This window comes from Epinephelus lanceolatus, chromosome 3 (assembly GCF_041903045.1).
Source record: "Epinephelus lanceolatus isolate andai-2023 chromosome 3, ASM4190304v1, whole genome shotgun sequence".
NCBI lineage: Eukaryota > Metazoa > Chordata > Actinopteri > Perciformes > Serranidae > Epinephelus > Epinephelus lanceolatus.
The window spans coordinates 29,127,467-29,180,307 of NC_135736.1; the positions used below are offsets into that span (position 1 = coordinate 29,127,467).

The following is a 52,841-nucleotide window of genomic DNA, read 5'->3' on the forward strand; positions in this document are numbered from 1 at the left end:
CCTCTAGAAATGTGTATAGCAACGACGTTTAGTGTGGCTGTTTGTTTGTAAATGTTGAATTGACAACGCATGCGTGGAAGTCAACGCCCACTTTTTTTCCAACCCAAATGCAGGTGTAGAACGATCTTTGTACGGAAGATGCTCAGCCTAGGTACTGTAACAAATAATGCACTCACAAAATCAGATTTGGCGTAATTTTGACTCACTATATAACTTTACAAACATTTATTTTTTTCCTAAAGTAGCTAAAGCTTTTGAGTCTGCTTCTTAAAAAAACGAAAACACAGGTAATGACGTGTAATAAAAACAGACTCCCCCCGTCCGGACATATAATGGTACAGTCTTTCGACGTCCTGCGCGGGAGCGGAAAACGTGCATCCGACAGAGGAGAGAAGAAGCGTTGTGTTTTCCTGGTAAGATACTTTGCTGCTAGAAGACTTTACCAAATTACAACAGATACTCGGCTTCCTTACAGGCGTCTGCACAAACCAGAAGGTCAGTGAAATGAAGGGGACAGTTCTAGTTCCGGTAGCAATTAATAGCTACAAGCTAGCTATCGTGTGTGTTTGTTGATGAGGCGTCCTGCTCTGCTCACGCTTGTTAACTTAGCTTCTGTGCACTGCCAAGTGTCAGTGGCATTAGCTTGGGTACATTCAGTGCCTGTGTGTTATATAGGATCATTTTACTGACACTGAATGTGACTGTCAGGTTTGAATGAAGTGTTGACTCCAGAGGATGTTGGCTGGTGGTCAGGGGGAGGGGCACTTGAGTGTGGATGTGTACTGTACACGTTTTACAAGCCTGAGCAGATGCACTTTAATATGGATGATGTGAGTTGCATAGCAGATCTGTAAAGGTGTGTATCAAGTTAATTTTGCCTGCCCTTTTCAGCCAACTAACACATCCAGCATGACTCGAGATTGGAAACCTGGTGATCTGATCTTTGCCAAGATGAAGGGCTATCCACACTGGCCTGCAAGGGTGAGTAGGGGCCTTCATCATGGGCACATGTACTGTTATACAACATTTTATTACAATTAAAGTTAATGTGATTAAAATTAAATGCATGTGCAAACACCCATCCACCAGAAGTGAGCAAATAACCCACATCCACTCCACAGACCAAAACCACAGACACACCCACACAGTGACTTTTGATTTGTCATTCACGGCTGTGGATAAATATATATTTTTCCTCATTTGTTTACCAGATTGATGAAGTCCCAGATGGTGCTGTGAAGCCGTCTAATATCAAGTTCCCCATCTTCTTCTTTGGCACCCATGAAACGTGAGTAACCAGCCACTAACTATTTGTTGTGTCCTTTACTTTGATGGGCCCACATAAGATAAAGTACCATTTGATATCGATCTTTAATATTTCATAGGTCTAAGTGGTCAAAACAAATAGAAGGTATTGCAGGCAATGCAGGAAAAGATAAATCCATTGTTATATGGTTAAAACAGATAGAGACAAGTGTGTTGCCCTTAAAAAATGTGGAGAAAAAAGCCAATTGCATATTAAATTTTAAGTCCTCCTTGCAAAATTTACCACAACACACTGGACTTCCAATATGACTTACATGTTAAAGTGTTGGAAAATCAGAAAATTGAAGAATTTTGTGGCAAGCTTTTTTTCCCTCATGCACTGAAATGCATCAAACACGTGTCTCAGTGTACTTATAAATCTTCCTGGGTGAGTGAGTAAGCGACAGTGGTTATTCCAAGGGTAAGAGTTTTTAAATTGTATGCACAAATAGACATTTTAAATAGTGAATTGTTACATTGATAAAGCACTTTTACCCAGTTTAGTTTATTGAGTTATGGAGTTGTGTTCTGTTGGAGGTGTTTCTGTAGATTTGTAAATGTTGATGATTGGCTGAACAGTGTTACCTGTGTCTGTGTGCTGCTGCAAACACACACTACATTTTTAATACTTTAGAAAGTTTTAAATGAACAGACATTCTGAATTATCTTCTTTCAAACAGAGCATTTCTGGGCCCCAAAGATATCTTTCCATACCAGCCCAACAAAGACAAGTACGCCAAGCCCAACAAGAGGAAAGGCTTCAATGAAGGATTGTGGGAGATTGAGAACAACCCAAAGGTTGAGCTCACTGCACCAAAGGTACATCTTTCTTCTCTATATCTCCTCCAGAGACATTATTCAGTCTTTATCCTCCAGTCGTTGGCCTCAGGCTTGGATTGACTGTACCTCACATTCTGTTATACCTCCCTGAGTTTTTGAGAGTTTTTTTTATGAGTGCTTTTGTGTTTAATTTTATCCTCACTTGGCTTCTTCCCCTGGCTATCTAAACATACAGTAAATGTTTTATACTTGTAGTAGTTTTAAGCTACCTGAGAGAAGTTGGGGTAAACAAAAATAGCTGGTTTAGAGCATCTTAGTTACTGTGCTTTTGCTAATTTGTTTCATTTAACTGAATTTTGTGCTTGTTTAAAGCCGGTCCCCCCTGAATCTTTCACTGAAAAGGATTCGGACAGCGGCCCAGAAGGAGGGGAGGAAGCAGATAACAAGGGGATAAAACCCAAAGTAAGTTTTAGCCCTTCAAATGTATCATTGACAAATAGATATATACACAGTTGCTTCACTGCATTGACACCCGAAGGGTTTGTTCCTGTGTTGTCAGCTTCTTTCTTTTGCTTTTTTTCCTCTAATCTTTCTCTAATGTGTGTCTGCGTCACTTTGAATTCCACATCAGTGCAGGCAATAGCTTTATAAATTACAACAGTAACAGTGTCATTCTGTATTGATAGATTAAAAGGCTTGTACGCTAAGAGTAATGTGTGGAACAGACGGATACTCGCTAACTTTTCTCCCTTTCAAGACTCGTTTACCCCACCACACTGCGTCCTATGCTGTGTCTTGGGTGCATTCAGGTTCCAGGAAGTGAGGCTGAGCAGGAGAAAGAGAATGTGGAGTTGGAGGAGGAGGAGGAGGAGGAGGAGGAGGAGGAGGAAGGGTCTCTGATCTCTGAGCAGGGTCCTCAGAACCAGGATGTACGTACTTTGCATGCTGGGATCCCATAAAGCGGCGCAGGTCGCCCCACCCCCCTCCCCATTGGAAAGCATGTGACACTTGGTGGTTTTTTCCAGCCGGTGGTGTGTTTTCTGTTTGACTCAGAGTTCTTGTCGGTGGCCACAAACATCAGTTGGTGCTTGATGTTTTTATTAGAGTGCCTTCTCTGGGTTTTTCTGTGTTAACACCACTGAGGTGATAAATGATTATCTGAGAAAATCGTCCCTGTGTTGCCACAAAAATGATTGATAAGACTGAATAATATCTGGTAAGCACAGCTGGCTCTGGATCAAATTGATTTAGGTTTGGGACATGTGTGAAGATGAGAAAAATAATTGGTTTCCTTCTTCTGTTTACCTCTCTGAGACCACCCTGACAACTTTAATTATTGCTTTCCATTTCCTGCCTCTCCCTGTCCACATATTCACAAATCTACTGTTTGCAATTAGTTGATTTTATTTTGTTTCTGCATGGCTTTCTGTGTGCTGCGGAGAAAGGTAAGTTGTTTATGTCTTAATGTCTTTTGCTCAGGATGAGACGGACTCTTCTTTGTTTTCTGTTGTCTATTAATATTTTAACAAGTCATAAACTGTGTCCCAAATCCTTACTGTAAACACTTAATATACCCAAACGTTAGTATGAATACCAAAAACACATGCTGGTTATTTACACTATTGTTCCAAAATGCATAAAGGCAGTGAAGCTCACTGCTACAAAAATAATAATAGTAATAATTCAAATGGGAATGAAACAGACCCACAAACAAAATATTGAAAAACAAGCCCCCTCAAAAAGAAAGCATTTAAAAAAGCAGAGATAAAAAGTTAATTATGTGTATGAACTGCCAAAACTGTACACACTTCAAGTATCAGTTTATATTGTGTACAATGAGTGTGTGTGGAGTTTGGACACAGTTATTCTCAATGAAACACTGGCACATTCATTACTGCAGATTGTAATGCCACAGCTACACACTAGATGGTGCTATTGATTCACACATTTAAATTGTTCTTGTCAAGCGATTGCAATCCAATCATCTAATTGTCCAATTGACGTGATTACTTGGCTTTCACTTCAGCAGATGTTGGTGCTATATTAATGAGAATTAACAGAAGCTGTTGATTTCAGGGTGCTGCACAGAAAGAATCCACAGATGCTCCTAAACCCAAGCGAGGAAGAAAGAAAAAGGTTTGTAATTTTTATTAATGGGTTTACTTTTAGTGTGTCAATATAATCTATAAATAATGGTTTGCAGGAAACGTATAAGATGGTGTGTTATATTTTTTCCCCAGAGTGATGTTGAGCAGGAGACTGAAAAACAGGATGCACCTGCCAGTCCTGTTAGTCCCTCAGGTAATCGGTGTCCCCTGTTATGTTAGTACTAATAATGCTGTTTAAAGGAATACTTTGCCCATAAAATCACCATTTGTATATCAGTTAGTCAGCTGTGTTTCCTTGAGTTGGGTAGAAAACCTGTTTTTCTCACAGAAAACAGTGAACATACTAATTGATTAGGGGACACGTTTAACAATGACGAAAAAATAATCCATTTACGAACTCTCGCACAACTTGCACAGTATAACACACGTCTCATTTATCCAGTCATATGCTCAGTACTTCCCAGATACACGCATTTTCACTTAAACCCTACTATTAAAAACTGAACTGAAAATTAAACTTATCTATGCTCTCTTCAAAGCCAGTCCTCAAATTTTATGTATTTGAGTACGACTGGATAAATGAGACTCGGATTATACTGCACGAGTTGTGTGAGAGTGTGTATATGGATGTTTTGACATAGTTTTGCTCTTAAACGTGGTCGCCAGTCAATCAGTAAATCAGTATGTTCGCTGTTTTCTGTGGAGTTATGCGAGAAAAACAAAGTTTTCTTCACAAATTCAAGGTAACACAGCATGTCTAATTGATTTACAAATGGTCATTTTGGGTGAAGTATTCCTTTAATGGCTTTGTGCTATTGACATAAATAATGTTAGAAAGTTCAGGCTTATTTCAGATGAGAGAGATTGTATGAGAGAGCAATAATGAGACAGGTACAGGTACACAGGAGATGCCATGGATATATACATTTAGAAAAAATATGAGTGACATTTTGCAGCGTGAGATTGTAGGACATCGTCACCATATCAAATTTTAGATTTCATCTGTCAGTGGAAATCTTTCATTCAGTCATTCAGCTCTCCTTTGCATTAACTGGATTTGTGGTGTGTGTTTTTGTGTCCGTGTGACCAGCTGCAGAGGCTCCTAAACGACGAGGCAGGAAGCCCAAAAGTGAAAAGTTACTTTTGCTCCAGCAGCAGCAGCAGGAACAGCAAGGCTCAGGAAGTGAAATGTAACCACATTAACATGAACACACCACGTACACACAGAATTCTCACATAAGTTTATTGCTTGTACACAGCCTTTTTCCTGATGGTGGGCAAAGAAGACAATAATGCCAATCATATGTATTTTTTTTATCATAAGTTTGTTAATTTGACACCCCATAGCCTCTTCACAGACACCTTCTCTCACATTTAGGGAGACTGCTGAGTCGGAGAGAAAGAGAAAGAGGGCAGCAGAAGACAAGTCCAAGAGTGGAGAGGAGGATAAGAGAAAGAAGGAGGACAGCAAAGGAAAGGAGGCAGAGGGGAAGGAGCCTGATGCCAAGAAGAAGAAGAAGGAAGAGGGCTCCTCAGGCTCTGATGATGAAGAGGCAGGTGTCCAGTCCAACACGATGCCTCCTTGTTAGAGATTTGTATGAACAGTCAGTATGATGATTTCATGAATGTGATTTTTGATTTCTTCTATCCTCAGAAAAACAAAGGCAGAAAGAAACACCAAAACTCAGAAGTGGACAAAGATGTGCGACGGCGGAAAGCAGATGAATTGAGAGAGTACGTATACATATGATGTCTATCGAGTTATCAGAGCCTGAAATGATGTCCTCTTGTTGCTTATTCTGGCCCAACCATCAGCCAACAATCCAAAAGTATTTAAGTTACAGTTATATGGGGAGAGAAGTTAACATTTGAGAAGGAATCATCAGAAAATGTTGCATTTTAACTCAAGAAATAATTTGAATATTAAGTGGAATATGAAATAAATCTTGTTTTATTTATCAGCCAATATTATGATATACATAAATTCAAAAAATCATTAGAGGAATGGATATGTTTCTGACATGGTATGGTTATTTTGTCTTGCAGGACAAACAAAGATGACGGGAAGAAAAATGAAGAGAGGACAGGCGCCAAGAAAAAGGGTGAGTAGAGAGTTGCATAGCTCAGTGTTGTAGTCAAGACCACCTAAACCGAGACCGAGTCAAGACCAAGACCAGACCAGTGCGAGTCCCACAATGCATGACACATGTATGATAAAAGGTGGAACATGCAAACTATTAACACTCCTTCAACTGATCTGAAACATCCACATTCCCATTAAAACACCCACTGAAAACAAAGGAAGATTCCTCCTTCCTCATCTTTTTCACTGCCATACTGTATATGTTCATATGTATAAGTGTCAAAAACAGTAGAAAAGAGATGCACATCCCAACGTCCAGTGGAGTGGGTGCTGGACCAAAGAAACATCTGGCAGAGCAGAAAACGACTATGTCTGCACACCAAGCTTCGTGCTTTGGTTTCTACTTTGCTGTATGTATAAGTGTGTCATGAGAAATATCTTGATAAAATAATGAAAAGGCATTGCAGAGGTGAATTTTATGTACGGGATATTTTCTTTGCTGATATCCCCGCAGTTATGGTCTTGACCAGACTGAAATCCCAAGTCCTCTTTGTCTGAGAAAGGATGAAACCAAGACCTTCACAGAGTGATTCTGAGACCCGTCTCGGGACTAGAACAGATCTTGAGCACTACAACACTACTGTAGCTTAAATATCAAAATGCAACCGGTCAACGTAATGTAACGCTGTAAAATGAGAAAGTTGGTCTGGCCGGTACACAGTGGCAGAGCAAACTCTTATTTTACAGCTTAACAGTACACTTAAATATGTTTCTGGAAATATTTCAGGTGAGAAATGGACAATGCAGTAAAAGAGTCTTTATCCATATTTGATCAGCGCTGCCTACTCTGACAGTTTGACCAGAGTTCATGTGCAGTGATTGACATGATCGACAGCTGCGTGTTCGGTTGTTGCCGCAGTGGATTCTTGCAAATGCCATTAGAGGCAGTAGAAAGAGGAGGAGGGACATGCTTTTTTCGCAGACTGTCCGTCTTATGCACGTCTTTCATATGTAGTGACAGTTTGAGCAAATTTAACTCATAAAATGACCCGCTGTAGCTGTAATATGACCCCCTCAGCATTTTCACAATTGATCCTTATCAGGTTTTTGCCTGACTAAATGTAAGGTAGTGTCCATATTCAGTGCTGCTGAAACTTAATCTTCAGGCTGTTTTAATTTTGTGCCGCAGTCTGACATTGTGACAGCTCAATGAAGGGTCAAGTATTCGGACTGGAATTTAGTTCTTCTGTGTCTTTGAGTGACATTTCCAACAAGTCGAAGCACATTGCTTCAGCCAGATTAAAACAAATTTACGCAGTAGTAAAAGGTTGTTGTGTATCCCAAAAAACAGATATAATCCTTAAATTCACCCTTGATTTAAAATCTGTAAAAACAGTGATGCAATCGAAAGTATTTCCACCTTAATGTTTTATTTTCTCTTCTCTTCTCCACAGAAATATCAACTGACCTGAAGCTCCAGCGACTGCACAGTGAGATCAAGATTTCGCTGAAAATTGACAACCCTGTAAGTTGTGCTCTCCACTGTCAGATTAAATAACGTACACCTACATATTCTCTTCCAAGTCCATCTTTCTACACTGACACCTTTGTGAATCAATGTTTGTTCCTTTTCACCCTCATGCACTGAACTAACAAAGACAAAATGCTCAGACTCTCAATTTGCAGCTCAGGGTTTCATCTCTGTGAAGTATGTAGTAGGATCATTTCATCTAAATATTATTCATCTTCGTGTATTTCATGTGTCCCAGAATCCCTTGTGTTGGTAGTCAGCCTGTGACTCACATCCTTATAGACCACTGTACTTGGTGAATCACAGATCCATAGTTGCACAGTTCTGACATAGGAGACGTTGTCATTAGGGGTGTAACGGTACACAAAAATCTCGGTTCGGTACGTACCTCAGTACACAAGTCACAGTTCGTGTTTTTTTTTTTTTTGTTTTTTTTTTTCTCTCGGTACAGTAATGAAAAAAATAGACAACTATTAAATATCTTTTACTTATTGGTAACCTTATTAAAACATACCACCACAGCAGTTAACTCTTTTTACACAATTTTTGAATGAAACAAATATATATAAAATCCTGCTTTTTCACATTGTTTGAATGAAAATAGAAATATAAAAGTGAAAAATAAAATCCTGCTGTTTTTTTAACACATTTTTTGAATGAAAAATATAAATATACATTTCTGCTTTAACAGTTTTATTCATTTAAAATAAAAAGTATAGTGCAGCTGGTCAGCTTTAAAGTCTGCTCAGATTCAGTTTTACTAGGAACTTACTTAGCTTTCCCACTCTGTTAAAGTGCAGTAAACAAAACATGCTTTTATCTAAAGTGCAGCTTAAACAATTTTACTCAACTCCAATGGCGTTGATTATTTCTTTAGCGCAATGGTCAGGGAAACGCTTTTTCTTTTTAAACGACGACGATATCGTAGATTGCACCAGATTGCTTTTTCTAGTCGTGCCGGTTAACGTTCAAACTCGGGTGGTGTCGCTTTAGATGCGGTAGCATGTTAGACGTGTTTCCAAGTACATACCCGACCGCTGTTCTGCAGTGTCGGCACACTGCTTTTGTCTTGTCCACTTGTTTATTTGCATCTTCGTATTTTACCCTGAGACCAAAGTGTTCCCAAACGGAGGACTTAAGGTTTGCGGGTGGGTCTTCAGGTTCGTCAGGCTCACTTGCTATGTTGTCAAAATGCAAGAATGCGCTGCACAAAGTGAAAGCGGAGGTTTACGGGACTCGATCCGTCACTCAATTATGTCCGTCGGGGAACTAGATATTTGAAATGGTTCGGCTCACAAAAACGGAATTAAAATAAAATAAAATAATATCCTGCGGCCAATAATTCGGTACAGGGTCGTGCCGAACCGAAAGTCACGTACCGAACGGTTCGACACAAATACATGTACCGTTATGGCCCTAGTTGTCATGAATTTACAGAAACTGGGCCACGGAGGTACGTCGGCAACATGAGAGTCAAGACGCTGTTATCTTTCACAGTGTCTGCGACATTGGTTGTCTTTAATGACAGACCGTAAATGTAGAGGACTGTTTGTAATACATCATGATTAAGTTTGAATCTGGCCATCAAGACACCCTGGCCCATATCACTGGCAGAGGTTGCTGAGATAATTAAACAGCTCCTTGGCGGCAAGGCACCAGGTGTGTATGAGATTTGCCCAGAGATGCTGAAGGGTCTTGAGATTGTTGGGCTGTCTTGGCTGACATGCCTTTTCATTGTCACATGGAGGTCAGGTACAGTGCCTCTTGAGTGGCAGACCGAGGTGGTGGTTCCTGTTTTTTTTTTAAAAGGGGGGCCAGAAATCAGCGCGGTATCGCACTGCTCAGCCTCCCTGGGAAAGTTTATTCCAGGGTGCAGGAAAGGACCGATTGTCAAACCTTGGATTGAGGAGGAGTAATGCAGATTCTGTCCTGGCCGTGGAAAAAGTCGGGATGAGAGTCAGTACCTCCAAGTCTAAGACCATGGTTTTCAGCCAGACGATGGTGGCTTGCCCCCTCTGGGTTGGGAGAGAGTTACTTCCCCAAGCAGAGGAGTTCAATTATCTCAGGGTTTTGATCACGAGTGAGGGTAAAATTGAGCGCAAGATGGACAGGGGGTTTTGCTTTGCCAGACTGTCGTGGTGAAGACGGAGCTTAGCGAGAGGCCATGCTCCGATTTACTGGTCCACCTATGTTCCAACCCTCACCTATGGTCATGAGCCTTGGGTAGTGACTGAAAGAAGGAGATCATGGATACAAGCGGCTGAAATGAGTTTCTTTCAAAGGATTGCTGGGCTCAGCCTTAGAGATAGGGTGAGGAGCTGAGACATGTGAAGCGAGCTCAGAGTAGAGCCACGTCGAGAGGGGCCAGTCGAGGTGGTTGGGGCATCTGCTCAGGATGCCTCTTGGGCTCCTCGTGATAGAGGTTTTCTGGGCATGTCCAACTGTTAGGAGGCCCAGGAGTAGACCCACAACATGCTTGAGGGATTATATATCTTGTCTGGCCTGGGAAAACCTCTGGATGCCCTAGCAGGAGCTAGAAAGCATTACTGGGGAGAGGGACGTCTGGAGTACTTCGCTTAGCCTTGCGCCCCCTTGACCTGGTCCCGAATAATCAGATTAAAATGAATGGATAGATGATTAAGTTTGATAATTGTTTTTTTTTTTCTTTTTTTACTTTTAAATTCCTACACATCTTTCTCGCTTGCTTCAATGCCACTCTTATCCATGACTTTCTCCTCACCAGGATGTGAAGAAGTGCTTGGATGCTTTAGATGAGATCGGTGCCCTTCAAGTGACGACCCAGCACCTGCAGAAACACAGCGAACTTATTGCCACACTGAAAAAGGTACACTCACTCATCCAAAATCCATTTAAAGTACGACTGTTTTTAAATAGAGCAATCAAAGTGTGTGTCCAACCACTTTATTAAGTGGTGATATGTGTGGATTTTTTCCCTATGTTTTAGATTCGCAGATTCAAGGCCAGCCAGGACATCATGGACAAGGCCACCATGTTGTACAACAAGTTTAAGAGCATGTTCCTGGTTGGAGAAGGCGACTGTGTGCTCAGCCAGGTGCTTAACAAGTCTTTAGCTGAACAACGGCAGCACGAGGAGGCCAAGAAAGGAGCGCTGAAGAGAGTGGAACAAGCCAAGGAAAACACCACAGGTACTATGTACTAAAGATTCAGTTACTTCATTACTAGTCATTTCTAACTCCCTACAGTGAACTGTTACAGCATATAATGTAGACAGGAAGTTGTTAGTTTGTCCTTAAGGGACCTTTCTATTTCATTGTAGCTGCTTGTTTCAATTTAGCATTTAGCTCACATGGGTGCATGGTTCATCATGGTTTAGTATTACTGGTCCAAGGGATGATTATAACTCATAGGTGAACAAGAAAAGAGTTTGATCACGAGAGAATAGTTTTGACTCTTTAAGACACTGGCTCCCTCTGTGTGTGTGTTCAATGGTGTAACTAAGGCTGGGTTTCCACACAGTTTGGATAACTGCACTGAGTGTATCACGAATATTGAAGTTCACACAGACCGAAGTGAGCATCTGTTACCTGCAGCTCTCCATCTAACCAACTCACAACCTTTACCACTGCTCTCTTGCTTTCGTGTCCCTTGTTAAAATTAATTTGATACAGCTTGGTGTCTTTGGTGTTAGAGGCTCCTCTAAAACAGCTACACTATTTTACTGGTCAGAGTTTTGAGGGGAGGTTTTTTTTTCCAGTCAATAGAACTTTATTCATCTTCATTAGGGTTGGGTCGGTATGAGGAAAAAAAAACGGTCCGGTTTTTGGAGAAAACCACATCAAGTTGGTAATAGCGGATTTTCGCCACTTGGGGGCGCAATTGACTCATTTAAAATAAAAAACGACCTTAGGACAACAGAGTGACAGTAACAAGTTGTTTCTTTTATTCCTTACAAATAAATTTTGCAGCTTAGTCAATCAGTGCAAACAAGGGTTGCCTCCTTCGTCTGGCTCAAAGCCAAAGTGTTGCCATGGTGGCACATTCTTTGATTTCGTCGAGACAAAATTGTCCCCGTCACTATTAAACAAACTCCAGGCTACAGCAGAGGCGCATGCGCACTCGCACCTCCTAGCTCAATCCCCGCCCCACCCCCCTCTCTCTCCTGCTTACTGTGCGCTTGGTGAAGAGGCAGACACAGGTGCTCACAGACTCGGGCGTACTACAAGCGGAGCTGACTCCGTGTAAAAATGTCCGTGAAAAATCCCCACGATGTGAAAAATACATGCCGAACAGTCTTTTGTGTGACGCTGGTGCGCAGAGCGGAGTCCGCACGGTCATGCTTTGCGCGCACAGGGCTTGCGGACGTCCACTTTTACCGGGTGGACCTCTGTGGCGTCCGCTCCGCGTACGTTCTGCACACGTTCTGTCCGAGTATGCGGTCCGGTCGGTCTCAAAAAATAAAACCCGGTCCAAGACGGAGTACCGGACCGAAATGGTATTACCGGGAACCGACCCAACCCTAATCTTCATTCATAAGATTTACCCTGTAGTTGATGTTTTCAGTGTTCAACAATCAAGCGTGGGCCTTCTTGCATCACACACACATACTTGATATCACTCAGTCTTGGTATAGTTTCAAAATTTGTTTATCTGTGCCAAAACAATACCTGAGTTTCATTACTAAAATGTATGTACATGTATAACAATACCTTTGTTGGGAAATACAAACATGTTTTAACTCTTTCTTTTAACAAAATATGCCAAACTTTGCATTACAATGTTGTTTAAGGTATATTATGGATGATTGTCAGTTACTGTTTGTAGACACGCTCATCAGGTTGACTCTTGTTTGTTGTTTCACCTTGATTTATTTGTGTTTATCACTGCTGTATCTCTCAGATGCCTGTTGCTTACAATCTGGCATCTAGTTGCTACCTTTTTTTTTATAAAGCCCTGACCTTACTTGAGCACTCTGGCGATGCACAACCCTATATGGCAGAGCAGAGGAAACACAGGGCAGGAAATACACCACCACACACTGCTACTGGGTCATAAGTGTTGATTGAGAGGGATTACTTTTGTATGAGACTATACATTGTTTTTTAGGAAAATCCTGCGATGTTGTGACACTGAAGGAGTTAACAATAACACTATTACTGTGATATCTAAAGAAAATATAAACAAAAAAAAGCATGAAAATAAATTATCTTTGTTTATTGTGCATTTTGCCTCCTTTTTTGGGGAGCAAATGAATAACACCCAAAATATGCGTGTAGGGAGGTGAAGAGAGTCTGTAACCATAACTGTATAGAAGCATACGAACAGCAATTACACTTATTGGATAGTAAAAAGACAACAAGATGGTGTTGAAGGAGGGAGATAATGCACAAACAGAAGGTAACAAAAAGTATTCAAGAGGCTTGAATTATTTACATGATATTATCATATGTGTATTATTTATTTATTTATTTATTTTTTTAAAGATATTTTTTGGGGCATTTTAGCCGTTATTTGATAGGACAGACAAGTGTGAAGGGGGAGAGAGAGAGAGGGAGTGACATGCAGCAAAGGGCCACAGGTTGGAGTCGAGCCTGGGCCGCTACGGCAACAGCATTGTACATGGGACGCCTGCTCTATCCACTAAGCCACCGACACCCCATCATATGTGTACTATTAACATGATAGCAATATTTCATTTCCAGTGATCACGGTTATCGTCACTATAGCAATTGATGTCAACTTTTAATACTTTTCAGTACTTAATAATTATATACACATTAAGGCCATTCACAGGCTGAGGTCTCGAGACACACATTCTTTGCTAGCTATCATTATTGATGATTATGATTTTTGTATAAAATGTTCATGATATAAAGAGAAAGATTAAAAGTAAGCGATCTTCAAGGCTGGTCATATTTTAGCACATTAGTACAGTTAGGACTGTGAGAGATGGCAGGGTCATAAGTTATGTCATAAATTAGGTTTTGTCTGCTGGTTATTGGTAAATTAAGTATGACCAGCTGAGTCAAATATGAAAACCAGCCAGACAACAGAGACATTGAAGCTTTCATTCAGTTTATTTTATCCCTTCCAGGAGGACATCATAGGATCTCTGTGGTTGACTTTCTCAGTAGGAACACTGAGTGTAATCAGAGGTCCGGAGCCACATCCTTGCTCCATCAGCTTGTTATAATTATACACGTACTATATTTCCACTAAAAGTAGTGACACCGTGAAAGGTCTCTCTTTCACTCCAAGGCATGGCAAATGGATGGAAAATCGAGTTTATCTCACTAAGGTCTGGAGCTCAGCATGTGTCATCACATGCTCCTGTGAGGTCTCCTCTCTGCAGTGTTGTAGGTTGTGTAGTTATGTTTTGTCTGACTGAGTCTGTGTGTCTCTCTGTGCACCGCCTAAAGACAAGATGACAAATGGTGATATCAGCCCCGAGGAGAAGAGGCAGGAGACGGACAAAGAGAAGATTCCTGAAGACACATCGGTGGGAGAAAATCACAGGTAGTTTACCCAGGGGCTGCTAACTACAGTGGCCAATGCGAAAAAGCAAATGGCCCTATCTATGGCCTGTGTTTGGTTTGTCCATTCTGGGCTACTGTAGAAACATGGAGGACATGCTCCCTGTGTAGATAAAAATGACTCAATCTAAGGTAAGGTAATACACTAAAGAAATTAAAATTATTATTTTTCATTTCTGCTGATAACGCCCCCTAAATCCTACACACTGCTCCTTTAACCTTTTAAGTTCAAGTTTATAGTGCCATTTTTAAAGTCATTTCTAAAACAGCCGGCAATTTGAGTTTTCAGCAGATTTTATTAAACTGCAGTAAAATGTTTTGTTGGGGACTATTAATACACATTTGGTGCTGTATGGGTAAGCATCAGGACACAGTGTATGTGGGATTGACTCGAGATTAACTACAGCAACCATGTTTGGTGTACAAAAGGAACATGGCACCCAGTGTAACATTGAAGCGTTCAGCTACACCACACAGCTGATACCGTATTAACCCATTTCTTTATTCTCTTGGACCATAGTGCTCCAAAAGCTCAGGAAGAGTCCACTTGAGTGACCTACATGCCTGAAGGAAGGAGAAGACATTTGCTGCTGTACTCGTGTCCAAACTGGGCTGAACAACTGGGATTTCCTGTCCAGTTCCTTTTGATGACTGATCATGATCACTGGTTTCCAGTTTACCAATTGTCTCTGTCAGTGATGCTGCTTAAAGGTTCCAGGACATCAAACCCATCCACTCCCAACATGAAGACTGACTGCATATTTTATTTTTTTAACTTTGTGTCACACCTGTTGAATTTGAGTTACATCTGTGTCAAGACTAAGAGCTTGTAGCAGCACCTTGAACGTAGATCTTAGTGAGCATGCTCACAGGGACGAGGTTAGCACCATTTAGTCCCATTTTTCAACTGGAGTAGATGGTTTTGATTAAACACAATCATTTCATATACATTTAAATAGTTTTTTTGACATTTACAAGTTGATCTTAACTTCACTTACAGATTATTTGAAGGTCAAAGGTTTAGTTAAACTTAGAAGCAACATTACTGTGTCTAATATCGGTTTCATTAACATTTTAAAGATTCACAAACAGAAAATTTGCCAAAGTTTATTTTGCCAAGTTTTCTCACATTCAACTGTCTGTTTTTAAAAGTTCTGTTTTTAACGTAGATGTAAATAAGAGTATTTTTGTGCCTGTCTGATGACCTGTTTAAGCATCCAATAATAAAGTAGCACTTAAAGTACTGCTTGTTGTCTTTAATCAGATATGTACAGTGATTGCACAGATATCATATGGTACGCTCAAACACTGCTGTTGTGTTTTTTAGAGCACTTCACAAAGATGTGGAAACAACTCTGTTGATGAAGTTTAATTTTGTTTGCGAGGCTTTGACCGTTTCATCAGCAGGGTTATTGCTGTGTCATGTTACTACTGAGTTATATTTGTTCCGCTGGAAACTTGTGGCCAAACTAGTTTCCTTAATAAGCTTCTAACTCTGACTGATGGGGTTTTAGTTATTCAACAAAATTTCTGTATTTTTGGCTACTGTCAGCATTTTAAAGGGAGTGGGACTTGTTTGGTAGAAGACGACAAAAAAATATGAATGTGTCCTGATTAAGGTGTAGCAATAGCTAAATCAAAAGCTAATGACCTTTGCCATTGTTGCCAGGCTGCTCTCCATCAAATCTGATCGAAACCCACTGAAACATCTTGATGAAGCAGATTATCTGACTGTAGTGTGTCATAACGACCATCTAAACCAAGACCAGAGAATCAAGTCTGAGACATGACCAAGACTGAAAGGTTGAGACCAAGACCTGGGGCGGTATTCACAAAGCTTCCTTGATCTAAGAGTTGCTCCTTGTGATGATATTCTAGGGAAATTTTTAGAATTACGATTTTCTAAGAATTTCCTCTTAGAGTTAAGATTAGGTCCTCGTAAAGAAAAAAGTTATTCACAGAGCATCTCTGCCCTCAAAAGATCTTTTAAGGTGAAGAACTGTTGGGAGTAGGGAAGAGGACTTAAAGAGTTTCTGAAGGAGAAGAGAAAATGGCAGACAGACTAAGAGGTCACAGTGAATGAGAGTGAAATAATGAAATGCTACACATTAGATCCTGTAGTCTGTTTTGTAAGAGAGATGCACACATTTCCTACCTTACGTTACAACGCCAGATATTAATGTGATCACAACACCAAGATATTTGGCAACTGGAAAAATGCAACAGCGATGACAGCCCTCCATCAGCAGAATGATCACGCGAACAACGCCAACACTTTCACAGTCTGATATTATGACACAGTTAATTTAATTTCCACTGGGTGTTCACACCATGCAGGCTCACAAAAGGATGTCTGTGACAACCAATCACATCTGTTAAAAGAAGGGATCATACCTAGCAACTGGGTCAACCGTGCCTCTTCACTAAGGTAAAAGTTGCTCTGAGAACTTTCCTAAATCACTCCTAAGCTAGGACTCCTTACTAATTTTCTTAGGCTAAGTTAGGAGCTCTCTGAGGGTACCCACAGAATATTTGTGAACACAGCCCCTGACCAGTATGAGTCCCACACTGCAAGACTCACTTTCTATAAAATGTGAAACATGCTAACCAGGCACTCCTCAGATTGATCTAAGAGATCCACATTCCCATAAAAATGTCCTCAGAAAACAAATACAAATTCCTCTTCACTGACCTTTTTTATTGCCATACTATACATCAATCAGCCAAAACATTAAAACCACTGGTGGGTTAAGTGAGCAACATTGATCATCTTGTTACAGTGCAATGTTCTGCTGGGAAACCTTGGGTCCTGGCATTCATGTGGATGCTACTTGACATGCTCCACCCACCCGAACACCGTTGCAGACAAAATAAACCCCCTCATGGCAACGGCACTTATTGATGGCAGTGGCCCCCCAGCAGGACAATGCACCATGCCACATCACAAAAACTACTCAGGCATAACCCGAGGAATGGGACAAAGAGCTCAAGGCATCAGCCTGACGTCCAAATACCCCAGATGCCATCCTGCTTGAACATTTGAGGGACGTGCTGGTACCCCAGAGGTACCCCCGATCCACGGTGGGTGCTCCAACGAGTTTCGTCTAGAGTGTCATCAGGGTTATGAAGGGTGATGAGTCTCCACCCTGATTAAGAGTCTCTCGTCGAAACACGTTGATTTGTTTTGTTTTGTTTTGTTACAGCTATCTACATACAGCCTTACCCAGTGCAGCACTCCCTGTTTTTCCTTATAATCAAAAGGAATTGCAGAGGTGAATTTTATGTAGGAATTTTACTTTTATTTTTATGACCAAACAAATACAAACACTAAGGAGCTGAAAATGACTTCACCATCTCAATTTAACACTACATTTTCTTTGCACAGGCAGTTTAGAGATATCTGCACAGTTGTGGTTTTGAATAGTCTTGAGATAAAAGCCAGTCCTCTTTTGTCTGAGACGAGACAAAACTAGTTAAAATGCTGTCAACTCACAGACGAGACCAAGACCAATCTCGAGTACTACAACACTGTTTAACTCGTAATAAAACTAAAAACCTTTTTCAAACTTACATGTGATTTTTGTTTGATGTTGCAATTAGTAATGAATATTTAATGTTGCAGGGAGATATGTAAAATGCAAAACAAAGTTTTTTATGATGGGATGCTTTTAAGATCTTCAGTGATTACTTTGTCAACTGAAATGTGCAATGAAGCTTTGACATGAAGAAATTCACAGCTCAGTAAAACATTTACATTTGCTGTTTATTTCAAGCAAGACAGTTTGTAAAATCAAAGCATTACTAAACGAAAACAGTTCATTTTTTAACAAAATAAACATCGTAAATCCCAAAACATTTCTCTCGGAAATATCAAAACATTTCACTGTATTATACAGCATTTATCTTAGAGGTTCACCAAAGAACAGCATTAGTTGAATGCACCTCGGTCCACGTAGGGATAGGCCAGGAAGTCTCCCAGCTTGTTGCCTTGAGCATCGTAATGCAGCATCCGGAAGCACTTGTCACAAAAGAGACACGGGTCACTCGGAGCAAACTGATCGTTGGAAGTAATCCATCTGGAAAGAGTCGGGGATGTCAAACTTGAATTCACAGTCTGAGAACACCAAAGCCGTTAATGCATCGCTGATTTTTACACACCTTCCAATGAAGACGTGGCAGACGGCACACTTCTGGGTAACCACCCTGTGCTTGTGTGTGAGGAGTGGGTACAGCTTCCTGTCCAGGCAGTCCTTCTTATGGGCCAGTCTGTAATATATGAAAGGACAGGAAAAAGGACCAAGTCAATTTCTTAAAAGTTTGAACGATGAGAACACAAATTTGCCCCACATTCACGATATTAAGAGCTGCTTTCGAGCAGACAATAAATCAGCTGGAACATTTACGCATCTATACGTGCTGTAAAGCCTTGTGAGCGCAGCGTGTCTGACAACGAAGTGCTTTATTCCAAAATCTTGTATAAATAAAATAAATAATACAGAGATTCAGAGAGCATCATGTTGCAGGCACTCTGCCCACAAATCAAACCACTGTGTAAAATTGTTGTAGTCGTATAGTTTGTTTAAGTACAGGGTATGATCGCGGCATTTTCCATACCAGCATGTGCTTCGAACTCAGAACAAGCACCTAATTCATGATTACAGTTCCAAAGAGATAAAATGACCCCTGGAAGCTGCACTGGTAGTTCAATGTGGCAAAGATGTACTTCACTGACATAATGCACTACCTCTACTCACACACCCGATATCGTGAACTATCTCGTTTTTAAACTGAGTGCATACACTTTGGTAACAGAGCGAGTACCTCACAAGATGGTGCCCGCATCCCATATGGTGTGACGTGCCTTCACATTTTCTATTGAAGCAGTCATGTCATAGGCTGCAGCGTATGACTAAAAGTAAACAACCACTGCCACCCCTCTACATTTCTATATAACTATATAACGTGTCAACATTACTGCCCAGGGTGTACCCCTCAGGAATGATCAGGACCAGCCACAACAAGTGGTCCCTTCCCAGTCACCCCAAGGGCAGAAAGGACCAAGACCTGCCTTGATAAAGCACTGCCTCCCCTGTCCCCCAGGACCCCCATGCTACTGAAACAAAACTCACATCCTGGGTCTCCCCCTTACGAATGACCACAACCAGCCACAAAAAGTGCTCCCTCCCCAGTCTTCCCAAGGACAGGAAGGACCAGGGCCAACATGCTCTATCCTCCTTCCCTCTGGCTGCAGATATACAAAACTACTCTGCAAGAAATCTTGCTTTGGGAGGAGTCTTGTGCCCTCAGCCATCACTGCTTTAAATAGCCTCAGGTCACTGTTGTTGACTTGTGTCATGTCGTTGAGATTTTCTTGGTTGTTTACTTCCTGTGTGTTACTTGGTTTGAGTGTTTGAAATTTACAGATTGAAAGCAAATTTCCTCTTCTTCCATACGGCAAAACAATGGACGGTCACTCCAACTTGTAAAATGGGCAGGTTATAGAGCGTTTATATAGGACTGCGCATTGATGGCACAGTCCATCTTGGTCAAACGCGTCCCAGACCACCTTGGCAAGTGGTTTGAGTGGTCAGATCACAATGCATTTTGGTGGTTGTTTACACTTTCATTAAGCGCTGTCCACTTGTAATCAGATCATACAAGATGCATGTTTATACAGGGTATAAACAGGACCTTAAAAGCGTTCGGCTATGCTTGCAGCTGTAGACAAATACCAACTTGCTAGTGGCACTAGAGGAAAAGTCAAAGGTTCACCAAAGTCATTACAATTCATCCCCTATGGGACATGAATCTTCACGCTAATCCATCTTGTATATGTAGAGATATTTCTGGATAAGTGAATGATTTGATCTGCTGGTGGCACTGGATTTCAAGTCAGTTGGATGAATCCTCTGGGGACCATGACTGTTTGTACAAGATTTCATGGCAATTCATCCAACAGTTGTTTCGACATTTCAGTCTGAACCAAAAGTGGTTGGCCAACTTACAGCCATGTTGCTAGCGGGACCACATATAAAATAATACAAGATGATGAAGAACAAAATGTGAAACAGAACATTAAATACAATCATAAATATCAAATAGCCACGTATGATATATAAGAGTTTTTTCCTGCTATGGAACAGTAACAAAGAAGATGGATAAAATAACTGAACAGCTGTTTAACAATATAAAGAAAAAACACACAGCACTGACCTGACGTCTGTGATGATGACGAGATGTTCGCAGTCTCCCTGGTGACAGTAAAGGTATGGGAAGCCCACTTTCACTTTCAGATCCACAAATCGTGTGTCCTCCATCTTGGCCTGGCTGTAGCATGGGAAGTTGTGGGCCTTTGCCCATTCAATGGTAGTCCTGTATCATAAAAATGCAGAAAATACATCATAAGATCATACGAAACACTTCTGTTCATTTTTAAATTGCATGTGGCATTAAACTTCCAGTTTCTGGTAGCTTCCATGTTTATTGGTTTAAACCTGAGAAGACAGTTTTGTTTTGTGGCAACACCATCACATCCATTTTCCGGCAACCATTTCACAGTTCAAGACTTTTGAGTATTTCAGTGTGAATGGAGGTGCAATGTTCTGCCCTAAATACTTTTAACCACTTTCTCTGCTCTAAATAAAAGCATGATTAATTATTTTAATAAACTGGGCTGTAATTCCCGTAAACAAACATCTAGTTCCGAACAGGAATCACAAGGAGTCACAAAATACACTCTGAAACCAAGATGTCATTGTTCATGCTGCTATCAGCAGCTAATTGCATAACCTGTGGTGTTATAAACAGCCCCAGAATGATATTTATCTGAATTTTTGTCCAGAGTTCACAGCCTGCCCTACATTACAGTAGAGGCCTGAAGATGGCATTTTGATTAGAGATACCATTTTTCCTTTCCAAATAACAATTCCAGTACCTGAACTAGCATATCAGCTGATGGCGAGTACCAATCTGATACTACTTACAAATTTCTGTGTCAATAAGACAAATTAAATGTGTAAAAGGGAATAAAAACTATCATATCTGACATATATATCCATGAATTGTCAGTATGCCCTGGGCACCTGCCTTACAATACCATCCAAGAGTGCAAAGGATAATCTACACATTATTTATTACACTCATGATATTCTACTCATCACTTCTGTTGCTTCCCCAACGGCACAGGTCTACTGACGCAAGGATGGGGTAAATGTCATGTTCCACTGTGCATGGCCTCTGGGATCAGTGCTGTCATGACATATGCTGATGACTAGGAACAACTTCTTTCAACATGGATAAATGGATAGATGATTATAGAAGACATTCATCGTTGGATTTATTAGTCTTATAAAGGTGCTAAAAAAAATGCTCTTCCATGTTGTATTACAAAGCTTCTGAAAGGGATACGATCGCACTGAAGTGCTCGTTGGAAAGCTACAACGGTGAGGAAGTTGCTGCCAGTTGAAGCAAATTTCTAGACCCCATAGAGAGATATTCTAAAAACAGTAAAGAGAGTACTTTGATGTCCTATATGACATAGACAACCTCGGGTATTAATTCAGTGGTACCGGATCAGTACATAAAGTCATACTCCCAATACCCAATCCATTATTTTAGGTAGTATCAAAGGAAATGGCGTCAGTATCTGAGCAACTCTAATTCTGGTGTGGATTCATTGGTTTTAGACTCAATATAAAGAAACGTTTCCCACAGAACTGGACTTTGTGGGTCCATGAACACAGTGTAGGCAGTCAATCCGATCAGAGCTGATCAGATTGATGGATGAGAGGAGCAGCTGTTTGTGAGTTAAAGCAAACTTTTAGACCATGCATCGTGAATGGTTCAGTTTCACTTTGACTGCGCCTGCCTTTCTGCTGCTCAGTTAGAGCCCTGAGTACACTCGGCGCTGTGAGACTGTGGCGCTATGAATAACCGAGTGATATACATGTTCCAACAGCGCACCTAATGAATGGTCCAGCTCCTAAAACAGAAAATCAAAACATAGCGGCATATGTTTGAATAATGGCTGCAGCAAATAAATGAATGTGTGGGTGACCCTGCCACGAAATAATCTAAATTCAATCAAAACAACAAAATGTTTTCACAACATTATTATTACATATATTACTATGCTGTTACAAACTGTGGTTAATGAAGACATTGAAAATGTTCCACTTAAAATGACAAAAATATGATAGTGCACAATGCGTGATGCACTTAAATGGCAAACTCTGAATGTGAGAAAATTTACAACAGTATTTTCTTGTACCTTTTACCTCATATTACCAAGTTAGGTAATCTGTCCAGCATTATATCTCTGTTGCTTACACTGAGAAAACAATTGGCCAAAGTGCTGGAATAATTTCACTGTTGATATCAGATCCATTTCAACACTTAGTATGTTTGAGAAAGCCCTATTTACTTACTTTGAGATGGACTTATCCAGTCACACCTTACTATTATTGGTCACTTTGGCCACCTTGTGGTTTAACATTTGCACAATTTAATTTAATTATGAATGTGGTTTGTCTCTGTTTAGTGTGTGTGGATTTTTTGTTCCTATTGTCTGTACAATGCCATATTTATAACTGTATTTCCATTTTCTTCTTTATTCTGTCACTCCTCTGTTGTTTTGTAGTTATTGTGATATATGTTGGGAGACCTTCGAAAACGAGATGGCACAGGTTTTATCCCAATAGATTTACTAAGAAACTTGATTAAATGGTTTGCTTTCTTCCTCAAATCTTTTTTACTAATTTTACACCAGTATTATGAACAATAAACAGTGACATATCTAAGATGAACGCTTTGCTTTAAATTCTGCACTCATGTGTAGTCTTATCTTTTAACTTTGGAGTGAGCAGGGATAACTGTTTCACCCTGCTTCCAGTCTTTATGCGCATCTAAGTTAATCACCTCCTGGCTGTGGCTTCTGCTTAAAACACAGACATGAGTAGTATCAATCCCCTCATGTTGGAAAGAAAGTGAATAAATGAAAATGTTAAATGTCAGACTTTCCATTTAAATGATCAGGCAAAAAGGGATTTTGGTCGAACAGAAGTTTTACCTTTGCAGCTGATTACAGCAAGAGGAGATTACCATAACCCATCATTCAACTACACAGGAGGAAGAACTTACATGCTGATGTCCTGACACTCGGGGTATCGCATGTCGTTATAGAAAACTCCTTCGAAGAAAAAGAAAGCTGACTTGAAATGATCCTGAAACAGAAAACGTAAAAATATCACCTCAAGGTTTTAAGAGATTTTCTCCTAAACTGAGAGGTACAGAATAATTATGTTCAGGTCTTGCTCGTGATTTCAGATCAACTGTACGTGCACTCACTTTGCTGATGAAGTCAGGTGCCATGTCCGGCGTGTTGCTGAACTCTCCACACACTTGCAATTCGCTGACACAGCAGATAGCATCCCTGAGCTCTGCCAAGGTGTGGGAGCCCGTCATCAGCAGACTTATGTGGGGTCTGATGTAGCTAAACTAAGGAGGGGATAGAAGGAAACTGTTAGGACCATGGAAGATAACACACTGTCATATCTGGAGGGTTTCTGGCACCCTGAGAAAGGTGAAAGCTCACTCTCTCAAAAACAGCCGGGTAGTAGACGTTGATGGTTAGAATGACTTCTCCTTCAGGAACAATGTTGGCCGCCTCCTCTGGTTTCCTACCAACAGTTAAACGCTCCTGGAAATCACACAGAGTATATATTATATTAAGATTTAAGGAAGGTTACACGTGTCTTGCACCACCTCTGTCAACCAGAACAATATCTATTGTACTCTAACGGACCCACCAGTTCATCCGCGTAGAGGTCGTGTCTATTCTTGTTGATTTTTAGAGAAGCTCTGTAATCTTGTCTCTTTTTTCTTTGTCTGTTAAACACAAATCACAGAACATTTCATATGTTTACATGCTTTTGGTTTGTCCAACACACAATATAAATTGTAACACATGAGGAAGAATCATACACAAGTGTTTTCAGCGTTGGGTCTGGAGGAACAACATCTGTATCAGGCTGCTGATCCTCAGGGTGGCAACGGAGCGAATCAACACTTGAAAGGTAAACATAAAAACATAGTAATGTAAGTAGTTTGCAAACATGGTAAATACTGACAAAAGGAAGCCTTCAGTAGACTGACAAAATACTGTTTCCTTTGTTACAAAATACTGTAGCAGAGAAAGCAATGTGCAAAATACAGTGAGCGTGCACCCAACTGTACGTTCATTCATTCATTTCCCGTAACCACTTATCCTGTTATGGGTCGCAGGGTGGCTGGAGCTTATCCCAGCTGACATTGGGTGAGTGGCAGGGTACACACTGGACAGATCACCAGACTATCGCAGGGCTGACACATAGAGACAGACAACCATTCACACTCACATTAACACCTACAGACAATTTAGAGTCACCAATTAACCTGCATGTCTTTGGACTGTGGGAGGAAGCTGGAGTACCCAGAGAAAACCCACGCTGACATGGGGAGAACCACCATGCCGCCTACGATTATATGGTCATACTATAAATCACAGTAACACATTATTAGATACATAGAAGTTGTAGTTTTTAGTGCCCAACTTTGTTACTTACATAGCACCTATGTAGGCAGGGCTGGGAAATATATCCATCCATCCATATTAAATCAATATCTTGATATGAGACCAGATATCGTCTTAGATATTGTAGCATTGTAAGTGTTGTCTTTTCTTTGTTTTAAAGGCTCCATTACAGTAAAGTTATGTAATTTTCTGATCTTACCAGACTGTTAAATCTGTTCTATTATTAGTCTTTACCCTCTTAGTCATTGAATCCACATCTCTGATGATTGTTTATCAGTAATCTCATTGTGTAAATATTACAATCACTATAATGATGTATCTGGTCAAAAATATTATGTTATCTGATTTTGCATTCTCCATATCACCCAACTCTATGTCTGGGTGGTGTATCCTAGCATTATCACTGTCAATGTAAATATTAACACAAAATACAATGCAGCCTTATTTTCTCACAGGTGATTTGATGAAGACTTGAATTTGAAATGAAAAAGTCAAGAAACACATGTTGTCTTCTTCATTAGAGGAGGAGGGAAACAACTGTACTGTGCAAAAACGCTGCCATAGCAAAACATCTGCAGTATGGACTTGGTGCTGCACAATATGCAAAAAAGAAATCCGATTGTTATTATTAGCCTTCTCGCCTCACAGCAAGAGGGTTCCTGGTTTGAACCCTGGGGTGGGGGAGCCCTTCTGTGCAGAGTTTGCATGTTACTCCAACAGTCCAAACACATCTGCATGTGTTTGGACTGGTGACTCTAAATTGCCTGTAGGTGTGAATGTGAGCATGAATGGTTTGTCTGCCTCTGTCTGTCTGTGTCAGCCCTGGGATAGGCTCCAGCTCCAGCTCCAGTAGCCCCCGTGACCCCCAAAAGGATGAGTGGTTACAGAAAATAAAATGATGGTGCTGTGATATTTTTTGGAGTCTGTCCCAACCAAGCACATTCCCTTATGCCTGGAACTGGTCTGTAGGCCTGGACATCATGGCACCACAATGCTTCATTTATAATGTTATGTTGTGACACATTTTACTATCATAAAAAAAATGCAGCTCTTGTAATTTGGATACTGCACATAGCCATATTGCATTTTCAATATCACCCCATTAACTGTGCTTATGTAAGCTACCTACATGTGATTAATATCATAATTAAAACTGTATACACACTGTGCAATGACTGTAAATTCTCATTTTCATGCCCACTTGCAACTACTGTAACTGTTATGTAGCCTACAGTATGCTTATGTTTGCTTATCATTGGTGATCAGTGTTTGTTTATCTACACATATTTAGCACTGGTAGAAAGAAACTAGGCTAAGTACATTTACTCAAGTGTTATATTTGAGTACAATTTTAAGGCACTTACACTAAGTATTTTCATTTTCTGCTACTTTATACCTATACTCAACTACATCTTAGAGGGAAATATTGTACTTTTCACTCAATTACATTTATTTGGTCCATTTAGTTAGCAGTAACTTCGCAGATTGAGATTTAAAATAGAAATAAAATAAACAAATAAATTGGTACTTCAACAGAGTATTTCAACCCTGAGTGCTTCTTTAACACTGATACTTAGCCGTTAGCTAACTAAGCTAACCGTTACAGTGTAACGTTGGTGTGATTACCGTTACCTGCAGATGGACTTGAGGTCAGCCATGGTCTCCGCACTGATGCCCATCTCTTTAGCAAAGTTAGCATTGAACGTGTCCTCGTCCTCCTGCTGGTAGGAGAAGTTACTCGGCTTCAGTCTCTTCAGCCACTCGTCTCTAAAAGACCCGATATGAAACACTTTACTGTTGACATCAGCGTGTTCATAATCTGGGATGTTTGTGTTGGGGTCTGTCGAAGGTTTGGACGAAGTCGCCATGTTTTCCTGAATGACTACGTAAGGGCGTGGAGGATCATGGGCAATGTAGTTTTTACGACGAACGGCTACACGGCGTTGTGGGAGCTTCAAAATAAAAGCTTTTTCAATACCACAAGACAAGTTACGCATAAATATCTCCAGATTGTTTTCAATACAATAAAATAAACAAAAAATAAATAAAATAAAAAATAAAATAAATAAATAAATGATACATTTATTTAGCTACAACTGCTGCTACTTCTGATATCATATCACTAGGTCACTTTATTCTCACATTGTACTGTGATGCACTGTAATTTTAATTTTAACTATTTGAAATTTTAACTTTTTTTTAAGTCATACCAGTGTTTTATATTTTATTTTATTGTAAGTTACACTATGTATGTGTCTAGTCATGAGCCAAAGTAACAAAATCTCGTTTAATATGTACACCGATGGTGTATTTGTTGAATGACAATAAAGCAAGTCTAAGTCTAAGTCTAAGTCTATACATGAACAACAAAACATACATGTAACAAAATATTTAAATAAATAAAAACATTTTAAAAACGTGTGGTAAAATATAGCAAAATAAAGTATGCACATTGAAACTTAACATTTAAATCTGAATACAAGTGCAAAGGCACGTACAAAAATATACACAACCATACACAAATAAAACTGAATATAAGCAGGATAACCGTGCTCAGGGGAGACTTCTCCACTCACTCAAGAAAGAACCGCATGCAATTACGATTAAAATATTTTGATATACAGTGGGGTCTAAAAGAGACCAGTTCTCAAGACACATCTATTTTGAATTTGTTTTGAATGTAACACTGTTTTTTCTCATTAAAAATGATAATATCATCTTAACAAATTCAGTGAAAAGTTGAATCTTTGAAAAATGAATTTTAGAATAGGCCTATCTTCGTATTTGGTATGCCCCCCTTTTGCTTAAATGACAGCATGCTCTCGAGCTGGCATGGACTCCACAAGTTTGAGTAAAACCTGATGACCCATTTTATCCCAGCCTGATTTGACAATGTTCCAAAGAGCTTCTTGTGATCTCACGGAGTGCTTGGCTTTCTAATCTTCAAGTGGCTGAGGTCTGGTGACTGTGGAGGAGAGTCCATGACAGTCAGGACTACTTGATCTTCTTTGGTTTTCATGGTTAATTGAATGTGCTTGTGCTTTCTAATCTTCTGACCACTCAAAGCGCTTTAACTCTACATGCCACATTCACCCATCTATACATACACACACATTCTTACAGTGGTGGCTGAAGCTATCATACAGGCTCCATCTGCTACTCAAGTTAACCAACCACTCTATACCACTCTGTGCTCTTTGGGGTTCAGTATCTTGCCCAAGGATACTTTGACATGTGGACTAAAGGGGCTGGCAGATCTTCCAATTAGTAGTCGACCCAATCTACTTCCTGAGCCACAACCAGTCAAGCAGGCTAGTTCTTGCAAAGTGTTTTAGACTAGAGATTCATCACTGTCCTCTGAGAAACCTTAAGTCTAGCCATGATTTGACGCTGACAAAGCCTCTCTTTGCTTTGAATAACAATTTGACTTTTAACATTTTCACTTAGTTCTGATGCCATGTGCCCCACTATCTAGTAAGCACTAATCTGCTGAAAACTTGAATGAGTCTCAGATGAGTAGATCAAATCCACCTTAGTGTCATCTGAACACATGCTTCACTGGAAGGGATACAACACAAGGAACACTAACCTTTTGTTCAAATGAGTTAAGTTGGTCAGTGCCACAAATTTGCTTAACTGTGATAGCTGACCTAGACAGGTGTCAGGAATCAAGGTGCTGATTAAACTGCATCATTAGGTGTGCCTCATAAAAAGCCACTGTAAAATGTGCAGTTTGGTCACAGTGCCACAGAAGTTGCAAGTTTTGAGGGCTTGGCCATCAGCATGTTGACATCAGGAAACTGAATGCTCATTTAGTGACCATAAACTGTCTCCAATGTCCTTTCCATTATTTTGGCAGTACATGCAACCAGCCTCACAACTGCAGACCATGTTACCACACCAGCTCAGGACCTCAATTTGCTCCCTTTTGGTCCCTTCATTTCCCCACACCTGCCATTTTCCATTTCCCTCCTGTCCCCATATCCTCACCTGTTTCCCATCTTGAATCACCAGTACTTCCTTCCCAACTCACACACCTGTTCCCACTTCCCTCACTGCCCAAGCCAGTATTTAAATCTGCCATTATCACCTGCTCCTGATCAGATCATCTGCCTGCTTGTTATCTCATCTGCCTGTAAACCTGTTTAGCACTATTAAAACTATCTTAACTGAATCTGCCTGCCTTGAGTCTTGAGCCCTGCCTGACATTAAAAATGGACTAATAAAAACTTCACTATGACAAGAGGTAAGGAAATGTACGGAAAGAGTTGGGGTCTTCTTTACTTTTAAAAAAGAAATTCATATCACAAAATGGGACACCTACCCCAACACGGACAGTCACAATCTCACTGCTCTGCACAAGAAGTTAAATACAGCCCCACATGTTTAATGATGTGTCTGTGATCAGTGTGGTTGAGAGGGGATCCCTTTGTCTGAAACTGTGTAAAAACATGAGTCAAATGACAAAATGACTGATTGCAGTGATATTGGCTGACTGGCAGAATTAAGTAGTTATGCTGGGACATCACATGCAGGCAGATAACCCAAAAGGGTAACCAAACCTACGTAAAACATTCCTTGTTCTGTCAGAGTGGAGTCAAACCACTATTTATTGAGGACTGAGCTGGAGGGATTTGTCCCTGGCATACAAATGATAATTTGTGACGGTGATTCCTTTCCCTTCACTGCCTCCTCTCTCCCTTGTCTCTGACAGTGGTGTAAAGTAAGTATGGTTTTGAGGAACTTGAATTTCACTATACCATTTCCATTATATACTACTTTATTCCTACTTCTCTACACGTCAGAAGGAAATATTGTACTTTTACTCCAGTACATTTACCTGACACTAAAATCACTTCAGTAGGTACTCATCAGATGAAGATCTTTCAAACAAAAAAAAAGATTATAAAATACAATTAATTCATGGCTTGTATGTTAGCGCACATGTCCATATTGCTTACCTGTGACTGCATGTTTTAACATTTTATAAAAGTAATATGTTTACGTTCTATTGCTGCTTTGCATATCTGTATGTAATGCTTGGCTGGGTGTTGGTACTTCATGTTGCATGTCTGTTTGAACTAACATACTGTTTGCTGTTATTGCTTTATTGTATTGTACCAATGTTCTGCTGTTGCTTGTTGCTTTGCATGGCTTCTGTTCTATCTTGAGAATTTGTGTTTGCTGCAGTTAATGCTGTCTTAATGTCTTTAAGCTGTCTTTGTCCTGTGAATTTGATCCTTGTATTGGTTTCAAAACATCTTGCCAAAGGACTGCAGTTGAAAATTAGGTAGCTGGCTAACACTGGCACATTTACAGAAATGTTAATTAATGTGCATTGTCCTTATAAATAAAAATAATTAAATGAAACTAAGCTAGTGGTTTCAATCCTTTTTTTGGCCTGTAACCCCCTAGAAGACAGTTGTCTAGTTTGGCCCCTTTGTTAGTAGTTACTCCAAAGTAAGCTTTGATTTCCCCTCTAAACGTTTTCAGTGGTTTGATTACAGTCAATTTTTTTCATGAAAAAGGGGAGGGCAAAGAAGTCTGAAAAATAAATTCAAATTTGTGCAGCAGAATTGTTTTTTTTTTTTCTTGTTTGTTTTTTGTCATTAATCAACTCATGACCCCCCAGAGTCATCGTGTGACCCATGGGTGTGACGCCAAAGTGGGCCCGACCTCTGCTGACTGGGTTACACCTGACACACCAAATAAGAGAAAACATATCTCAAAGCCCCTTGCACACTTTTTTTAGATTGAGGAAACGGAGAATACGTCGTTTAACTCGAGGACTATAGCAAAATGGCACACACTGTTTTTAATTTAAAGGTTTTCCTGGTGTTACCAGAGCATCTTTGGTGTTACCCACTCAGTAGCAGGGTTTTGTGGCGTCTGAAGACTCCCCAGATATCCCCATGCAGTACTGCGTTCACCCAAAATTAAAAGTTTATTTAAACAGAAATGATGATGCATTGAGCACCCTGTTGTTTTAGATGCTCAGGGGTATTATTGGCATGGGAAACACACGTTTTCATTGCCAAAGCAAGTGCATCTCTGACACACCCACCAAATGACAGAAAAAGTACCTCAAATTAATTTAATTAATTTTTAATTCTATGAAATTATTTTTTAACCTTTCTAACAAGATATTAACATTTATGCGCATATCCAGTTCATTGAATTGCTGGTCTCTACACATATTCATTGGTTCCACTCACCTTACTAGACTCATAAAGTCGGCGAGTTTATCTTAATAAATATGGATAAAATATTTCTTGTAAAGTCTGCTCATAATGTGCAAAGACTGTCAGCTCCAGATGAGAAATGATCTTTATATATCGGTGTCACAATGGTGCGTTTTGACGTGAAGCCACAGATTTGTGGGCCGTCCCTGCAAGTCCAGGCCACTCCTGACTCAGACCTAATAAATACTGCGGGAGGCCAAATGATCATTTTGTGTGCAATTGCAAGTGAAGGGACCGGTGAAAAGTTCGCTTTCCCCGCAGAGAAAGGGAAATACATCAAGTCTCTCAGCGACTTTTTAGTGTTACTTTTTGTTATTTGACTCAAATTCCAGCATCAAATGGAGACGGGAAAAGACAGTGCACTGCAACAGGTAGGTTAACTGCAGATTCTCTACAGGTGTTTGGTAATCAGTTTTCTAACGTGCTTTTTTGTACTGTTTTTAAAGCTGTCTGCCTCTACCTTTAAATTAATTCAATTATTCATGTATAAGACGGGTGAGGAGTGAAAATTTGTTATTCTGTCAATGCATGTTGACTGGGATATCATATTTTACCCTACTTGAAATGTTTGTTATGAGCTAAATAAATTATACAGGCAGGTTAGTGTTCTCTAGCAGTTTAATAATCACAATAATCCATTTTGAAAACTGATTTTCAGTTAGATATTTCTCTTGTTTCTCCTTTTTAGGTGGACCTAAACAATGTAACTGAGGATTCAGTGTAAGTGAAGTGACACAGTCTTTTATTTTACAGGTTCAACAGGAATTGGCACTTGATATAAATAATAATCAGGCATATATAATAAAGAAACACACATAATCCTAGAAATATGTGCTTTATACTTGCAAATCTCACTGATATTTGACTACATATTCATTCTTCAATCTATACATTTTATATTTCATCTCACAAGACTGAGAAAGTAAGGTGTGAGGTTTCTTGGCTTTAATATTCCCGTCTTCCCAAATATTTATGCATGGCTCAGATGTGTGTGTGTCAGATGGGATGTAACGGCTTGAATTAAAATGTCAATCTCTCATTCAGATCATCTGAAATGGATTTAGAGAGTGCGCTTAAGGAATGCTCCACGGCCCTTGATCTTTTTCTGAACAACAGGTTTTCTGATGCTTTGACTCTCTTGAAACCATGGTGAGTCACAGACACTAATACCAATCTCTGCATTTGCTTGCTTCTCAAAGTATTTTAATTTCATACTTGGAACATGCATTTTGTTTTTTGTTTTTTAAATGAATTTGTCCCCTTTAGGAAGAGTCAGAGCATGTACCATGCAATGGGCTACAGCAGCATCCTGGTGATGCAGGCGGGCATGACTTTTGAACCAAAGGACATGGATGCTGCCATGGCGTCACTGAGGGAGTCCCTACAGACATGCCAAAGGTATGGAGGAGCAGTTTCTTAAAATTAGACATTAACATTGAAGAAAACATCCTGATACAGAAGAATTCATTGATCTGTTGAAACTGTCTTTGTGTTCCTCAACGTAGATTTCGGAAGAAAACTGGAATAGTGGAGACTTTAACCAGCCTGTGGTACAGACAACCATCTGACAACCTGACAGAAGGTAAGTGAAAAGCTCCCAGACTCTGTGGCTGCATTTCCACCAAAGGCTTTGCTATGGTACCTTTAGAACTGGAGTGTACCTAGAGTAGATCCAGTTGCGTTTCCATCGCAGACAGTACTCTTAAATGTAGGCGGAGCTGGGGTGGAAGTAGCTGTGTCACTGCTCCATCTAGCCCGAACAGTATTTCCTCTTCCCGGACGATGCAGAGAAACTTCTGCACCTCACTGCAATGGGGTTGTTTGACATTTTCAGCACAAATTTTTTTTTAAGAGCTTGAAGATCCAGTAATCACTGAAGCATGTGTGCAAGAAAGCCAATAAAAACAAATGTACGCTCAAAGTTATACTAACATTTAATGTGTGTTCATTGATTTATGACGTCAACTCATGCATCAAGTGCCACGCAAGAAAACATTCCACCCTTAAAGTTCGGGGTAGCTCCTGGCGGCGACCTTTGAGCATCACTGTGAATTAAATTAAATTGTTTTTTCTCTTAACTGTTAACTAGTAAATATAAAAGGGCACGCAAAACATCATTTGATTTTTGTAGTTATAGGTGACTAATGGATGTTAAGTTTGCCACTGTAGTTCGACCAAGAGTATTGATTCTCTCTTGACCAACTGACAGACCGCCGTGCTTCTAGCCTCACATTTTAGTATTGGATCAGTGTGCTTGGTACCCCAACAGAGGAGTGACCAAAGAACTGGACGTAATGAAATGGTTCTGAGTTCTGACAGTGTAAACACAAAAATAACCGTTGTGTAACAAACTGAAGTGAACAGGACGGCTTGGTGGCAACAAGGCTCCCGAAGGAGGCGAGGCAATAGAATTAAACAAAACGTAATTCTGTACAGAGGTTGAACACAGGGTGTGGAGAGTAATTTCAGCAGTAGTAGTTGGAATAAAAAGCATGATGCCAAACCAAAACTTGTAGGGCGTGGAGCTTAGGTGTCAGAGGGACAATAAGAAGGTGCGAACATTTAATTAAGATAAGGATCTCTCTGTGACTGCAGGCTCCTGCAGGAGCAGACATGTCAGTGGAGGCAGAAAAGGAGAGGTCATAAACATATGTTTGACTCTGTGTAACACGATTGCTATAAAGTTTATATAAAGGGAAACTTCAGGGAATTTTCACCGCAAGTTAAGCAATGACACTTAGAGCCAAAAATTACCAGGCAGTCATCATGTGGATAAATGCCACTGATCCAGTGAGTCACGGCACAAGAAGCAAGTGTGGTCACCATGTGTACATATAAAAATTACTTTTTTATTTTAAAAATACATAACCACCTATCTTTCAGTGATATAGACTACCTCCAATATCCTGTTTTGTTTGGTATTAGCAGCATAAAACCCTACAAACATCTACATCCATTGCTGTTATTACTCCAGGGCACTGGTTACAGCTCAATTTCACAGTGGCAATATGAGAAAATGCAGTTTGGCACAGCCCGCGATACGAAAGGTCAATGTGAATTGTGGTGTTTAACACAATTTTTTGCAGCTCTTAAAAAAAAAAAAAAGAAAAAAGTTTCCACCCAGCACATGACGTTTAATTCTCGTTAACAGAGGAGATGCACGCAGAGCTGTGCTACGCTGAAGTTCTGCTGCAGAAAGCAGCGCTCACATTCCTGGACGAGAGCATCATCGGCTTCATCAAAGGAGGGATGAAAATCCGAAACAGTTATCAGATTTACAAGTAAGAAGCTTGAATAGGGTCTTTTACTTGTGATGTGATTCCATAACCAGACGCTGAGAAAAGGAAAGAGAAAAGCATTAATGTATTTAAGTACATTTTTTTAATATGTTGTCTTCCTATCTAGAGATTGCCAAGCCTTTGCCAGTGTCACAAAAGACTTGGAGAAACAGAAGAGCACACACATTCATTTCAGAGGTGGTGTCAACATGGGCATTGGATCATTTAATCTGGTGAGAGTTATAAAAAACAATAGAAAATAGTGGATTTTTCCACACCTTATAGCCATATTTTTGCACTTCTTGAAGCAGTATTTATACGCAGATATGCTGCTGTAGACCGGGAAAAATTAAAGGCAACTGAAGAGTCTGAATGAACAAAGTATTGCTGTTAAGCCTAACCAACTTTTCACCTTCTTTTATTATCAGATTCTGTCACTGCTCCCATCCCGAGTCCTCAGACTGATGGAGTTTTTGGGCTTCTCAGGAGACAGGGTAGGGGCCAGCAGCCACTTTTCTGTCACTGTTTCTCCAGAATTTTTTAAAAGTTGGGGCGTCGGTGGCTTAGTGGTAGAGCAGGTGCCCCATGTACAAGGCTGTTGCCGCAGTGTCCCGGGTTTGACTCCAGCCTCTGGCCCTTTGCTGCATGTCACTCCCTCTCTCTCTCCACCTTTCACGCTTGTCTGTCCTATCAAATAAAGGCTAAAAATGCCCCCCAAAAAAATCTTTATAAAAAAAAAAAAAAAAAAGTTAAATCAAATAATAATTTTCTAATTCTCTTACAGGAAATGGGGCTGTCAGAGTTGAGAGAGGGCGCAGCCAGCAACAGCTTGCGCTCGATCCTCAGCACCCTGACTCTGCTGATGTTTCATCTCTACATTTCAGTCATTCTAGGTAAACGTCCAGGACTTTAAATCCCCAAATTTTGTGGATAAACAGCATTCTTTCTTGATTAGGATTAGTAAAAAGTCTTACTCTGCTCATGTTCTCCCTCCAGGTACTGGTGAACCAAATCTTTCTGAGTCTGAGGCTCTGCTGGAGCCCTACATTGAAAAGTTCCCGAATGTGAGCATTTTTTTTTCTTATTCTAACTGATGGCAGGTGTCACTACTTACTTGCTAAAGATGACACTATTTTTTTCCTGCATCTTGTCCACAGGGAGCCCTCATTCTTTTTTACATTGCAAGAATTGCTTTGCTCAAAGGAAACTTCACATTTGTGAGTACTGATAATAGCTGGTCTAACTGGATGCGCCTTAAGTAGCTCAGCTGTTTTGCATATGCAGCTCATGTAGTTTTTGTTCAGAGGAAACTGAGAGCTCATGAGTTTGGGGTTTCTCTGCAGGCCGAGGAGAAGTTCCTGGCATGTATCGCAGCACAGCAGGAGTGGCGTCAGATTCACCACCTGTGTTACTGGGAGCTGATGTGGGCGTACTCCTTCGAACAAAATTGGAAGGAGGCGTATCGATACGCTGACCTGCTCTGTAAAGAGAGCAAGTGGTCCCAGGTAATGAATATAGCTTTTTCTCCCTTTGCTCTGTTGTAAGACTGGCTTTTTTTTAACCTCTTACGTTGAGCTGTTTGCTCTTCTTTTACAGGCCACCTATACATTCCAGAAAGCCGCCATCTTGAGCATGCTACCAGAGGAAGAAGTCACTGGAATGAAAGAGAATGTGGTGGAGATATTCAGGTGTGTAAGAGAGAACCATTATCTGTGCGTACGACTTTTCCTATCCTCATACATTAACTGTGAAACATGGTTTGTCTGTAGGCAGGTGGAGGGTCTCAGACTGAGGATTGCTGGGAAGTCGATTCCCACAGAGAAGTTTGCAGCACACAAGGCAGAGCGATACTCTTCTTCTAACCCTGTGAAACTAGTCGTGCCTGCTTTGGTGAGGGCACACGTGTACGCCTACTTTCTAATGACTCAACATCGAAATTGAGTAGTGGCTTGATAACAATCATCGGGGTTTTTTTCCCACAGGAAATGATGTATGTGTGGAATGGTTTCACAGTAGTTGGCAAAAGACCTGAGCTGACTAAAAGCATTTTGACCACTTTGGAAAAAGCAGAGGAGGAGCTCAGAGATGATCCAAGTGAGAGGAACAACAAAACCTTTAACACACATTGATCAGCATGTTGTTGTTTTTTTTTAGCAGCAACCTGAAACTAACAGTATTTTATCAAATGTGTAGACCCATCGGAGTATCACATGGATGACACGTGTGTTATCCAGCTGCTGAAGGGCCTATGTTTAAGACATATGGGGCATCTGATCCAGGCTGAGCTCTGCTTCAATCATGTCATCGCCAGGTGAGGTCATCTCGATGGCTTTGCAACACACTCTCTCAGCAAAACCCTGATTGCAAATAAATTGAAACATACATGACACATTGAACTGTATCATTATGTCCGACCTCAACACTGGTCAACTGTAAAATGAATCTCATTTGCTTCACATTCAATAATCTCTACACAAATGTGTTAACTCTACTTTTTCAGCCCATTTCACTTTGTCCATTGTCCTTTGTCACTTAAATGACTTTAACTTTCTATTCTTTTTTCTTTTTTTAAGTGAAAGTGACATCAAGCACGACAGCTACCTGGTGCCATTTACCATGTATGAGCTGGGCCTGTTGCACAAGCAGAAAGGTGACTTCAACACAGCCATCACTGTGATTGAAAATGCCAAGTAAGTGGTTTTATCTCATTCACATTCTCAACAAATGCGTTGACAAAATTCCACAGTATACTGCCATATGACACAAATGGCTAACGAGTGATCTTATTTGCAGGACGAACTACAAAAACTACCACATGGAGTCGAGGCTACACTTCCGCATCCATGCAGCACTCAACACCATGGGCTCTTTTTTAGCCAAACTCCCCCCGTCACGCACGCCGGCTTAAAAGACTCCATGACAAGAAATTAAATAAAAAAAGTGAAACGTGACACAAAGTCTCTCAACCATGTGCTTAAAATCCTCCACATGGTGATTATGGTACTGTATACATCCAAACTTACAACCCTGTGCATTCTTTTGAAATTCACTGAATTGACTTTCAATTGGCTTGAATATTATTTGGTTTCTACTAAATTATACTACAAACAGGGCGGTAAACCCCAGGAGAACTAAACGTTGTGGATGGGACACAAATTAAAATGCACGGGTGAAAAGGGAAAACACCTTTTGCTCTTTGATGTTTCCAGATGTGTAATATCCAGAGACTATTTCACTTGTCTTGCTTGTTTTGTCATGAGATTAAATGTGTCAGTATATTGACATTGTTTTTATTTATGAATATATGCTCTGGTACAGTGTTGCCATGTTTTACAGTTAGCGATCCTATTGTAAATAACTTTTTGTGTGCAGTATGTATCCGTCTGCTTTGATAAATTATATCAGTCATCATAAAGCTTATAAATTAAATTGTCTCGTTTTTAATGGTGGCACAAAGTGTAAGGGACATGTTGAAACATTTGATCACTGAACTTTATGAAATATGATTCTAAATACAAAATGCATCTGTTTAAAAGGAGAAATATACAAATCAGGGCTGGTAACTATGTTTTTATGGTAACTGTAAAGTTAGAAGTGGAAAATATTAGGGGAGTTAGACTTTCTAATATTTGCTTTAGCACCCTGATACATTATATGATGTTGACTTTGGTCAACTTTGGTTTTTTTTTTTTTTTTTAATCTTGTCCAGTTTTGCTGTACCTGCTTGCCAGTACAGCAAATCCATCAGGCACATACAGTAATACTGTGGAGGTGTCTCCACTTCCACTGATTTGTTTTCCCTCTCTAGTTGTAGGTGTGCACCTTGTTTAAATTATATAGTGTAGCTCATATAAAGTTAAACCTAATATTATAAACCCAATAAACAGGCTACTTCTTAGAACTGGCCCCCGCATCTATGTCAGTCCGAACAACGCCTGCTAACAAGTTGTCACAGGTGTTGTTTTTGTTTTTTGAGTTCTTGTAACTTATAGAACACACTGTTAGACCAATGCAGGACTATATGACAACCACAAAAATATATTTGTTTTTGTAAGTGCTAAGACATAGTTATATTCATTTTAGAGGGGTGTAGCCTACTTATCACTCCACTACATTTATTTGACATTTACTAGTTACCTTCAGATTATGATTTTACATTAAAAAACTACAACAGATAATATGATCATAAACTGTAATGTATTTTTTAATGTTAAACCAGTGGTTCCTAATCTTTTTGACTTGTGACCGCTTTCAACAAAGCTGTGTTGGGATCCCTTGTCACGTTCTGTCTATCTGAGTTGTTGGCAGTTAAACCAAAGACTGTTTTCCTCTCTTTACTTTTTAAATGGTTAATGTAAGTAACTGTTTGATAATACACCAGTCACAGTCACAAAGGGACATAGTACTTAAGCTTTATGGTACCTATGTAATGCTTCTGGCTGAGCCTTAGAGATAGGGTAAGGAGTTTAGACATCCGGAGGGAGCTCGGAGTACAGCCGCTGCTCCTTCACCTTGAAAGGGGTCAGCTGAGGTGGTTCAGGCATCTCATCAGGATGCTTCCTGGGCGCCTCCCATTAGAGGTGTTGCGACCATGTCCCACTGGAAGAATGCCCCGGGGCAGACCCAGAACATGTGGGAGGGATTACATACTGTATCTCATCTGGCCTGGGAACGCCTTGGGGTCCCCCAGGAGGAGCTGGAAAGTGTTGCTGGGGAGAGGGACGTCTTGGGTGCTTTGCTAGGTGGATGGATGGATATTTTAAATGCATATATGTATATTTATTGGGGCTAGCATGGTGGTGCAGTGACTAGCATTGTCGCCTCACAGCAAGAGGGTTACTCGTTCAAACCCAAGGTGGAGGGTTCAAACCTCTCCTGTGCCGAGTTTGCATGTTCTCCCTGTGTCAGCGTGGATTTTCTCCAGGTACTCCAGCTTCCTCCCACAGTCCAAAGACATGCAGGTTATTTGGTGGTGACTCTGAATTGGCCATAGGTGTGAATGTGTGGGTGAATGGTTGTCTGTCTCTATGTGTCAGCCCTGCGATAGTCTGGTGACCCGTCAAGGGTGTACCCGCCTCTTGCCCAGTGTCAGCTGGGATAGACTCCAGCCCCCCGAGACCCTGAACAGGATAAGTTGTTCAGAAAAATGAATGAATGAAGGAATATATTTAGTGTACATTTTCTGTTCTATATTTATGTTTCTCTGTATACACCCAAACACCAAAGCAAATTCCTTGTAATGTATGTGACAACCTTCTTGACAATAGGCCAGATTCAGATTCCCCATTTATTTATCACAATCAAACACAAATACAGTAAGATAAACTGTAACCAACCCACTGTAGCTAGAAGCACCCTGCATTTATCTCAGGCCCTGCTGTCAGTGCTGGGGACCACGTGGGATGATGATCAGCTGACTCTGCCGGAGGAGGAAGAGGGATGAAAATGGAAGGGAACAGAGACGAAGCAGAAAAATGTATAAATATAGCGACGAGATCCCTCGAAGCCGGAGATAAAGACAAAGCGTTGAAGTTTCTAATCAAAGCAGAGAAGCTGTATCCAACTGACAGAGCCAAAGGTAGGGTGCTTATGATTGACAGGTCATGGCTAACCTTGTGAAGGAATAACATCACTGTAAATCACCAGGTGTTAGCTAGTAGCTGACGTTTGTTAACACCACTCACCGGTTAAGCTCGCAGTAGGTCACATGTAGACTATTGTATAACAAATATTTGTGTGATTAGTTAACGTTAGTTGAGAATAAACGGCGGCTTTGAGACAGGAAATTAGGCAATACACATTCGAGTTAGCTTAGCTTAGCTGTGGGCCTAGCGTTAGCATGGTGTTAGCTGACGTTGACCTAGCCTAGCTTCACTGTTGGGGACTTTACAGTAACATTGGGTAATATAAGGTGAAGTTAATTGAGTCAGTGTTAGTTTGTACGCTTGTTAGCTTACAGTGAAGCATTTTAATACAATAAATAAGCCAACTGTGAAACGTCAATCCGGAATGAAGCCATCACTCATTCAGTGGCTAATGCTAGCTGTCAGTTAGCGCACCGTCTTGAAGACAAGCTGGCATTTAAAGTATTTGTCAGCTGTGATTTCACTTTCAGTTCAAGTTATAGACTTGGGCCTACGTTACTGATAATGGTGATGATGTGTTAAGGGCAGAACAGGCAAGTAGAGCCTGTTGAAGGATGTAGTCACGGCTAGTACCTCAGCCGACTGCCAATCCTTTAATTGAATGATCGACCCGGAGTGTAGGCTAATCCAGGACACACAGCTGTCTGTGAGGAGACTGGAGACAGGTGTTTAGTAAGGATGGACTCACCACAGTGCTCTAGGTTGTAAAAAGCTCTTTAATATACAATATTGTGAGTGACCGTGGGTAGATAGACTTGCACATCTGTGTCCTTTCACTGCATAATTATGTGCCTGCACCTTCAGGTTTGGCTGTGTGTATCTGTGTGTGTGTGTGTGTCTGTATGTGTATAAAGCGACACTTCCCAAGTTTCCCACAGGAAGCTAATAGATAACTGGCTTTCCAAGGCTGGACCTTGAATAAACTGAACAGCCCTCAACAGCACACATATTGCCACCAATATGCAGTTAAGATTAGCCTGATCAGTTTTCAGTTATATGAGTCAAGGAAGTGTAAGGATTTTCACTATCCACATGCACGCCACACATCCTGAGAATGTTTAATAGAAAGCACTAGAATATGTCCCATATGTAGATAATCATTATGCAAAAGAGAAAGTATAGACAAAACATTTTAAACAATGTGCCAAAGATTGCTGATGTTGTGAGAGGAGTTAAATTTAATACTAACGTAACACTCTAATTAGTAGCCCGGGCTATTATTTGCTTAAATCACTGAACTCAACAGGATTATATTTGGGACCTTTTACACAAAACTGTGGCTCAGCAAAGATGGGAAATACCAATACCAGTATGAATATTACTAGAGTAAAATCCAGGTTTTGAATAACATATCAATCATATGTTGTTTTGTGACACTTGTTTTACGACACCTGAAGACAGCGGCGCTCGGCATACTGACAAAACACCACTTTATCCTGGAATATCACTTTTGATTCCTTGATCAGTGGATCCTTACAGACTTAAGGAATATTAATAACTTTCTGGGTAATCATAGGATGGACACATAGTCTGACTTCATGACAGCTTCAGAGGGAGGGAGTCACCACTTGTTTTTTCATCATGCAGGTAAATTGAATGAATTATGGTCTTCTCTACTGCACATGGTTTCAGTAAAATGAAATGAATCGAGCTAATGATGTGTAGCATCTCCATATTGACAACAAACATTGATACTTGTATGTGTGATCTAAACAGCTCAGTAATCAATCAACAGTACGGTTTTATACATCTGGAAACTTCTATTAAAATGAACTGCTTGACAACCAGACCAGGCATCTAAGAGACAGGCCTATACTTATCAAAATGTGTAGCTGCACCAGGCTAGTAAAAGGGACTGGGCGTTTAATAGGGACTAAGCTTTTAATTTAAGTTTTAGAGTGTATTGGAAAAAATATGTATATTAAGTGTGCATCCAAAGGAGCAGCGTAGTGAGAGGACCGTGTGGGTTCCCTAGCTTGGGGCAATGGAGATTAGAGTTAAGAATCCTGATTGTTTAGGTGAAGAATAAGCTCTTTCTGAGTCTGTGTGTGCGGTGTGAGATAGCGTACAAGTGGAGGGAGTTTGTAATTGTTCTACATCTTGTGCTGCAAAGTGACAGATTGACATAATAGAAAGTTTCCTCCTTGGTAGAAGTAATCATAGGGGTTTTTCCTACTGATGTAAGAGGAAAAAAAAAACGATTTGCCTTTTATATTAAAGGCTATATGCTGATATGGAAAAAGAGACAACGCTCCTTGGACTGAAGTTCACACCTTTTATGGTGCAATTAAATAAGCGGTGAAATCAGACACAGGAAAACAAGAGCTGAGTTTCCAGTTCCTTCATTACCTTTTATGACTACATTTGGAGTCACGTCTGCTTCACATCTCTGGCACCAAGTCTGAGAGTCTCTGAGAGGGTTTTCATGTGTCTGGCATTGAGTGACCAAGGAGTGCGTCACGTCCCCTGAAGTTGCAACCCAGGGCATCACTCATCAATGGTTGACAGGAGAAGACATGCCAAGACAGCACCTGCACACCAGCATTTCTCACAGCAGTTTAGATCACAGCCGCCACATGAGGGGTCGTACCCGAATCACAAGTCACTTTTTATATTTGTCTTACTGTCTTTGAGTTATGTGGCATCAGTAAGCTGGTTATCAACTGGCTCAGGTTGATCAGTGTGGGCAAGTTAGGTTGTTATAGCTGCAAAAATACACAATTCAGTATGATAGAATGCAGTAAACATGAAACTGCTGTTATCTCAACATGTTAAGTCATCTGTGGTGTTATGGAAAGCAGGATTATGGTTGTGCAAGAGGCAGAAGTAGTGTGCTTATGTTACGCGTGACTCCATAATGATGAATAATGTATTAATACACAGTAAGGAACATTATAACAGTTGAAAGCATTTGTGAGAGAGAGATGATTAAGCTGCTCTGTTGCTGCTGCACTATCTTTGACTTTGTGTTTTTGCATCACTGGTCATAATTCCTCATATGAATAGTGATCTAGAACTTGAGTCTAAGACCACTGGAGGGACACTGCACATAGTGTCAGTGAGTGCACATGAGCACATTTCAAGTTTGCATTCTCTATGAATTGAAAGTCTTAAGACAGGGTGGGCATATTTTGTGTTTATACAATTATCATCTCTGTCAGTCTATTCAAAGAGTCTTCCCTTGGCTGCAATAGTTTTAGATAGTGCAACTCAGAGGGATCCTGTCAAAGAATTCTAGAAGTGTTATTCGATTTTATTAATCATTGACAACTTGTTTATGTTCAGCTACTTGCTGGATTTGAATGATTTTGATCATGAAAGGCAAAACTGGGTCTGCAAACGAAATGAATGGTATACTAGAGTACTGTTGTTACTTTTGAAGGTTCAACCTGTGACTGGTGTACAACAACATTGTTGGAAAGCTGTTTTATGTTAGGATGATGATACTTTTATTTTCAAGAGAGGTGGTTGGTGGGAAGAAAGGCTTTTATTAAGTTTCGATGTCATCTTGAGTTTGCAGCATTAACTAGTGTGGTAATTTTCTCTGGTTATGAGTGAGCCACTGATATGACACTGTAATGCGAGGTCCCAAGTTGGCTTGTCCTACATTACCCAGTTGTATGATCGCATTACATCACATGTTAATAATGCATGATTTGCTCGTCTCTATAACACAAAATGCAGTAATAAAATGATCATTTAAATGAACCTAAATCAATCATTTGTGCCGGAAGAATGAGGCTTGCAAGATTTCCATTTGGCTCCAGTTGCTGCAGGATGCCAGAGCTGGCCCACTGTAAATCATTATGCCCCTTTATCCACTGCACCCCTATAACAAGCTGAACCTGGTTCACAAGTCTTGGTTTGACTCTTCCTCTTGCTTTGATGTACTTGCAAGTTATATCTTCTATCTCTGTGCTGTTGCAAGTATCTTCATTGGGAAATTAAAGCCAGTACTTCCTTGTGCATTACAGAATTTGATTTCATTGGCTGTTTTTCCTGGCTCAAGTTTGGCCTTTTCATTTATTGACTATGCTTTCATTTAAGAGCTATTGAAAAGTCTGGTTTGGCATTGTTCCAGCTGGAACTTGTGTGATCAGAAATGCACCTGGGCTACTTTAAAATCTTTCAACTGTAAGTAACTGTAGCATGTTGTGTTTCTGTGTCTGTGTAAAGCTGCTTAGTATAAATGTGTTTGTTTTGTTTTTTAAACTTTTTATTTATGAGTATTTTTTACATTGTCAGGAGTAAACAAAACACATTATAGAACGAACATATGAGGTCATGGGGTCAAGGCAAATTTAGCATCTTTACAATGAAATGTAGTATAAATGTGTTTTAAAAAGAAATTGAGCAGTGAATCAAAATTCTGTGGAAATTTAATTGAGTGTTTTCATAAATACTCTTTAGTGACCCATTTTAATTAAGGAAGTTGTTAAAAGCTTGGACACTTGAAAAATACTGAAGGTAGTAATTTGTCATTTAATTCATCTTTGGCTTCTCCCTCTCTTCCTCAGCTTTGTTAGAAGCATTAACAAAGAATGGGAGCTCAGCGGGTAACGGTGCATATCGAAGGAGACCAGCACAAAGCTCAGAAAGCACCAATGCCCAGCCAGAAAAAGAAAACCATGAATCTGGAGGAGGCGACTCTTCTAAAGGCTTCACCAAAGAGCAGGTTGAAGGTGTGCAAAGGTGAGAGTTTTAGGATTCACCAGGTCTTCGCTTTCACTAAGTTGTACTGAATCTGTTCCACTTGTATTTCTTATTTTGGTGCTTTCCTACAATTGGCCCTGTGACAGCAGTGATGTTCCTATCGTACTTGATTAGCCCTTTCATGTGTGGCTGCAGGATGACACTGTAATCTCTGCAGTGTTGTGGACACGCAGCTAATTACCATGGGAACCATTTCAGCTTGGTGCTTTGCCCATGAGGGAATTAGTGAGAGACTTTTAGCGGTGTGGACTAGATACCAGGTAACCACTACATGCTCTAAGTTTAGATCACTAGATGTGACTACAGAGAGACAGAGAGAGATAGGAAGCTTGTGAATTATATCCACAGCATTCTGCCTCTAATCGTAAAAAGTTGCTGACGGAAACTCCAATTTATAGGATAAACATGCTGCTCATAATTTTTCAATCTTACCAGTGTATTGCACTTAAACACAGGCACCCATATGACCCTGTTAATACTCTTATGCTGCATTCATGTGCTCTTTGGAAGGTCCCATTTCCCAAGTGGGGAAGTCATTGGTCCAACTTGAGTGTGTATGCTCAGAGCATTTACATAAGTTGAAAACAGTTTAATTTTATATCACAAAATGATTTTGTCCTAGACTTGCTGCACCAGCAGATCCCCTAAAACAACTAAAATATTGTTTTACCTGACTTGTTATCAGGGTAATGCTGAGAAATAACTTTTTCAACAAATCTAGGTCACCCTACATGGGCAGGAACTGATGGTTACAACCAAATACCATACTAAAAATTACACGTGAACAAAAAATGTACATGCAGTGTGTGAATTAATAAAATGTTGTTTATTATTAAGGCAATTTGGCAACTTGTATACCAGAATTTTTGCGGACTTTGAGTTGTAGCAACTTTAGAGGGCATTCACTTGAATTTTACCAGCTGGAAACTCATTTCTCTGCTTATGCCAACACCACATAGAAGTAGGGTTATTCTAGTCATGATTCAGTGATGGGTAAACTGGGCCAAAACTCAGTATTACATAACTATAACTTTAACTATATCATGATGATTTGACCAGCTAATTGTAATTGACAGCTAACAAAGTGGCTAATTTATTTTTTGTTTTAACATGTGTGAAGCATTATGTCTGATGTGTAACAGTGAAATACAACCCCCATTTCCAAATTAGGACACTGTTAAGCATAAATAAATACACAATGCAATGATTTGTGAATCCTTTCTGATCCTCAATTGAAAACAGTTCAAAGACAAGATATACTGTTCAAACTGGTAAACTTAATTGTTTCTGTAAACACACTCATTCTGAAATTAATGCCTGAAAAAAGTTCCAAAAAAGTTCAGACAGGGCAGGAGCATGTTTACAACTGTGATACACCACCTTTTTATTTTAACAACACTTAGCAAGTGTTTTGGAACGGAGGACACTAATTGTTGAAGTTCTGAAAGTTTCCCATTCTTGCTTGATATACAACTTTAGCTGCTCAACAGTCTGGGCTCTCCATTGCTGTATTGCACTTCATAATGTGCCAGTGGGAGACAGCTTTGGACTGCAGGCAGGCCAGATTAGTACTCTTTTTTTTTTTACTGTGAAGCCATGCTGTCGCAACATGCAGAGAATGAGGCTTGACATTGTCTTGCTGAAATAAGCAGGGACATCCCTGAAAAAGACGTCATCTGGATGAGAGCATATATTCCTCCAAAACCTGTATGTAGCTTTCAGCATTCATGGTGCCTTCAAAGATACAAGTTACCCATGATGCCATGGGCACTAACACATCCCCATGCTATCACAGCTTTTGAATTGTGCGCTGGTAACAGTCTTGGATGGTCCTTTTTACTCTTAAGCCAGGAGGACACGATGTCCATGATTTCCAAAAACAATTTGAAATGCGTACTCATCAGGCCACGACACACTTTGTCTCAGTCTATCTCAGATGAGTTTGGGCCCAGAGAAGTTGGATGCCATGTCTTTAACCTTCTCTCGCTCTGAAAAATGAACCAACTTCATGCTTGCAGCATCACAGGGCTCTTGCACACACCAAGCCGGCGTCAATTGCATCCCACTACTGGTTGGCTTGGTTGAAAGCCCGAACTGTTGGTCTGCGGCGGCGGTGGCGATTTTGTAACATGTATATGATCTGAAAAACAAATACACAGCACATGTATTGTTTACACTCAACAGCAACAATAGAGGAAATGGTCAGATCCTTTATTTAAGTACTAGTATAACACTGTAAAAAATACAGCCCAACACCCCAGTCCTGCATTATAAATGCTACCTCACATATTACTTAAATATAAATGTTACTTATTCACCCAGTAGAGGGGAAGTTTTGGTGTTACAGATTTTTAGTTTAATTAATCTGTATGTGATTTGTCATACATTTGCTGATTTGTGATGCATATCAATGTTTACGAAATATTGATTGAATAAGATGTAATGTGATTCATATTAATATTATTTCAACCATGTAGCCCAGCCCTAATGACAGATTGGAAAGTGTTTGTGTCAATCTACATTTCATAGTAAATAAAGTATACATGCTTATTGTTCAGAAGGTGACATTTAAAGAGACTCTTTCTCACCTGCCTTTCTGTTGGGGTGGTCAAAAATGATCCACTGGACTGTGTTCAGTTGCTTCACTCTCTGTCGGTGTCTTTCAGAATAAAGCGGTGTAAGGACTACTATGAAGTGCTGGGTGTCAATAAAGAAGTCAATGAAGATGAGCTAAAGAAAGCCTACAGGAAACTCGCGCTCAAGTTCCATCCAGACAAAAATCATGCGCCTGGAGCAACAGAGGCCTTTAAAAGTAACTCAACTCAATTAGGATTCTATTTGATATAAAAAGGCTGTATGCGATGCAGACTTTGAATATCTAAGTCGTGTATTTTAACAGCCTTTTTTAATGCATCAACTGTGTCCTCCCTCAGAGATTGGTAATGCATACGCAGTGCTGAGCAACCCAGACAAAAGACGGCAGTATGACCTGTCAGGAGAGGAGCCGAGCAGCCCGGGTCACTCACATGGGGGAGGAGGCTTCGACTTCCAGCGGGGCTTTGAGGCTGACATTACTCCTGAGGACCTCTTCAATATGTTCTTCGGAGGAGGCTTCCCCTCCTGTAAGTGAGCACCGGTGTGCATATAGACCAATGACTGTATATAAAGATGGAGGGCATGACAGCTCAGCAAAGTGAAACCAAAACATCTTGATTGCCTCCTGGTGTTCAAGTGTTTGTCCTTCTGATAAGTTTGTTATTAATTAGTTAGTTGATGCTGTAAAAAGGGGGTGTGACATCGTGATTGATAGCTGTATGTGTCAGTCGTGGTTCTTGTGATTTTTGTACAGTGGGAGGAAGTGAAGATATGTTGTCCATCTTTTCATACAGTCTGTGATATAGTTCATGATTTTCCACCAAAATTTCTTTATGTTTCATTCAAATATGTTGATTTTATTCACATATTCTTATAACATCACGTGTTAATAAGTTAGCAGTCTTGTCTTTAAACTCTAATGGGGTATTTAAGTGAGAAATATAATCATGTTATCTTTGCTTTTTAGTGAATGGTGACTGGTGCACCCATTTCTTTTCCATTGCATTCCAGGCCTTATTTGTTTTACATAACAAAGCATGTATATAGAGTTTTTAAAACTGATCTTTCAGAGGCGGTGTAATTGATGACATAATCCACATTCTCTGTGTCTGACATCAGTCAATATTGTTTGTCTACAGCAAGTCCACACACCTTCACCAACAGCCGAACGAGCTACAGCCAGCAGACGGATTACCGGCAAGAGAGAACAGAAGAAAGGGGAGATGTACGTAGATGGGTTCAGATTTCTTACATTTAAACATTTTAATTGCAGATGCACATTGTCATTTTGAATTGACGTGCACCTGTAGAAACAACATGCTTTTATATATTTGTGTATATGTTTTTGGAAAAAAATGAAGTACTCATTGTGCTGTGTTTTCCTCCAGGGTGGTTTCTCAATGTTTATCCAGCTGATGCCAATCGTGGTCCTGATTTTAGTGTCAATACTGAGCCAGATGATGGTGTCCCCTCCACCCTACAGCCTCTACTCTAGGCCGTATGTACACACACACACACACACACTCATTTTCTGTTTATTATAACAGAGACAAACTTGCTTGTTGTTTGCAATGAAAGGTAGCTGATCACAGCTTTTTCTAATGCCACATTTACTTCCATCTTACAACACGTAATGTCATGATTGATTATCTGTCAAAGAGGCATAAGGTAAGGTATAAGTCCACCTTATACCGTTTTAGGCTTTGTGTCCACCCAAGCATTTTTTTCCCCACCTGAAAACGCTCTGGCCCTTCTCAGGAAATGCCCAGATGGGAGCACCTGAGAGCACTTGGGAGGTGCAGCTTTTTTTCAGCTGAGACGCTTTGGTTGCATCTGGTTACTATGTGCATGTTCATGAGTGAAAACATATGTTAATACACAGTGTATTAATACATTTCTCCTCCACTGTTGTTGTTGTTCAGCACTTATGTATATAAGATGTGGCAGTTGGTCTTAGTGGTATTTGTCAAATAAGATGAAAAGATGTCCAAAGATGAACAGTTTTCAATTCTCTGCTCACGGAAAAAAATAATGTAAATACACTGCGCTCCCATTTCAAAGAATAAAAAAAAAAAAAATGCTGGCCTCAGGCTTTGGTGGACACAGCCCTTTAACATATACTATTCTGGCTCAGACAGCTCATCCTGATGTCTCAGTACAAACTGATACTATAAAATACCCTCAGGATTTAACATACATAGGAAAATACTACAGATTTTCACGACAGCTTGTACCTCTTTTGTCTCCTCCAGGTCCACGGGTCAGACTGTAAAACGGCAGACAGATAACCTGCACGTTGACTACTACGTCACTAGAGATTTCAAGTCGGAGTTTAAGGGCTCAGCGCTGCAGCAGATTGAGAAAAATGTGGAGGACGACTATGTATCTAATGTCAGAAATAACTGTTGGAAGGAGAGACAGACAAGTGAGTAACCGTGGTTATAAGACAGTCAGAAAGTAGCTCACTGAATTCAGTAATAATTTCTACTTTGTATATTTTTCCTGTAATATCAGTCACGTTGCTTTTCTGCTTTGTCTCCCCCAGAAACAGACCTGTTGTATGCAGCTAAGGTGTACAGGGACGACCGAATGCGCAAGAAGGCAGAGCTTATGACCATGGATAACTGCAGGGAGCTGGACAGACTAAATAACCTATTCAGAGGCGGATGAGTTGGACGCTTTTAGATCATATAAGTGTATATGAATAGATGTGTATGTTCATGTTTTTTAAGAAAGAGTCTTTACACTAGGAGCAAAAACTTAATGAAATAATTTAGCTCTATTGTTGAAGTTTTAAAAGAAATGTCCCTCTCCTCATATCTCGACACCATCTTCCTCACTCCAGCCTGACCCCAGGAGCCGCCTTGTTACATCTTAATGAACCAGTCTACACACACTGTAGAAAGCTCCAGACCGTTTTCCTTTTTTTTTTTTTACTCTGCTTTTCTTATATTTTGGAAACAAGAAGGACAAGGACACTTGATTGTAAAGGCATGTGCTTTGAGTAGTGAGAACCCAAACAATTCACTGTCTTAAGATCAACCAACAGCTTTTCGGCATCATCTGCTCGCCATAAGATGAGAGACTCTGTAGGTGTGTTCGGAGGCGCTGTCCTCCAGCCAAATCCATTTTGTGAAGAACACGGGAACAAATGAAGAAGAGAAAATAACAGTGCTTCTTCTAGCTTCCTACTCACCTCAGATACCTGTGATTTTGCTACTAGAGAACATTTTACGTCACCATCTTCAAAATGTAAAAGTTGGTTGGGACTGAACATGGAAGGACATTGAAACTGTTATTCATAAATGGTTGTACATTTTCATTTTTGAATGTTTGAACTTTATGCAGTTATTTAAGAAACTATAGAAGAAACAGAGTTTTTCTTCAGTGCTCGCCTAATCATTTAAATAAAGTAAAATTATTACCATAGACTGGATGTATTTGTGTCTCTGACTCAGCTGTCAAAGGTTCAGTCCACCCCCTATAAACCTGAATAAATAAATAAATAAATAAATAAGCACACTTTCTCACATCTAGTGGTCGGCTATGTTGCCATGCAGACGTTGGCTTTATTTACCAAAGTTATGTCATTTCTGAGATTTCTGCTGCAGCAGTGGCAGTGAATGGACTATTTATTTGGTACAAAGTCTCAAGTAACAACGACGTTGTTGATGCGCTGCACAGTACATTCACAAAAGTTGTGTTCTTCAGTGTCATTTTGACTTTTTTAATCTTCAACATGTAAAAACCTGCCAGATTCTTTCATATAGCCCACCACAATGGTTTAATTTGGACTGCAGCTGGGTGATCATGTGTAACTCCTGTCTCTGATAAGCAGGCTTACAATAACTGACTTTCAATACTGAAATGGGACACTGATAATCTTACACTAAGATCATGCCATGGCCAGATGAACCCACTAGAGGAAGCTGTACAGCAAAAATGGAAGGTGCCCCCACTCTGCCTTAAATGATGGCAGCAGTCCTGTCTATATGTAGAATAAGTCCATCTATTTCATTTTTTTTATTCATTGTCTAACAAAATACAGTATGAACCATTGGTGGAAGAAGTACTCAGATTCTCTCAATAAAAGTCTTGCATTCAAAATATGCAAAAGTGATATCAGCAAAGTGCAGCTAAGGTATCAAAAGTAAAAGTACTTAAGATACAGTACAGGCCAAAAGTTTGGACACACCTTCTCATTCAATGTGTTTTCTTTATTTTCATGACTATTTACATTGTAGATTCTCACTGAAGGCATCAAAACTATGAATGAACACATGTGGAGTTATGTACTTAACAAAAAAAGGTGAAATAACTGAAAACATGTTTTATATTCTAGTTTCTTCAAAATAGCCACCCTTTGCTCTGATTACTGCTTTGCACACTCTTGGCATTCTCTCCATGAGCTTCAAGAGGTAGTCACCTGAAATGGTTTTCCAACAGTCTTGAAGGAGTTCCCAGAGGTGTTTAGCACTTGTTGGCCCCTTTGCCTTCACTCTGCGGTCCAGCTCACCCCAAACCATCTCGATTGGGTTCAGGTCCGGTGACTGTGGAGGCCAGGTCATCTGCCGCAGCACTCTATCACTCTCCTTCTTGGTCAAATAGCCCTTACACAGCCTGGAGGTGTGTTTGGGGTCACTGTCCTGTTGAAAAATAAATGATCGTCCAACTAAACGCAAACCGGATGGGATGGCATGTCGCTGCAGGATGCTGTGGTAGCCATGCTGGTTCAGTGTGCCTTCAATTTTGAATAAATCCCCAACAGTGTCACCAGCAAAACACCCCCACACCATCACACCTCCTCCTCCATGCTTCACAGTGGGAACCAGGCATGTGGAATCCATCCGTTCATCTTTTCTGCGTCTCACAAAGACACGGCGGTTGGAACCAAAGATCTCAAATTTGGACTCATCAGACCAAAGCACAGATTTCCACTGGTCTAATGTCCATTCCTTGTGTTTCTTGGCCCAAACAAATCTCTTCTGCTTGTTGCCTCTCCTTAGCAGTGGTTTCCTAGCAGCTATTTGACCATGAAGGCCTGATTGGCGCAGTCTCCTCTTAACAGTTGTTCTAGAGATGGGTCTGCTGCTAGAACTCTGTGTGGCATTCATCTGGTCTCTGATCTGAGCTGCTGTTAACTTGCGATTTCTGAGGCTGGTGACTCGGATGAACTTATCCTCAGAAGCAGAGGTGACTCTTGGTCTTCCTTTCCTGGGTCGGTCCTCATGTGTGCCAGTTTCATTGTAGCGCTTGATGGTTTTTGCGACTCCACTTGGGGACACATTTAAAGTTTTTGCAATTTTCCGGACTGACTGACCTTCATTTCTTAAAGTAATGATGGCCACTCGTTTTTCTTTAGTTAGCTGATTGGTTCTTGCCATAATATGAATTTTAACAGTTGTCCAATAGAGCTGTCGGCTGTGTATTAACCTGACTTCTGCACAACACAACTGATGGTCCCAACCCCATTGATAAA

The 52,841-nt window shown here is 40.2% G+C and overlaps 4 protein-coding genes across 10 annotated transcripts; 3 read left to right on the forward strand and 1 right to left on the reverse strand.

Annotated features, from left to right (window-relative positions):
* Positions 1 to 312: 312 nt before the first annotated feature.
* On the forward strand, positions 313 to 15,562 carry psip1a (PC4 and SFRS1 interacting protein 1a). Of its 5 annotated transcripts, none has more exons than XM_033625349.2 (17): positions 313 to 413; positions 892 to 981; positions 1,212 to 1,288; positions 1,986 to 2,124; positions 2,458 to 2,547; positions 2,895 to 3,014; positions 4,162 to 4,221; positions 4,326 to 4,386; positions 5,284 to 5,383; positions 5,572 to 5,746; positions 5,848 to 5,927; positions 6,240 to 6,295; positions 7,731 to 7,801; positions 10,551 to 10,652; positions 10,773 to 10,974; positions 14,206 to 14,302; positions 14,840 to 15,562. In XM_033625349.2, the coding sequence occupies exons 1-17, from the start codon at positions 333 to 335 to the stop codon at positions 14,868 to 14,870; spliced, it is 1,632 nt and encodes a 543-aa protein (XP_033481240.2). In that variant the 5' UTR covers positions 313 to 332; the 3' UTR covers positions 14,871 to 15,562. The 5 variants fall into 5 exon arrangements, with proteins under 5 accessions (XP_033481240.2, XP_033481241.2, XP_033481243.2 ...); XM_033625350.2 differs by having other exon boundaries at positions 5,290 to 5,383; XM_033625351.2 differs by having other exon boundaries at positions 353 to 495.
* Positions 15,563 to 18,074: 2,512 nt separating this feature from the next.
* snapc3 (small nuclear RNA activating complex, polypeptide 3) lies at positions 18,075 to 28,971 on the reverse strand. 2 transcript variants are annotated; one of them, XM_033625241.2, is made up of 10 exons: positions 28,880 to 28,971; positions 26,522 to 26,656; positions 24,301 to 24,384; positions 24,126 to 24,204; positions 23,912 to 24,016; positions 23,665 to 23,814; positions 23,458 to 23,540; positions 20,533 to 20,691; positions 18,478 to 18,585; positions 18,075 to 18,395 (listed from the first exon to the last, which is right to left on the reverse strand). In XM_033625241.2, the coding sequence occupies exons 1-10, from the start codon at positions 28,888 to 28,890 to the stop codon at positions 18,248 to 18,250; spliced, it is 1,062 nt and encodes a 353-aa protein (XP_033481132.1). In that variant the 5' UTR covers positions 28,891 to 28,971; the 3' UTR covers positions 18,075 to 18,247. The 2 variants fall into 2 exon arrangements, with proteins under 2 accessions (XP_033481132.1, XP_033481131.1); XM_033625240.2 differs by lacking the exon at positions 28,880 to 28,971 and having other exon boundaries at positions 26,522 to 26,784.
* Positions 28,972 to 29,016: 45 nt separating this feature from the next.
* LOC117255970 (tetratricopeptide repeat protein 39B-like) lies at positions 29,017 to 37,838 on the forward strand. Of its 2 annotated transcripts, none has more exons than XM_033625239.1 (18): positions 29,017 to 29,135; positions 31,820 to 31,851; positions 32,176 to 32,280; positions 32,398 to 32,529; positions 32,637 to 32,713; positions 34,283 to 34,412; positions 34,537 to 34,642; positions 34,838 to 34,903; positions 35,194 to 35,302; positions 35,406 to 35,473; positions 35,567 to 35,626; positions 35,753 to 35,914; positions 36,006 to 36,097; positions 36,179 to 36,299; positions 36,392 to 36,503; positions 36,603 to 36,720; positions 36,983 to 37,099; positions 37,203 to 37,838. In XM_033625239.1, exons 3-18 carry the CDS (start codon positions 32,186 to 32,188, stop codon positions 37,315 to 37,317), a joined length of 1,680 nt encoding a protein of 559 aa, XP_033481130.1. In that variant the 5' UTR covers positions 29,017 to 29,135; positions 31,820 to 31,851; positions 32,176 to 32,185; the 3' UTR covers positions 37,318 to 37,838. The 2 variants fall into 2 exon arrangements, with proteins under 2 accessions (XP_033481130.1, XP_078022354.1); XM_078166228.1 differs by lacking the exon at positions 29,017 to 29,135 and adding an exon at positions 31,316 to 31,502.
* Positions 37,839 to 39,811: 1,973 nt separating this feature from the next.
* dnajb14 (DnaJ heat shock protein family (Hsp40) member B14) lies at positions 39,812 to 50,791 on the forward strand. Its single transcript, XM_033624953.2, has 8 exons — positions 39,812 to 39,987; positions 44,572 to 44,746; positions 47,434 to 47,579; positions 47,701 to 47,889; positions 48,502 to 48,587; positions 48,751 to 48,860; positions 49,615 to 49,787; positions 49,908 to 50,791. The coding sequence occupies exons 1-8, from the start codon at positions 39,849 to 39,851 to the stop codon at positions 50,030 to 50,032; spliced, it is 1,143 nt and encodes a 380-aa protein (XP_033480844.1). The 5' UTR covers positions 39,812 to 39,848; the 3' UTR covers positions 50,033 to 50,791.
* Positions 50,792 to 52,841: the final 2,050 nt, after the last annotated feature.

Excerpts from the sequence above, each read along its gene's own strand:
- LOC117255970 (XM_078166228.1), top strand. The coding sequence starts at position 31,470 with ATGGAGACGGGAAAAGACAGTGCACTGCAACAG. Across the intron at positions 34,643-34,837 it reads GCATTGGATCATTTAATCTG|ATTCTGTCACTGCTCCCATC; the intron begins GTGAGAGTTATA and ends TTTTATTATCAG. Across the intron at positions 35,474-35,566 it reads ACATTGAAAAGTTCCCGAAT|GGAGCCCTCATTCTTTTTTA; the intron begins GTGAGCATTTTT and ends TCTTGTCCACAG.
- psip1a (XM_033625349.2), top strand. The coding sequence starts at position 333 with ATGGTACAGTCTTTCGACGTCCTGCGCGGGAGCGGAAAACGTGCATCC. Across the intron at positions 4,387-5,283 it reads CAGTCCTGTTAGTCCCTCAG|CTGCAGAGGCTCCTAAACGA; the intron begins GTAATCGGTGTC and ends CCGTGTGACCAG. Across the intron at positions 14,303-14,839 it reads TCGGTGGGAGAAAATCACAG|TGCTCCAAAAGCTCAGGAAG; the intron begins GTAGTTTACCCA and ends CTTGGACCATAG.
- dnajb14 (XM_033624953.2), top strand. The coding sequence starts at position 39,849 with ATGAAAATGGAAGGGAACAGAGACGAAGCAGAAAAATGTATAAATATA. Across the intron at positions 39,988-44,571 it reads TCCAACTGACAGAGCCAAAG|CTTTGTTAGAAGCATTAACA; the intron begins GTAGGGTGCTTA and ends TCTCTTCCTCAG. Across the intron at positions 47,890-48,501 it reads CGGAGGAGGCTTCCCCTCCT|CAAGTCCACACACCTTCACC; the intron begins GTAAGTGAGCAC and ends GTTTGTCTACAG.
- snapc3 (XM_033625240.2), bottom strand. The coding sequence starts at position 26,757 with ATGGCGACTTCGTCCAAACCTTCGACAGACCCCAACACAAACATCCCA. Across the intron at positions 24,385-26,521 it reads GACCTCAAGTCCATCTGCAG|TGTTGATTCGCTCCGTTGCC; the intron begins GTAACGGTAATC and ends TTACCTTTCAAG. Across the intron at positions 18,396-18,477 it reads TGCCACGTCTTCATTGGAAG|ATGGATTACTTCCAACGATC; the intron begins GTGTGTAAAAAT and ends GACTCTTTCCAG.